Here is a 72,089-nt window from a genome sequence, read left to right on the forward strand (position 1 = left end):
CCGTAATTTGGCTCAAATTAAAAAGAATAATTAGTTATATAGATAGGCCCGTATTTTGACTCAAGTACCGACGATTTTAAAAAAATTATTAATTGGTTATATAGATAGGTCCGTAATTTGGCCCAAATTAAAAAGAATAATTAGTTATATAGATAGGCCCGTATTTTGGCCCAAGTACCGACCGACCAAACTTTTAATGTTTCGGCTTTAATAGTATAGTATAGATGCCGGGCAACAAAGTGATAGTCTGAGTCGTAGTAACCTTTTTTGACCTGGATCAAATCTTGAACTAAAGTGACTCTTAAACTTTGCTTTACACTGCAGTCATTCATTTCTTTATATTTTGTTTGTACTTCCGGTAACTTCTTCAGACTTGCACAAGTAATCAGGCACTGCTGTCCTGTTAAATAGTATATATATTTAAAATTGGGTTGATATATATTTTAATACTTCTTTAAAGCATGCTTTTATAAAAAATTTTAATTTTTTCCTTTTATTAACATTTATGATATATATCCAACATTTATGTTTCTAAACCATATCCAAACTCTAGAGTTATAGTTTAGTCATTTTTATGAATATATTCAACACAATGATTGTTCCAAACCCGATGTTGAACCCCAATTATAATGTGTTGAATGCACGGTTTATTTATGCGTTATTTTTAAAAATTGTAATGTTTTTTCAAGAATTTTCAACAGGGATACTTTCTATAACGAATGATTAACACGACGGGAGAATTAAAAAAAATTCAAAAAAAAAAGTTTGTGAGTTTGTAACATAATTTTTTTTTTATTTGATCATATCTCTATATGTGTGTGTATGTGTGATATTTTGTATCAGATTTTTACCGGGTTTCAGGTTTTGATTGGGTTTAAATCGGGTTTCGGGCCGGGTCTCGGTTTAGAATACTTGAGATCCAGATCCACACTTTTTTGGGTTTAAAAATAAGATCCAGATTCAAAAAATCAGGTTCAGTAGACTTAATCGGGTCGGGTATCCATCGGGTCGGATAAAACTGCCATCCCTGATAAGGCTGCTACTTATTAACAAACTATTCTTTTAATTTCCTTCTTTATTATTTTTCAAATCTTTTAATAATATTTAAATTCTTTTTTAAATAAATTAAATTAATAATACAAAATTAATTTCTTAAACCATGCGAAGCGGGCAAAAAATATTAGTATATATATATATATATATATATATATATATATATATATAAGACGTTGCAATATTTACCAATAAAAAATGATCAAGAATATTATAATTACATATGCACGGAAGAATTTTAATAAATGACATGTACCTTACGCAAGTTATTATGCTAATTTTCTCTAAAAGAGCACTTCAGTCAAATTAGTTCTCCCTCATCTCACATCGATAAATTGAATCACACATAAAATCCATTTGTAGAAGAATTATTTCCTATAGTCTTTTTTGGATTCCAAATTTTAGATGACTTAAAATTATTGTGAGTAATGCTACATATCCAAATTCTGTTTCAATTATTTTTCCAAATAACGTAACAGACAGATGGATAGTTTATGTGCATATAGGAGTGTCTATAATTATTAATGTGAGTGGAACCAATTATACATTACCAATTAAATTCGAGAAAAAAATTTGAGACATTTTTTGAGATTCTAATGTTCTAATTATTTTGGTGTATATTTGATGTATATTTGATGTAAATCGTGACTAGTAGACCAAAATTTGTAATCATCGGGATTAATTTGTGTTAAAAGAATTCATTAATGAGGAAAAAAATCCAATTCATAAGGGAATTCATTATATATAATAATAAAATAAATCTTATAACACATTTTCAGGACGATAGTAATTTATGACAACTAAATTAACTTTAACATGAGGGCTAGATTAGATTAAAACTTTCTATTTTTATTTTATCTATAGTTTAAAAAAAAGATTTAACTAAAATTTTTGTATCATATATCAAGGGTCTCAACAAAATATTTGAAAGAGATCAAAATAAGCCCAGGGCATCCGAGTAGGGCTAGTAATTTTTCAATCGTGTCAGGTTCAGGTAGGATTGAATCATTCGTGGGTCAGTTGTTTTGGATTGAAACATTCGCTGGTTGGTTTTTTTTACTTAACCTGAACTCGGATCGAAATTTTAATAGATCTGAATATTTAACCTAAACCCGACCTATTTTATCCACAAATAACCTATACCCGTCCCAACCTATAATATTTATTAACAAATATATTTCTTAACAAATATATTTCTTAAGTAAAAAAGAAATATCATTTAAATTCAATAAATTAATTTTTTTTAAATTAAACAATATTTATTTAAATAATAGATATTATATATATATATATATATACATACATACATACATACACACACACATATGTGTGTGTGTGTGTAAAGTCTGCAACAAGCTGGGGAGATGCAACACCCAAATAGGAGTCAAGGAGCAAATGGTAAAATATATATTAACTAAGAAAGACAACGAAAATAGTAAAGACAAACAACTTCACATACTTGATACAGATGATTTTTAGCAGTAGCCACAGCCTGTGGAAAAGAGCCAGTCACGGGAGCTTTGGGTGGCTTGGCCACATGAGTACCTTTGGAGCCCGAACTGCTTTTGGATTTTTTACGGTGCGAATGAGAGGGATCATCGCCACCCTTGTGATGACGTTTCCGCTCTTTCTCAGTTGACAAATCCACAACTTCAGTATTAGGAAGATCTGCGGAAGGGTCTGGCTCAACATCCAAAGCCTTCGGAGTCGGGTTGGATGGGCGAGATTTCTCCTCATCTCCCTTTACGCCTGCTGACTCCAGAGCTCGTGCCGCAAGAGATGTTGCTCCTCGTTGAGCCAACAACGCCATATGATGGTGCCGCTAATCATCTTCGGAGATTTCTTGATCAAAGCACGCAAAGGCGCTCCAGCCACTACAAACAACAAAATAAAAGAAGCAGGAATTAGTAATTGAAAGCAAAATGTTAGGTCCTGAATAAGGCGTAAATTAAGCTAGAAGGGGGGGGGGGGGTTGAATAGCTTAATGTCCAATTTAAAAATTATAATTGCCTTTTAAAAATATTTTCCCAGTTTTAAATATTTTTACCGTGTTGTTTAGCAATTATATGTGCGGAAGTAAAGAGCAAATATCACACGGTCGATTTTATCCTGGTTCGCGATGTAGCAACCTCTAATAGATTCTCTCATCCCTAGTCTAGTCCCCGAGCTCCTCTCCGGACTCGAGATTTTTCACTATAAGAAAGATGTACTCCTTATAGCCGGCGGAGAAGCCTTTATAATCTAAACTTACAAATATTTATCTTGGTTCGTAACTACCCGTTATAACCTCACAATAAATGTAAAACCTCTACGTGACTTATCTTAGAACGTAACTCCCCATTACGTCTTCAAAGTCGGTGTAGAGCCTTGGTGTGTAGTCTTTGTATTCCTAAGCTTTTGCGGGTCTTGGATCTTAGGTCTTAGATCTTGGGTCTTTTCTTTTCTTCACGGTGCGAAGACGACTAACTCCCCGTTAGTGCGTCTAGGACTTGGGTCTTAGAATAAGAATCACCTCACTTCACTTCACCTTACTGCAAAAGTTAGAACACAATATCTACGAAACAAACAAGTTATAAAAGATGTGTTTTGAACTAGTATGTTATTATACTAATTCGGAGATGACAATAATATTCAAGTTATAAATATTATAGTCAAGTATAGTATACTTTCTTTGGATCTATAATATAAGATCAAGTATACGTTTAATTACTCCAAGTATAGTTAAGTTGGGAGTAATTAATCAAGCCTTTTTAGTTAAGCAGAATATGCTTAAGGTTACACAAGTATTCTTTTCTTTTGATTCAAAATGTTGATCAAAGAATACTTGGTTTACAAAACTCCATTTTGAGATATAATGAAAGATCTCGGAGATTGTAAAATATCCTTTCTTTAACTTCTTGCACAACTTGATAAAGCCAAGATAATTGATATGTGGGTGGCTAGCCTCTTTGAGTTGTGCTCTTTGAAGTTTAGGATATAGAAAGCTTCCTCGAACAATAGTTCGGAATATTCGATATATTCCCGAGATAATAAAGTTAAGTTAGTGCGGGATCGAATATGCTTTCTTTAGCTTCTCAAAGTTTAGCCAAGATAATAACAACAAATAAGTTGCTAAACTTTGCTTTTAAAGCTATAGTGATTAAAAGCTCTTTTGTCGTAAATCTTTCTTCCACACAACACTAAGGTGATAGATGGAAGGACGACGATGCTTTTATCACAAATATCTTGTAGAGATTAAGTACTCTTGAAACTATGTTCAAATCTTTTGTCTCTTTGAAGAGATTGAGTACTTCCTCGGATGTTCTTTCTTTGTTCTCTTAAAAAGAGATATATATATATATCTTTTATATCTTGAACAAATCCGGATCTTTTGGTCTCTTTAAGAGAACCTTGTTGAAGAACTTGTAAGATGAAGAGAGTTTAAGTACAAATTCCTGAAACAAAATGGTCGGTTAAGACACAAATAAGAAGCTAAGAAATAACCACTTACGGGAGATGACCGAAAAAGTTCGCCGCAAAAATTATCCGGAGGTTCGGCCGGATTTTGAGCACTTGGAAGAATGTGGGCAGCCCTTACGGAGGCTTGGAAGTGGTTGTGGATGAGCTCGGTTAGTGTAAGAAAGCTTGTAGATCAAAACCTTGTATATATGAATATATATTTAAGAAAGAGAAGGTTTTGGAGATGAAGTATTAAAGAGAGAGAGAGTATGAACCTGAAAAACTTGAACACTTCTAAAAATCTCAGCACTTTCTTGGCTCTTAGCTTGGAAGTATTTGGTGTGTGGGAGGTGGGTATTTATAGAGGGAAGTGGGTGGAGTGAATGGTTGAGATTAAAGAAAAATAAAGGGTGGAGATTGAAAAGGTGTGGAATGTGGTTTTGTTGTGTTTGTTGGCCACTTGAACAAGAAGACAAACAAATTTATGGGAGAAATCTCAGCTGAGTTGTGTCACTAAAAGACAAGCACGCTTCCCGAAAATTTGATTAATAACGTAACTTTGTATCGTTATTAAATGCGACGATTTTTCGAAACCTCCAATAAATTACACCAAAAATATGATAAATCATAGAATATTGGAAAATGGTGATCTGGAAATTTTGGTCAATGTTGACTTGGTCAAACGTCCTATCAACGATCCCAGTCAGCCCCTGAAAATAGCGTCCGGGCCAAACTTCTTAGAAAATTACGAAAATTTTATTATGCACCAAAAACATTTTTCAAATGATCCATCTCAATATTCAAGTCATTCTAGCAAGTAGAAGTATTTTATTTGGATTTAAAACAATAAAAACCAGTCTCCGAGTTTGAATAAAATACGATTAGCCTTTTTCAAGTTTGAACAGAACTTTGGCTAATATTTTGACTTGAGTAAACACTTAGAAATATATTTCCTTGAATATAAAATATTTTGAATTTTGAAGGAAATATTTTAAGAGTTTAAAATAATTTATTCCGTAAAATAACAAATTGCATAAGTGGGAATAAATTACTTTAAAAAGTAAGACTTGACTAATAAATTCCTGTCTTTTCAAATAAATGTCAAAAGAGTGTTCCAAAAAATATAATGGATGTATATTCCTTGTTCAAGCTTCTTTTGCATTTTGCTTTCGCAATCGTAAAACAAGAAGATACCATTAATCGTTATTTCTCGTCCGATAAATTGCGGTGTAAAATCTTTGAATACTCCTTAGAAAGATATTGAAAATCTTTTTGTAAAACAAGGAGTATCATTTATATTTATATGATATAAATATAATTTTGGAGAATCTTTTTGAGCTAGTTTGACCATTTGACTTTTGACAGAATCAATTAAATAAAATGTCCTATTGGAGAGGATTCTAAGTGAATTTAAATTTTATGTAAGTTATGCAAATATCAAAATAATCTTTTTATCGAAGATGTCCTTTCACAGAAAGAGGAACAAAGTTCAGGCAAGATAGCTTACAACAACGTTTAACCAAAAAATCATCATTAAGGAAATGTTCAAAGTCATATTTTTCTTTAGTTCCATGAAAGTGTTTCAAATACGCTTCGGGTAACGAGGGTAGGTGGTTCAAGGCATGTAGCCAGACTTTTGAGACATCTCCCCAGGGCTTTATGGAACTCAATTCATGACCAGCACAATACGTCCACTTGACCTGGTAACCAGTATTCGAAGGCCTCACATACACTAAGCGAGTGCGTTTCGGCTTCTTGTCCAGGTACAGTTGTCCCCCAGAAATTTTGAACCAAAAGATAGAGAACAACAAATCAACAGTGGGTATCTCTTTCAACTCATGACTATGAGCAGCGACCCCAGCGATTTGGATGACAGCATTGGGAGACAATTGACCTAGTCCACAACCCAGGATTTCAAGAACAGCGGTAAAAAGGGGATGCATGGGTAATCGCAAACCATATTTAAAAAACAACAGGGGAATGGACTGCCAATCACTGCGAGGCGAGCTCCACATGCGATCTTCGGGACTCGGCAGGTGAAAGGTGTAACCCTTCACCTATAATTCCATAATCTTCAAACCCAGCCAAATTCGAGGATTCAGAGGTAAGAGTGCTACGATAATTGAAAGATGAAGTGGATCCAAAGACCTTGTGTAAATCATTTGGAAGATAGGTGGGAAAAACCAAAGGGCGCCTTTGGAAGCGGGTTGTGCGACTTTCAATTTTGACAGGGATTTCATTCTCGGAAAGATCGAGGGTTCCGGTGAAGGTAGCGAGGCTGTGAGAGGAATAATGGGGAACACGGAAGGATTCCAGAGGGCTCAAATCACTAAATACGTCGACGCCGTCGGCGGCGGAGTCGGTAGCGGTGGCAGAAGAGGATTTCAAAGTCTTTGAAACAGAAGACATGTTTAAAGAAAGAAAAAAAATAAGGAAAAAGAGCAAGAGAATACCTAATTCAAGAAGCTTGAAGGAGGATAACGAGGAGGTTAAAAGACTAATAATGAAAAGGAGAGGAGATTGCGTGGGGATATCAAAAGAAAGAAGGTGGGACTTTAATCAAGGCAAATAGTCAGGTCCCAAGACACGGGTCAAATGAAAGGGCTGGATTACAAAGGTCAAGAAAATTTCTTTTTTACAACAAAAATCCAGAAAACCAAACTAAAGAGGTAAATAAAAGGAAGCAGAGAAACAATATACCTACTTTCAGGCTCATCTAAAGATTAGCCCAATTCAGGGGGGACAAATGTTGGGCCTCAGCCCGTAGAAAGGATAGCCCATTAAGCATAAAGGCCCGGACTAAGAAGACAAGTGAGGAGCACATGCAAGGCACGTGAGGAAGATAGTATATAAGTAGAAGCTGGCAACAGAAGAAGGGGCTGGAAATCTGGAATAGCAATACATACATATATATATCTATACACACACATAGTAGTCCAGTAGTATGTTAGACCAACGTAACATAAAAGCTGCCTAACATGCATGAATAGTCGAAGAAATTTAAATCTATTCCTCACATCCCAAAATTTTCAGACTCCAACCATCTCTTAAGCCATCCTTGCCTCGGGGAGGTTATTGCATGATTTTTCAAGTCATCTATCATCAGTTTGAAGAGCTATATATATCAAAACAATGAACATATCAGATTCTCCAGCCAAGGGATGCAGTTTTTGTAAATCATATTATCCGAAATCTCTTCCAATAATAAGATGGTAAGTAATCTAACCAGATTTCCAATATATATGCATGCAATACCATTGATTGTTAGGGTTTTGGTCCCTGACAACTGATTGTAGGGAGGATTTATCTAACACACAGCTCCATTACTACCAGATCTGTATTTCAAGGGTCTGGATTGAAACTTGTTTTTTGAAGTATCCACTATAATTTTCTGTGGATAGGAACTTTTCCTATCCGCGAATACTTAAAAAACGAAGTTTTAATCTGGACTCTTGAAATATAGATCTGACGCCCCTGGAAGTGTGTGTTAAATAACCTATCCCCGACAACCAGTCGTCAGGGACCAGGACCCTGATTGTTATCATTTGTTCAGCGGAAAATTCCAGAAAATCTCGTAAGGAAATACGGAAAACACCTCAATGTTGGTGTTTATTTGAAAACTCCTGGGCATGCAGTTTGGGGTGTTTATTATTGTGCATATATCGTTGGTTGGAATAAGTGTAGATTTGGTCGAGGTTGGGCACAATTTGTACATGGCAATTCACTTTCTCTAGTGGATATTTATGTCTTAGAGCTAGCTAATCATGCTCAAACAGGGGCGGATCTAGTAAAAGGTATGGGGACACGCAGTGGCGGTGGCACATGAGGACACTTGAGGCACGTGCCCCTGCAATTTTTAAAAAAACAATTATTTTTTGTTGTGGGTCCCACATGTATTATTAACAGGTGCTCCCAGCTGAATTATCTAGATTATTATTTTTATGTGTTGACTTCTCAAATACTCCCATCCCTAAATACTTCTCTCGCCTGGTTCTACCTTCCACGGCTTCACCGTACGATTAGGAATAGGACCACAACTCCATTCAATTCATCTATTTTTCAAGTCTCAAAATCATCATCTTCTCATATTTAGGTAATATTATTATCTCAACTTAAATCAAATTATTATTATTATTTGTACAATTTTTTGTTATAGTTTAGGGTTTTTTATAATTGAAATTGGGATTATGGTCTGGAGATTTTACTTGCCTTATTTTAATGGATTCAGAGATTGTAAATGATTACATATAACTTGCTACTTGATTTTGTTTATCTATAAATGCTTATTCACTCTTTGTTTGATTCTGTCCTAATCAATATTTTTATGAGTAATTCACAGTTTGCATCCCCTAACTTAGGTGGTTTTTGCGATTTTGTAACGTATTTATAATGTTGGCATTATGCCCCCCTCAGCTTATAAAAATTAAACAAAACACAACCCAGCTCGCTATCTCCGTTAAAAGATCACGGTCAACATTATTTTAGTCACATTTTCAATTCCTTATGTTATCTGTGAGTTTTGGACACTCTCATAAGCAGAGTGAGTATCACTCGGTGTACACTATAATCATTGTGTTCCATCGGGATACTTTGATGGCTGAACCAGACGTTATGGAATTTTGAAGTTCCAGGTGTACAACCATGCAACATGAAGGGCTTGTGTGCAGGGCTGTTCCATATCATACGAAGGTCTAGGGGCGAAAATAAAATTTTGGGGCCTCCTAAAAAAAATTCTTATAAAATATTTGTGATAGTGCGAATTCAGATTTAACTAAATATGTTAATACATGAATTATACTAATGAAATCAAGATAAGAAAACTATATAGTAGCCTTTCAATTTTTGAATCTTGAGATGTGGATTATCTGAATATGTCATGGGCCTAATTTTGTGAAATTTGAAAAGCAATATAGTACACAATACCACACGGACTCGTGAGTAGTTGGACAAAACCTATATTGAACCTTAATCGGTCATAACAATAACACACAGACTCGTGAGTAGTTCCGAGTAATCGGATTCAAAACTGTTTATTAAAAAATCGGTCAAAACTCGGTTTAACTCCGAGTACTCGAGGTCAAATCCGAGTTTGACTTATCAATTTTTTATTGTTTTATTTAAAAATTATTTCAAAAGATATTAAACGTAAATATATATATTTTTGGTCTTACTTTACAAAGTATTGACATTAATTAGAAAGTATATGTCATTAAAATATGTGATAACTTCATTTGGAAAGAAAAATAGACGATTCAATTCGAGTTGGTTTGCAGATCATCTAAATTGGTTAGAGTATAGCATTGATAAGGATGCAACCTTTTGTTTATGTTGTTATCTTTTTAAAGAAGTTATTGGAAGGCAAGATTTTTTTACTGTAGATATGCGTTCAACTGTAGAATTTTCTGCACTAAAAGGTATTGACAACTTTCAAGAAAAATGGTTGAAACGGAAGAGACAGGGTATATCCTTTGGTTTATCATTTATTGACATTGTCACTAATATTGCCAGTAGCTACCGCAACCGTTGAAAGAATATTTTCAGGAATGCATTTTGTGAAGACCAAGCTCAGAAATCATATTGGCGATCAATGGTTGAATGATAGTTTAGTCATTTATATTGAAAGGGAGATATTTGAATGTGTTGATAACGAATGTATTATGCAACGTTGAAAAACACATGAAAACTCGTCGTGGAAGTTTGTAATAGTTGTAGAAATTATGTATATTTTCAAGACCTATTTTGTGTTAAAAAAATTATGGTGTCCCTTTATAAATTTGATCCTGGCTCTCTGCCCACGTGTCCCTCTAAAAAAATTTTTGGCGTTTTTTCACCTATCTAAATTTTACAAAATTATAGAAATGCCTCCTAAAAATCTGAAAATATATAGGTGTTTTTTAAAAATCTGGTTGATGCGCCTCTAAGAAAATATTCCTAGATTTGTCCTATGCTCAAATGTTGCTAAATATTCACATATACAGAGCAGCACAATGTTAGAACAGTGGTCACTGGTCACTATATATCTTGAATGTTCTGTATCTTAAAATTGTTCCAGTTAGTAAATTTTTAAAACCATGGTGTCCAAAAGATAGATCCAAGTCGGCCATAAGAAAATCCTCTACGTTTCGACCAAAAATTTAAGATAAATGGCAGTGAGTGAATTCAAAATAATTATTAATTACTCACTAAAAGTGTAGTGAAGAATAAAATCACGAAAATTGTTTTTAATATCAAAAGAGACATGTAAAAGGGAACGAGCTTTGATGCCACAGGCTCACATGTATGATGTATAATTGTGTCGTTCTTGCTCTACTAGTAGTGCTCTATTTTAATAGTATTTGATCTGATGCTTCACTGCATTTCTCCATCTGATCACAAGACTGGCACAAACATCAACTCATATAAACCACTGGGAATTGTTTACACAGCATTGAAAACTGAAAAAGTTAAACTGTAAAGTTTTTGGTAAATGGTGTTAAAAGTATTGAGAAATTTCACACCATGATAGCTGCTTAACATGCATTTCGATGGCATCTTGTGAGGTCATGAAAATACTACAAATGGTACTGCTGTTTCTTTCAACAATCTTTTAATGTACTGAGATAGATTTGTCTTCTGATACAAAAATTTAAAACCAAGAGAGTATTCATCTCCATAGTATTCTGTTGCATGGTCTTAAGGTGAAAAGCTATTAATGGACATATCTGATTCTCAAGCTAAGGGGCGCAGCTTTTATAAAATCTTGCTCTCAGAAATTTCCTTGCATGATAAGCTGGTAAGTGTTTCACAAATTTCTACTCCTATATTAATACTTAACTTGTAATCTACACATTTATGCATGGAACAGGGTTGGATTTAGAAAGAGCCTCGGGGGACACGTGTCCTCACCAAATTTTGTTTTTGCATTTTTTCATCATTCTAAATTTTGCAAGATTATAAAAGTACCCTCACAAAATTTAAAAATATATAGATACTTTCCAAAAATTTGCTTGGTGCCCTAAAATTTGTGTGCTAGATCCGCCCATGGCATGGAACAAACTAGATTGAGTTACTTTTACATCTATTGTTGATTTTACATTTATTCTTATGAGTATCTATTTCTTTTCCCAGATGATTCCTGAAAAATTTGCAAGGAAGTACCGGAAGTACCTTAATGTTCGTGTTTGCTTGAAGGCTTCCAAGGGTGAAATTTGGCCTATTGATTTGGTTGGATATGGTGGTGAGCTTTGGCTACAAAATGGCTGGCCAGAATTCGCAAGCTGCTACTCTCTGCGTTTTGGGCATTTCCTGATTTTTAAATACCAAGGAAATTCCCATTTCGATGTATTTATATATGACAAAAGTGGTATTGAAATAGATTATCCGTTCGTTAGCACTCTCACAGTTAGGGATGAACAAGACAGTTTTAATCAAGCGCGATCGACTCAAGTGGGAAAAAGAACAATGATTGACATCAATGAACTTAAGGCCTGCAAGAAAACAAGAGCAAATTCTGCATGCATAGAACCTTGTCATATTGGTGACTGTTGGATGCGAAAATTGCAGCACCAAAAAATTGAAAAGGTTACATCCGACAAAGATCTCGAGGTGAAATTGGATGATAATGCTCAACCTCTTGGCATGATTGATCAGACAAAACTAGAGCTTAATCTTTATAATCCAATGCACCAAGGTGTTTTGATTCCTCTGCTGTTTATATCTTAAGTATTCCGGTTTCTAATCTAACGAATGAATAATGATAAATGCAGACAGGGTAACTAAGGGGGCCTCAGCTAAGGATGAACAGAATTCTACAGCATTGAGCAAAGTTTCAGAATCTAGCAAACCGTCTTTCGTTCTTACTGTTCCATCAAATCAGGGTGCCTCAGACCGACGAGTGGTATTTAAATTGACCTATATTCATATATAAGTATATAAATTGGCCTATATTCATATGTGTGTTTGTGTTGGCAGGTTATTGATAAGGCTTTTGCTTTGAGGTATATGAGGAGGACACGAAATTTCGAGGTTTCCCTTCAAGTTGAAGAAAGAATTTGGGCTGTTAGGTGTACTGTTTCTGGGAAGAGGCACAGATTTTGTAAAGGCTGGTCGAAATTTGCTCATGAAAATTCACTTTGTGGGGGAGATGTTTGTGTGTTTGAGCTGATTAATGAAGCTCAAATGTTGCTAAAAGTTTGCATACATCGAGCAGCGAAGAGCTAGAATGCTAGATGGTTTTCGTATCTGCTCATATGTTACCAAGACAATGTCATGAATAAATACTATGCAAGGTGTTCAAGTTCTTGAATCTAAGATTTCTAGCACTTGTGGGGAGATGACATTCCAATCGAAACTTAATACATGTAATTTTTGAGAAAGATCGAATGAAATGCAGGATGTGTACCTGTAGTTTCAGTTACAAGCTCATGCATTTTGTGTACATCTGCAAAAGTGTGTACCTCCTTTAGAAACCATGTTAACATGCATGCGTGTTTGATATGCGGAAATGTTATATTCAGAGCATATTTTTAATTTTTAGAATAAACAAAGCATAAAAAGATAAAACTTACCCGTGCATACATCATAATAATAGTAAAAGAAAAAAAATAATATGAGAGGTAATTTCATCTCTTTTCATGCTTTTTCATCTGTGGAAATAAAATATTCACTCTCGAAATAACATTTTCCTAAATCTAGGGGACACAAAAGCATCGCGTGCGGTTTTCACAAAGTTGTAATTTTTGGACTATGAGTTGACAAACATATTCAACGCCATCGGACATTTAAGATAAGATAGTTCTCGTCTTCCATGACTTTTAGTGTCCCAGGGTGACCGATATCTATTTTTATTTTGACTTTTTAGAGATGTTTTTAAATTTTTCGATTGCATAACTAATATTATTGATCATGTTTGAAAGTCAAAAGTTTCGGACAAAATTAGGATTTGAGATGTTTAAGAAGTTTAACCACTAGAATCTGCTAATATTATTTATGTTGTAATCGAAGTTGGAGCCCTAGTTAAACTTAAAAACTGTATAATGCTTATTTATAGATAAAATGTTATTTTTTTTATGTTTTTAATGTTTTTTTGAAAATAACAAATTATCAAAAATAAAATTATTGATATCATATATTATTATAAATTATCTATTAAAATCGTCCTTTATATTTTTTGTAAAATAAGATAGAATTTGTAACTTCTCATATCGTGTCTTATAAATTTGATCTATAAATTGTTTACTATACGAATAAGTGTTTGCGTATCGCCACTTCTGACTACTTTCGATGGCTAATTTCGATAAGAAGTCGGCTTCTACTTTTCTTAACCCGTTGTATAAAAAGTCAGAAATACTTATAAAAAGTTGAGAATGTTATCTTTTATTTCAGAATTTCTACTTATTTCCCAAACAGTTTAATCACTTATAAATTTTAATTTACTTTCGAAGAAAAAAATAAGTTTATCCATACGGCCGCAAGTTACTTCTGCCTTGTAAGATAAGAGTGGGTTTCAAAGGACAGTCAAACCCCGCCTTAAATTTACATAATTTTTATTTATTGTATTAAAGAAATTAAGCACTTTATAGTTCCTCCCAAAAACTCTAACAAATACTTCTGCAAACTTGAAAATAATACTATACCATCTGCATCAATAAAACATCTTGATTCAATTTTCAGTTCTGAAAAACAATTATTTCATATTTTATAGCTTAGCAGAAAAAAAAACAATTAATTTATATATTTTGATGTCAAATGTCAAACACACGACTGAAAAGAAAATTACTGTACAAAATGCGTACATCAAGCATCGATATCTGAGAAAGTTAACCAGGTAAAGTTGTAAGTAACATATGCATATTTCCAATGGCACTGTCCAGATTAAGGACAAAAAAAAAAAAATCTCTCACCTCCTAAAATTTTCAAACTCCAACAATCCAATCTAAGTTTCACTAGCATATTTGTAGTAATACACAATACAAAATTGTCAGAAAGAGTAGTCATCCTCAGAATTTTCTATTTCATGTTCCTAAAGTTATCTACCTGAGGAGCTCAACTAAGTAATGGAGATGTCTGATTCTGCTGGAAAAGGCCGCAGTTTTGGCAAGATTATGTTTTCTGAGATTTGTTTGCATGATAAGATGGTAAGTTTCTACAACAAACTCCACAATATATGCACTCCATACTCTATACATGCATGTTACATTATTCAGTATTGTCATTTTTCTCAGATGATTCCGGAAAAATTTGTAAGGAAATACGGAAAGCAGCTCCATGTTGGCGTTTCCCTGAAGGTTCCAGGGGGTGCATTCTGGCACGTTGATTTAGTTGGAGATGGTGATAAGGTCTGGCTACAAAATGGATGGCCTAAATTCGCAAGATTCTACTCTCTAGCTTTCGGGCATTTCCTGGTTTTCAAGTACCAAGGGAATTCCCAGTTTGATGTTTTCATATATGATCAGAGGGGTGTTGAGGTGGATTATCCAGTGGATAGCTCACTACATATGAATGAACAAAAGAATCTTAATCTGGGGGAATTTAGTCAAGTGAGGAAAAGGGTAGCCATTGACGTCGATGGACTTAAGGCCTGTAAGAAGACGAGAGCAAATTCAGCCTGCGCGGAAGCATGTCATTTTGGTGAGTGTCTAATACGAAAGCTGCAGCACAAGAAAGCTCTTGTGAGCAGATTGGATGGCAATATTCAACCTCCTGAGCAAGGTGAGATTGATATTTATACACAGCAGCAAGGTTTTGACATGCATGAGATGGTTTTAGAAAGCTCTGATGATGAAACGGATTCATCAGGTGAGGACATGGCTACGCAGAATGGAGGCACCTCGGCTACAAGGCGTGGGCTAAGTGGAGGTTTCAGAATGTCTACAAAAAGCAGGTTAACCAAAACAATGGTGATAGGACTTTCAGCTGCTGCTCACGAGGAGAAAGACCGTCACGCTAGCTGCAGTAGAAATGGTTCCGAGGCCGAGGCCAAGGCCAAGGGAAAGAGAGGTTAAACTTAACCATTTTTACTTCAATTTTGTCTATCAACTTGGACTCTATCCCACCTATTTGTGCAATACAGAGAGAGGCGAGGCCTCATTTTTAACATACTACTGACTACACATTGCAGGAGGATTATATTTGGGCTGTTCGACCTATGATAAAGGGAAAGCTAATGCACTTGCCTCGGCAAAAGATTTCAAATCTAAGAACCCCTCCTTCATTCTCACCGTGCGTCCATCATTTATAGATGGAAGAAGCCAAGTGGTACAAAGTCATAGATAATAATACCTTGTCATCTACATGCAGGATCTTAATGTATCTTAAGAAATACTAATGTGCAGAGTGCCACACATTTTGCAGGATATCAAGAGGGCTTTTACACAAAGGTATATGAGGAGCAACCAAAATTTCCAAGTACACCTTCACGCTAATGGAAAAACTTGGCCCATTTGGTGCTACGCTTTTTGCAATCGGTGCAGGTTTGCTCGAGGTTGGTCACAATTTGCTGAAGACAATTCACTATCTGTAGGAGATGTTTGTGTGTTTGAGCTAGTTAATCGCTCGCAAAACTTGCTCCAAGTTTTCATATATAGAGCAACAAAATGCTAGATAATAAATGCCACTTAGAGTTCTCTTCAATTTGTTCTCATAATAACTCTTATGAATCATAGTGCTAGACGGATATTGACGTCCCCGCTAACTATTATAGATGCGTGATTATTCGAACGCCACGCACTAACAAAAACACCCCGTCTTTTTTGGTTGGGTACCATTATAAGGTGAAACTCTGATATAATTTGCACATGGTTCATAAGAAGATTTACTATACTCAAAGATGTTGACCTATTATTACATATACAAAGATTTTATCCGAACTAGAGTTGGACACTTATCTAAGGTTGGCAAAATACTAGGAAAGCATGGCCAAAAGAAACAGAAAGTGCCTAGTTGACACAGTGATGGTTGATTACTTTATTAGTTGACCAAACACGGACCTTAATCTTATGATGGCTGATTACTTTATTAGTTGACCAAACACGGACCTGTCTTTGCAGCACGTGTCCAGTAATATGCCTTTTTTCACCAAAACTTGCTTGCTCGAGTACTTGAAAAGTTGGAATTCTCTGTCAGTAGAAAATTAAGGCTGCTTGCTGGAGTACTTGAAATTCTCTTTGTTGGTACAAAATTAAGGGGATCCTTTTGTTCAAACTCTCAGCATTCATCTCCTCATGCAATAATCCCGACAAGCAGCCACTAGGCCCACTACATTTCCTTGTCATTCTATCCACTCCAAAGCACTCCAGCCTGATTGGTCCCTCTCGCATAATGGAAGCCAAGCCACAACTCACCTTTTTCAACACCTTCCTTTCCATTGGCCCCGTCACAATGCGTGAACAAGCATCCCCCCCCCCCCCCCCCCCCCCCCCCACACACACACACACAAAGGGGAAAGAACCTGTTTTGAAATGCTCTGCAAACCAGAGATCCTTTTCAGCAATTAGCACCCTACATAAAGCACAAAAGAAAAAAAACTGGCATTTATAGTACATGTATCACAAGTAAAAGGGCTACAGAAATTATTAAATTTATGTATCAAATCCCCTGCCTTGTATAATTACTGTGATTATGGATGGACAAAGGTAATAGAAATCAAGCTAGTAGAAAAAAGATTCAACTGAGCCAAGGGTCCAGTCATATGCAAGTATGAGACTAAATAGCAATTTAAGTCCAGAATCAAATATTTGAAAATACCACTAACCAGTATTTTCCAGAGAGGAGACAACTACAGAACTACAAAAGTCTAATAAAAACAGTCCACAGGGTAATCATGGTAAGAGCAGCACAATGAAAAATGAGGTACAGTTTATTAGGAGCCAACAAAAGATTTTACAAATTATCTGTATTGTGGGGTTAGTACGATCTCATAGAATACCTTGAATAAACTATTTACAACAAAACATAATAAGTTTGTTGCTGGAAAATTACAATCATATTCGGATCAAACAAATTACAATAAATATTTTGGCATGATTTTATATCGGTTTGGTTGGATCAATTACCCTAGTGACCAGTTTCAAAGATTGGATCCCATTTTATATTTTGGATTTGAACAAATCAAATGTTTAGATATTCAAAATAATTTATAATTGGGTTTGACCAAATTCCAAGTTATTCAGATTTAAGCGTAAAATTTGAGAACTTGAAATTACTCAATTCATGTCAGCTGATATCCCTCGTTTGAAACTAATTTGATGTTGCCACATACAATCTAATGGAATTCATATTTTTAGGCTAAAATATAGAATTTATATTTTATGTTTCCACACACAGTCTTACATGTTTTCTCGGGGAGAGTTGGGGATTGGATACAAATAAAATTTATGCAGTAGTTGGAAGATAGAGATTTTGTTACTTTTCTTATACATGATTTACTATCAGTCAATATAGTGTTGCCAAACATTGTTTCAACACAAATAATTTAAGGGTTTTATTTTCAACTTTGCCAATAGAGTACGACGTTAAAGATAGAGAAGAAAGATAGTTGACAGCAAACTACAGAAGGGTCAAGATTTTTTACGAGTAATAATTCTTGCAAAGAGTATAAGAGAGTAACGTTTACCTGCAAGGCTTTTATTAGGAAGGGTTAGATTCAAAGCATTGAAGAACATCACATTCCAGGGCTTTGCATGTAATATTAAAAGAATTGAAGAAATTCTCATTCCAGCGCTTCGAACGTGAATATGTCACAGATACTTCCCTTAACAAACAGCCTTCCTGGCTTTTATCCCACTGTACATACAGCATATGTTAAATTTTATTATACACAATAAAAAAGAAAACAAAGAAGGTGCAGAGAATGCCTGGGTACTGATGCTGACCAGTGCCTTCCTTCACAGATTTCATGTCGTCGTTAATCTTGTAAATCATAGCTTCACTTAAGGACAAACATGATTAGAGAATATAAAAACTTAAAGCTAAATCCACAGTATACTTGGACAATTATATAGCTACAAGATATATATGGAATTGCTAGAAATAAATCATTCAGATTAAAGATTAATCATACTTCTCAAAGCTTGCAGAGGGTAGGAGATAGGGATGAATGAAATGCAAATCCTTTCCCAAGCCAAGTATGCTACTGGTACAGGGAGGTTTTACCAACAATCAACTGAACTGAGAACATAGAGGATAGTCATGCGTCTAAGAAAGAATACAACGGAACACACGAACACTGTCACACAGCAACGCAAATACATATAGATTCGGAAAGAAAATTGGGGCCACAACTTTCAAGGTTCCCTCAATACAGCACTTGTGCAACTCCTTTAAACTAAATACTGCCTAATAAACAGAACTTCGTATATAAGTAGTTTATATGATACTACAAAGAATTTAGTAGAAAATTTTCAATTCCAACTTTCGTGAAAAGTATTTTCAAGGTCTAATAATGGGAAAAGTCTGGAAGAAGATTCAAAAGGTGTCATTCTGCTGTAAGATGATTAGTACATAATTAAAGACAAAATGATAACATAGTGTCTAGGCTTTTCAAAATTAAAGTATCTCCTAATTCCTCACCGACCTACTTAAACATATTTTTGCTGAAATAATTTGAGTGACAATTTCCGCCAGTGTGGAGCAGCAAATTCTCTCTTTTAATAAGGTGGTGAATTTGCTCCAAGAAGGAAGAGTAAATATGTAGTGACAAAATTCAAATCAGAAATTTGTTATAACATTGAAGAATATACCAAGTTGTCCTAGCATACAATTATAAATTGTAAAAAAAGGAGGCTGAGTATTAAAATAGGAAACGATAATTAGCATATATAAAGCAATGCAGGAAAAAGAAATATACTCACAGTTTTAGGGTACCTCGGGAGTATATAGGCCTACGAGACATTCAAAATTGTTATGGATGGAATAATTTTGTGTAGCAGATTGCATGGACAGTTAGCACTTGTATCACCATCACTGGGAAGAGATGTTAGCTCATCATCCAGAATCACATAAGCATCTGCAAATGCCTGCAATTTATTCAACATTCAGACTTGATGCTTACCTTGATAATTTGCTTCAAAAATTCGAAGTTTAGTTGCAAAAATTAATACTGACAGGGAAGCTCCTACACATCGTACATAATCACTTATATGTCCATTAAATAGGTAGATTCTGATAAAGCTGAAATGATGAAATCCTAAATGCAAAAAAGAGGGGGGGGGAATAACTCCAGAAAAAGACATAAACTAAGACGAACTCTTGTGCAGATACCAAAGTGCTAGTCTTGCCAGATTTTGATTCCCGGATTTTAGTGCAGAGAAAAGAGTGCTTTTAGCACGGAAAGATGGAAAGAGAGTGATCTAAGCAAATATCCTTTCAATTGGATATAAAAAGACTACCATGATGCTATACCAAGTTCAGGTGAAAATGACTAGAATGTTCAAAATAAAGTCCAGCCAACAATTCTCTTAACCAACTCCAAAAGAATATGTAAACATCAATACCAAGTAAATTACAACAAAAAAAAAATCCCGAAAATGCTATCAGGCTACCAGCTGATGAAAAGATCATTATCGAAGCCCACCAGTTGATGATAACCTTCCAATTCATGAAACTAAACCTGGTCTTTGTCACATTGTAAAATAAGTTACTTTTGTTCTTTTTTGAGGAGGGGAGATGAGTGAGGCAGAAATGCATGATGGAAATGAAAAGCGAAAATGCCAGAATCAAATGCTCAATGAATTTAAGCATCATTGTAATAATCTTCCAGTGTCCCGACATGCAATTTACACAGCCAAAATTGGCGAAACATATACTAATTATAATTTATCATTCCGTCTCCCTTCTGCAGCTACAAACCCCAAAGATAGTGGTTCTTCAGCGATTATATCACCCCTAGCTTTATCCTTTTATTGCTAATATTTTAAAAATCATTCTTTTCGGTTCTTATCCTACATCAAAGAGCTTGTCGAATATAAAAGACTCAGTAAAATGTTCCAAAATAAAGCTGAGAGGATCTGGATCATTAAAATTTGCAGAATCAGGGTTCAGAAGAATGTATATTGTATATTTTTTTCCTTTTAAGAAAATCGAAGTTATAGTCAACTTCAAGGTATCTAGTCCAAGACCACTCTGTTCCACCACACGGCTTGCTTTGACTTTTACACGTATGTGATAAAAATTTCAAATAAAAAACCAAAAATATCTCCAATATTTATGAAGAATACAATGTATATTCACCTCAAAACATGCAAAGAGTCATAGCGATAAATAGTGTAACGGTGAGAATAACAGATAGTCTTAGAGGATCTCCAATAGCCTCTTTATATAAGCTCTTAACTAGAAATTTGAAGAGCAAGTGAAAAAAAGTTGCTCCAAGAGACTCTTAGTGGCTCTTTAAATCATTAAGAGTCTCTTCTCTCTCCTCTCTTATGAAGAGCTCTTAAAGACTCTTAACTAATATTATATGATATATTCTCTTTCTCTCACCACTTTATTCTTGTACTCTTATGATTGCATACTATATTTAATAATAGAAAAATGGATAAGGAGTGAATATGAAGAGCATTGTTGGAGATGAACACACATTAACCTACTAGGAGTCAATATTTTATAATATATTTAAGAGTGAAGTAAGAGTCTACTGGAGATGCTCATAGGAGTCATAATTTAAGTCCCTAGGTAAAAGATATTGGTGTTGGTATGACTTCTTATGGGTCCAATAAAATAGTTGGATTAGAAATAGTTTTACTGAAGTTAACACTTCCACAGCTCTGTTCTACTAAAGTTATAAGCTCTGAAACAAAAGTCCTGCAATAGAAACTCAAACCACACAAATCCTTTAGCATCTTTTTCAGATAAAGAAACACATTGAAATTTTTAGACAGGTCAATAAAAATTCTCAGATAAATCTACCTCGAAAGTAAATGAAACTGCATAGGATAGTGACACTTTAACAAACATATTGCTAACCTTAACACACTGATGTATCCTAAAGCAGTTCCTTCCCACGTTATTTGCAGGGAAAAGAGGATCATCAATATATATTGGATCAATGCTACAAATGCAACCAATAGATCATCAAACTTAGTTCTTTAAGAGATCCAAAACCGTACAACCAAGTTATTTCAGGAACCAAAATTTACCCTCACCTGTATCCTTTCTCCCTATTTATGTAAACCCCACTTCCTCTAACTGAAATCCGCATTTGGCGTGGATCAAAGACATTCCTGCATCAACACAATTTCCTTATCAACTATAAAGGTGGCATGAAATTTGTAAAAATTTATGGAAGACGTCAAATCTGGAGAACTTTCATCTTACCCATAAAAATAGAGAAAATCCATTAAAAGGCCTCCAAAATTCTTCAAAAGAGAAAAAACGTTAGTTGCAAATTAACTTTAAACTCTTCGTTAGAAGAACATATAAACTTTAACATATCTAAATACCTTTTCACATTGTCAATAATATTTTTTATCCAAGCAATCAAGCTAAAAATTACCAGTATACGAGAAACAAACAGTACATCTTCTTTAGTAATTGCATGTGTGAATTGGATATTTAAACCAAAGACTTACTGACTGGATTGGCTAATTCAACAGGTTGCACAGTTGACAGGTGTGATGCTGTTTAAGAAAACTCTTCAAAAGAGTTACCTTACACTAGGTGCTAGCCAACACACAGGTATTTATACTCGTAATTGTGTGTGTAACCTAAAAAACGTAATAACAAAGTTCTAACCGGACTGCCCTGTTTAAACAGTGACAAATTTCATCTAGATTATGGAAATCTCGCTTTTACAAGATTAGTGTTGGTAGCAGATCACTCCTACATTAATATATATAATATAAAATAACTTGATGTGATCCGCAGATACCATCTTACAGTTGATAATTGGAATATTAGTAAATATTAAATTGAGTCTCTAAGCAAGTTGCCATTTCTATCCTTGCCACAATTGGAAAACCCTTGGGGTAGTGGATCATCTGCAATATGCCTTAATCCACCAAGCTCTTTACTTCTATCTGATTATCATTTCTAGTTCAAAAATCCATTGTTCATAACTCTTAACTGCATCAGGGCAGGCTAGAGAAAAGAAGGGAATTTCTAATACAATGGTAATCATTGCAAGTCTCCAGATGTGTGGGCTAACTAATGGGTAATTCATTTATTTCTTTAGGATTATGTAAAAGGTGATGAGCAGTGACCAGCTGTGAGAGTTTTGTCTAATTTGTTATTTGTTAAAGTTTTAGTGAGATTTGCTGGTTTTCCCCTAAAACAAGATCAACAAAAAAGAATAAGATCCAGTCCACGAGATAACACTAGAATATAGTTATAGTATAGAATTAGAACAAATAGTCCAATAGTAATCACTAAGATTGGTAACAAACATAGCCTCAGGGTCTTCTGAAAATAAATTACTATTACAGGGGTTGTGTTGTCCCCATCGGAATGCTATTAACAGATTTTATAAGTGATATATACAGGAAGAATTGACAGATCAGATGCTTCTACAGTAGATGTTTATTGGTTGATACAATTGTTTTCAGTCATTTGGCATACTACGTTGCGTGAAGCTGAAATTAATTATGAAGACGTTGCTGGATTGGACTGTAATGTTGGAAAATGATACGGCACCCAAGCGGAGGACAATATAAATGAAATTTTCGGAGGCATCTGAAGTCCTTGTCTATTCTTAACGTGCTTCGTAGCCTTCTCTTCTATTAAGTGCACAGACTGCCTCTGAAATTTGTTTCCGCTTCTTTAAATTTCTAGGTTCTTTTCAAAGTATTTTAATTTTTAAGTGAGTCGTGTACTACCTTTTTCTAAGATTAATGTATCGACTGTAGAGGCTTAAATCTTTTAAAGATAAACGGCATTCTGTACTTTATAATAGTTTGCATATTACTTAACTAACTCTTCTGGTTATACTGCTTATTCACCTAGAATAAGAAGAATACTAAGAACAGTGATAACAAAAAAACAATAAAATAACACAAAAAGGCAACTGTTGCTTCTCAAACATTATTAGGTGCTTCTAGCCATATAGTATACTGCATTAAATTCATACCAATGACAAGACTAACTTTAATATATCTTATTTAGGACAACACAAATAAATGTGCAAGAAGTACAAGTCTAATTTCACTAAGATGCATCATGTAAATCTTACTTGGTTAATGGATCGCCCGTGGTGATGCTCGTGCTGAAGAAAACGTGTGATCATTAATATCTGTAAATTGAGAAAAATATTCGGCTTAAGAAGGGGATAAAAAAAAATTAAAAAGCATTTTAAACTGAAAGGAGAACATCAAAAACTCAAAAAGTGGTTAGTTGATACGACGAGATTTACACTTGGGGTTGTTTCTATTGACAACCAGGTAAAGTTCAGATGAATTGAACCCCTATAGTTCTTTTTACATATATCCTGTCCCATAGCAAGTTGTTCAACAAACCAACCCTCGAGTTGAAGAAATCGGTTGACAGATGTCTAAATTTAAGACTGCATCCATGTCTCAGTTATATATATTTACTTAAAAAAAATTGACTTTGAACCATAAAATCTCAGTAGATCTTGTGAGAATGATGAATAAAATTACTCGTATTAATTAAGGATTTGGTTAACTTGGACAACGAAATGGGTTCAGTTCATCCAACCTGTAAGACTCATACAATAGGTTTGAGATAAATTCAAGCCTTAGAAGTCTCTTTCTAGTTTAAGAACAAAATGCCACTGTGATGATTTGTCTAAATCATCATTAATATGTGTACATTTATGACACACACACATACTAGACATAGAGTAGACAAATCCAAACTTAACAAGGCAGCTTGATAGAACGTCAAAGGCCATTCTGCAATAGTCTTATAAAGTTCTTATAAGTTGTTGCTGACGCCTTTGTAGAGGTCTTTATTAATAGAATACATGAGTACATAAATGCCTCATATATTAGGTAATGTGAATGCCTACTCAAAGTGCAAGTTTGATCCATCTCTAACCTAGGGAGACCTACTCGAATAACTTTCTCAAAAATCAAACAAATTATGTACTTACAATTGCTTTCGCCTCTCCTATTCGTTTGGGATTGACTTTATTAAATTTTCTGAATTTCGAGTACATAACAACTATATTAGATTTCCATATTTTTGGGGTTATGCCTTTGCTCTCCTTTTTAAGAATTCAGGCATGGGTTTTATTGCTACCAATTTGTTATGTATTTCCAATTCTCATTTGTTATCTATTCTCATTTCTAAATCTAAATGCATTACTGGGCCACTCAAAGGTCTTATTGTTCAAGTGTTATGTGCATTTTTTCTTTCTGAACAAGCTCCTGTTATATCTCTATATAATCAGTCATCAAAGAACTTACCAGACAGTATGAACTAAGGCCACCAGAATAGGATTGATCAAGGCTGCGATCTGACAAGAACTGCTTTAGGACCATCGAAAGTGGCGTGGCGGCAGGAAATTGCTCAGTTAGCTCTTTCACCTGCATAGAAAGTTTGTTAGCATAATTTCTTATTGATTCCAGAAAACTATTAAGATCAAATCTAGAGACTAGAGAGGATAATCTTCTAAAAAATTATGAGCAAAATGATAGAATATATAATAACTAAATAAAAGAGAAAGAGAACACTTGATGAATACCAGTTCTGTAGTTTGGAGTCCTGTATGAGATGATGACTTGAAACTAATATCAAGACGAACTGATTTGGTCTTCCCTTTGGCATTATTCATGTTAGAACGCTCTAGTAGAACAGAGCTTTCTGAAACATCAGTGTCTGTTGAAGAAATCTTGTCATGTTCATTAGAAACTTGAATTGGCTGCTCTTCCTTCGAAATTGGTAGATGGGTCACTACAAGATCACAGGGAACTTCCACCACAACCATGATTATGGGTATCTAGAAAGAAAATATTAGCAAAATGAGATTAATAAACTAAATTACAGGCACAAAAACAAAAGATATAACAAAGAAAGATTCATTACAGCAGTATTTTCCACAATCTTGAGAGAATCACTTTTAACCCACTCCTGATTAGCAAGATACCTAGCTGCATGCTGCAGTGAAACAGAAATGTGTCAATGAAACAAACTACTGAAGAAAACAGAGCAATCAATAAAAATATCATCTGCTAGACATGACACTCTTAGATACTAAAGATGGCATGTGCAAGAAGTATGGGAAGCTTCTAGTAAAGTCAGATGCTACAATACAACTAATGATACATCAAGGCTTAATTAGACAATGTAAACTTCATAGACCAATATGATTGAGGTGGAACCAAGGTTTATGGCTTCACCATTGCTAGGTAAATATGCCTAATTTGTATATAAGCAGGTCTATAAAGACCTAATGGAATCTAGAGAAAATCAAATAGTATGTTTGGTGATAATGAGAAGCATAAGTCAACACTCCAATTAATTGCATTGACCTATTCCTGCAGAATAAAATTTAAATATTTTAACAGGAATTATTATGCTTCGGTATAAGAACCAGACAGAGCCCTTCTTCAGCCTACTGCAGGGTGACCCTCTGGCTTAGGAAAGAAAAAGAGACCCTTCTTCTCAATGTCTCGGCGTTTATTGTATAAATATTTACACCGGACATATATATAGGGGTTAAAATCCATAGCTAAGCTTAGTAATACATTATGTGGCTATCTTCTGAAAAACAAAAATGATAGCAAGACTTGTTGGCATGTGGCACATATTTTGAAACAAGGAAACTACAAAATTTAACAATTAAATACTATTTTGACATTTATTATAAAATAGATATGATATATCCTGTTGATATAAAATAGACATTGAAACTATATAATAATGATAGACAGATATGTAATATTAAGAACTGCAATATTATCCATAATCTCGAAGAAAGAAATGAGAACATATTAAATACTCCCTCCACATTTTAGTAGTCTTGTTTGTAAAAAAAACAAACAAATTCCCTTAATATTTGTCCTCTTCTTCACCCAAAAAAGATTTCATACCAGTGTTACCCGGTTCGCGGTACGGCCTATGGATCCGCAAAACACGGGGAAGTCAACCCGGATCAGCCGGGATCGCGTTCCCGTTCGCCATTTCCGGTTTTATTTTATTTATTTACTTTAATTTTAAAAATTACATTCTACTTTTATTTTACTTAAAAACTTTTAATAATTATTTATTTTATTCAGTTTTATTTAATTAAAAACGTTTTAGTAAATATTTTTTAATATTATTTTATTTTAAATCATATTTATAATTATTTTTTCCATCTTTTATTTTGAAAATTCCATTCTAATTTTGTTTTACTTAAAATATTTTGATATTGATGTTATCTATCCTGCCTTTTAAAATTAAAAATATTTTATGAATTATTTTTTAATTATTTTTTATTCATATTTAATAAAAAATATATCAACTTTTTTTTTATTTTGATCGTTTGTAAATGATCAGTGGGGGCTGTTGTTTTGTTCTGCACTTGCCAAATGATCAGTGGGGCTGTTGTTTTGTTCTGTTTTTAAATTCTGTTTTGCATACTCTGTTTTTCAATTTATCTGCCTGCTGCCCTGCTCTGTTTCCAACCTGATGTTTCTTTCCTATTTGAAATATTGAATGATGTGTTTTTATCTATATTATATAATCTTTACTATATACATATACATATATATATATATATATATATGTATATATTTATGTGTGTATATCACGACTTGTCGACTTATTTCGACTAGTCGGGCGACTTGTCGACTAGTCGATTCCAAGGCATCCGGGCGCTGAGGCTCGACTTGTCGACTTAATAAGCATGTTTGGTACAAAATACTAACACTTCCTAATAACCGAGTCATTCTGGTTTACAAAATACCAATACTTCCTAATAACCGAGTCATTCCGGTTTGATCAAGTTAACAAATGGCCCAAGTAACATTACAACAGAGGTAGGAAACAAATGTGTTCTTGTTGTCACTAGAATGTACATATTTTACTTATAAACTATTATAGACATACTATTTAAACTATCATTTATCAGAATATTGATCACAGCAATATAAAAAACGTAAACTGTAGTTGATCTGTTTCATAAAAGATGATAAAAGGTTTTGAAAAGAAATGAGGCCCAAAGAAGAGAATAAACAATATTATTTGATGTACAATTAGACTCCTATTTATCCCCCCTCCTCCCGCCATTGCCATTGCTATTGATAGGGAACTTGCTCGTCTTTGTGTTTCTTCTTCTATATCACCCTTTTGATTCTATGGTACACCTCTGTCATTTCTACTTGTGTGTGTGTGCATATTTATTTATTCTTACTTTCTTCAACTTTATATTACATGGCTATCCATTTATCTTTAGTTTTACTATTATTACCATTATGTATATGTATTTGATCAACTCTTTCATATCAACAACATTGCTCAAGTGGTCGCACAATAGACACAGAATTCATAAATGATGACAGTGACACACATCAAAACAATTGATACATGAGAAACTATTGATTTTGCATCACTAGAAACCCCTCTGTTTTTTGGGGTCAACCTTAAGGTTCAATCCCTGTCTTTATTTTTTTTTGGACAATACTGGGCTTTTGGAGTTCCAACTCCGAAAGCGGGTTGAAACAAATGTCATGTTGTCCTAAGTTAACAAGTTTTTTTACAACTTGAAGCAAGTTGCATAGAATAGGTCCAAAGGGTAGTGATCCCATGTTAAGGGCAGCCTTTAAAATTTAAAATTTGATGTCTTTTGTTTGACCGATAGTGAATGTTGTATTTTTACTGTAATTATAGTTCATCAATCACGGATAATTATAAATCATGCACATATTTCTCAACAAATTGTCTACTTTGTGATCCTCTCTTCTGCTTCAGTACTTTATTATTAATAGGTTACAATGTCAAACAGCATTATATGTTGATTATGTGCAGCAAAAGAATTAAAATTTCCTCCGAAAATGGATTTTTCAGGTCAACTATCAAGTTACCGGATCTCCAATCTTGTAGTATTAAGAGAAGGGATCAAAATATGTGTTATTATGCTTATTAATATACCATTAACTTGAAAAACCCATTTATAGTTCAACTTTAGTGTCAAGTTTACTTACATAATAAAAATTTTGGGTTCCCAGAATTTGAACTTGTGACCATTAGATTAGAAAGTTTTTAAATTTTTAAGTTTCTAAGAGCATCTTCAATGGTGCACTTAAATCACTCAATAAAATATAATATAATACATGGCTCCTAACAAGTTAATACACTGAATATCGTGACAACTCCAACCCTAACTCTTTATACTTGCTCTCTATTCATATTTTATTATTATTTGAGAGAAAAGTGAATAGAATTGGAACGAAGTGAATATTATTTTAAATGATAACAAGTTAAGAGCACCTAGATGCTCTTTGAGAAAGAGGAGGCTCTTAAATTTTTAAAGAGCCGGAAGCACTAATTTTTCACATCTTATTTAAATTTAGAGTTAAGAGCTTGTTAAGAGCCCATTGGAGATGCTCTAACTCCCCAAAACTTAAAAGGTGTTTTATAATTGTATTAGGTCGAAAGAGCAGCAATCCCATATTAAGTTGCAGACTCTCTCAAAACTTCTAAATGTAGGAGAAAAGCTTAAAAATCATATGTTTTAGATTTCTATCTCAGGTATCTTGATGAAAGATTGTCCTTTTAGTTGTTTCTTTGATCTCTCAATGCGATATTGATTAGCATGAGATTTTTTCAAGAGTTTAAATTTTGAATTACCATTTTTCATGGCTAATGTGTGCAAACAACGAAATGTGGTTCTGAATATGAACCCTAAAAACTTATTTTGTGTTGTGGGGAAAGATTCTATGTGTCAGAATAATGAAGGGAATGCAATGCCGCATACAAGCACATAAAACCCCTAGGCAACCCTTAAGAATAAACATAAAGTGACTAACATCACGAACAATCATCTCCAAGCTATCTTCTAACTGTGATGAATTACAAATCCCCAATGGAGCTCTTATGCATGTGGGTTATATACTTATCTTTCACAACTCCAGCCGTAAATTGAAAAACATCCTTAACCAGTCCAAAGAACCTTGGAATAACAGGGAGGTTCTTTCTTGCCAATTAACAATGAGGACTACTATGAGGGATATAGGATAAGCAACATTAAGCTGATGTTTCATTCTCCACTTCTTAGCTGCCCATAGACTGCTTGTTCCATATCAAATGGTCATGTAAATCTAACCTCATTGTGCAAGGTATAGATATTTTTACCAATTAAAGTAATAAATTTAAGTGATTATGTGACCCTTCCTACACCACATTAGAGCTAACTTTAATCACAGAGGTTTTTATGGAATCTGGTAAACTGAATTTCATGCAGCCATACATTATACCTAGTAACTTCCTGGCTAAGTTCGCTGCTAAGATATTGAATAGTATACCATTTTCAATTCATTTTATGTTGTTTTTTGCATTTATACGGAGTTGTAGAAATCTGCCTCTAGACAACAAAGGCAGGCGCTTAAAGTAGAGCTTGACACCATTCCAGGGAATTCCAAAAAAAAATAGACATAGTTATTTTTCTTTTTCAATAGGAAGCTTCATCCCCGTGTATAGTGGACTCGGTTTACGTGGCCCAAAACGGAAAGAAGCAGTTTTAAATTAGTTATATTCTAAATTAGTTAGGTTAGATAAATCTTTTTTCTAAATAGGGACGAGGGCATTGAGACCTCCACCATCAATCTTTAGCCGCACATAACGTCATAACCAGATTCACGATTCTTCTTACCGACCTCATATCAGTTCTTTACCATAACTCCACAGTGATCCAAGCTCATCACAAATTCCAGACATTGCAGTTACTACACTTGTCTTCTTTTATATGCTTTTATCATATAGAAAATTCGGTTATTTAATTTTTATGTCCAATTTAAACAAATTAGGATCATTGATCTTTTACCGACTCATACATTCATGGACGACAATCTAACATGTATTAATTCATTATTTTCGTTTTAAATGTCAAGTTTATCTTTATTTATTCCAATCTCTTCAAGCTCTTGATAAATCCTATGCGTGTATTTTTACTTGTGATTGATTATGTATGTTTATCGTTTAATTGCATGGAAACTATACTTGCAATTATGGAATTAAACAATAAACATACATAATCAATCTCACAAGTAAAAACACACACCCAGGATTTATCAAGAGCATGAAGAGATTGCAATGAATAAAGATAAACTTGACATGTGAAACGAAAGTAATGAATAAACACATGTTAGATAATCGTACATTAATGTAAGAGTTGGTAAAAATCAACGATCCTATTGGGCACAAAAATTAATTAACCAAATTTACTATATGATAAAAGAAGACAAGTGTAGTCATTGCAATGTCTAGAATATGTGATGAGTTTGGATCACTGTAAAATTGTGGTAAAGAACTGATATGTGGTCAGTAGGAAAAATCGTGAATCTGGTTGTTTGCGACTAAAGATTAATGGTGGATGTCTCAAAACCCTAGCCCTATAAAGAAAAAAGATTTATTTAAGCTAACTAATCTAGAATATAGCTAATTTAAAACCGCTTCCTTCCAGTCTGGGCCACATAAACCGAGTCCACTATACACGGCTTGAAGCTTCCTATTGAAAATGCAAAAACAACATAAAATGAATGTGAAAATGGATTACTATTCAATATCTTAGCAGAAAACTTAGCTATGGCTGCATGAAATTCAGTTTACCAGATTCCATAAAAACCTTTGTGATTAAAGTTAGCTCTAAATCTGGTGTTATGTGGTGCAGGAAGGGTCACATAATCACTTAATTTTCATTGATTTAATTTCCAAAAGTATCTATAGTTTGCACAGTGAGGTTAGATTTACATGACCATTTGATATAAAACAGGGGCATGGCATTCTATGGGCAGCTAATGTTGTTTATCCTATATCCCTTATGGAAGTTCTCAATGTTAATTGGCAAGAAAGAAACTCCTTCCTTGTTTCAAGGTTCTGGACTGGCTAAGGATGTTTTTCAATTAGCAGCCGAAGTCATGAAAGATAAGTATATAACCCGCAGGAATAGGAGCTCCATTAGGGATTTGTAATTCTTCGCATTTAGAAGATCGCTTGGAGATGATTGTTCGCGATTTTAGTCACTATACGTTATATTCATAAGGGCTGCCTATGGGTTTTATGTGCTAGAAAGCAACATTCTCTTCATTATTCTCACACATACAATCTTTCTCCACAACACAAAATAAGTTTTTAGGATTCAGATCCAGAATCACATTTCGTTATTTGCACACATCATCCATGAAAAAATGGTAATTCACAATTTAAACTCTTGAGAAAATCGCAAACTAATCAATATCGCATTGGGAGATTAAAGTAACAACTAAAAAGACAATCTTTGATCAATATACCTAAGAATTGAGATTGATATCTAAAACATATGATTGTTAAGCTTTTCCAACTTAATATGGGATTGCTGCTCTTTCGACCTAATACAATTCCAAAACACCTTTAAGTTTTGGATAATAGGCTCTTTTAACAAGCTCTTAACTCTAAATTTAAGGATGATGGGAAAAATTAGTGCTCCAATAGGCTCCCATGGATATTTAAGTGCCTCCTCTCTCTCCTCTTTTTAATATAACATCTAGGTGCTCTTAACTTATTATCAACTATTTCACTTTCTTCCAGTTCCATTCACCTCTCTTTCATTTTCTCTCCAACTTTTCTCTCAAATAATAATAAATTATAAATAGAGAGCAAGTATAAAAAGGTAGGGTTAGAATTGTCACGATATTCAATATATTAACTTGTTAGGAGCCATATAATATATTATTATCTAAAGAGTGATTTTAGAGCACCATTGAAGATGCTCTTAGTAACTTCAAAACTCTATAATTTGATGGCCACAGGTACGAATTCCGGGAACCCAAAAATCTTATTATATAAATAAACAACTTAACACTAAGGTTAAACTATAAATGGGTTTTCAAGTTAATGGTATATTAATAAATCTAATAATAGACATATTTTAATCCCTTCTCTTAAGAGTACAAGAATTTAGGAGATAGTTGACATGAAAAACCCCATTTTGGAGGAAAGTTTAATTCTTTTGTTGCACATATGCACATAATCAAAATATAAGAAATATAAAGCTGAAGAAAGTAAGAAATAATAAATATATATATACACACACAAGTAAAAATGAAAGAGAAGATGTACCATGGAATCAAAAGGGTGATATAAAAGAAGAAACACAAAGACAAGCGAGTTCCGATTAATGGCAATGGCGGGAGGAAAGGGGATAAATGGAAGCCCAATTCACAATTTGTACATCAAATATTCTATTATTTATTGTCTTCTTTGGGCCTCCTTTTTTTTATAAACCTTTTATCATCTTTTAATATGGAACATATCAACTACAGTTTACCTTTGTTATATTTTTTATATCGTTGTGATTAATGATCTAAGAAATGATAGTTTAAATAGTATGTCTATAATAGTTTATAATTTAAGATATTAAAATATGTACATGAGTCAGTGACAAGAAAACATTTGTTTCCTATCTTTAATGTAATGTTATTTGGGCGACTTGTTAACTTAATTTGTTATTGTTGTGATTAATATTCTAACAAATGATAGTTTAAATAGTATGTCTATAATAGTTTATAATAAAAATATGTATACAGGTCAGTGACAAGAACACATTTGTTTCCTACCTTTGCTGTAATGTTATTTGACCATTTTTTAGCTTGATCAAACCCGAAATAACCAATTACTTGTAGTCTATATCTTCCATTAACATGTACAACTAAAACTTCAGAGACTCCTGGAATAATTTTGATTTTCATTGACTGTTACTAAAAATAATGTTAATTTTGTTTGGAAGCCATTAAATATAACATTAATCACAGTATGATTACATATAAAAGTTGATGAAAAGTTGGTTGTATTCTTGTGTAGTTTTTTTCTTGTTAGTTGTATGCTTGTGTTGTTAATGCAATTATAGTGAATTAAAATGAAGAAGAGACATTACACTTAGTATATCTTAATATATGTGAAATTTGCAAACAAGACTATTAAAATGGGATGGAGGGAGCATTAATTATAATTTATCACTGACATCTGACACTGGCATACCTGGAGACAAGTTTCTTTGATTCCATTGCGTCCCTCTAAGATTCCAGCTTCTTTTATGGGTTCCTGCAAACATTGTACGTCAGGATCACCTTCATTTTACTTTTTCCAGGTCTCTACTTAATTTAGCAAGCAACATTAGCTGGTTCAATGATAGTGATGTTCTTACCAAGTTTCTAACTGGAGGGAGACAAACTACAAGGTCAACATCACTTGTTGGAAGAGCCAAGCCAGTTGCATTTGAGCCAAAGATATTAGTCCTGGACCGGGGCCATAAGACTTGGAGAGATCGTGTAACACGCTTGACAGCCCAATTGATGTAAGGCTTATTAACCAAATTCTCTGCAATAACCTTAAATGTCCCAACATGCTATAAATTATCAAATCTTTTGCAACATCAATATGTTCATATATTAACATTTTCAAGTTTAATATTCGTAAAAAAATTATTTATATCGACTTCAGATCTTAAAAGAATCATTCGGTCAAGCTCTATACCTGCTTGTGGAAGGAATCAATTTCATCATGAAGGAGATTGTGCATCAAAGAAAGAGAAGATTTCCTTGAAGAAGAATTCAATGATTCAGGGGGTTGCAAGGGAATCGCAACATCTGGCTGTTCATTCATAAATTTAAGTTATAACAGATGATAAGCAACTAGCTTATAATTTATTTTTTTATAACAGAATTTAATAACTAAAAGAAAAGATTTCTTGAAGACATTTGTCTAGTATGCAAACCATATAACTCAAGAGAAAAAAGAGAAAACAGCAACAGAATCTTATGTAAAACTTTTATAAGGCATGTATCACTTTGCAACAAGATAACTATAAACAATAAAGTTGCAGCAGAAAGCGTAATAATAGGAATCTGTTAAGTAAGCAAACCTTAATATGATCGGAATTCAAAGAAATGAAATGCTTACATGTTCCTGATCCCGAGCTAACTGGGAGATTGCAATCAGGCGGTCCTGCAACAAGGTCCCTGCTAGAGGTTGGTTCAACTGACGCGAAGAGAGACTATTACTTCTCCAAGAAGGCCAGACCACTTCACTTCCATCCATGCGCATACAAGACTCCTCAAAACTGATTCCATCATTGAACCAGCCTCGCACTCCCCAGTTCCTTGGGCTAGAGCTACCAGATCGCACAGTAGGGAAACCCCTGTGTTTTCTAGACTCACTAACAGGAGAAGGTGGAGGTAGATGAGGAGCATGTGAAACACAAAGTACCACAGGTGAAGGCGGCCGTTTGATTCGAGGTTGATCCCTTCTGTTTGGAACACACGAGCTTTTATGATCTTGGCTGCGTTTAAACTCTGATCTTGATCTTTCTCGTGAGATACTTGGAATGATAATTGGTCGAAGAATTGGGTAAGGAAGAGACTCATTTGTCATTGCTTCAGTGTCGCTAGGTAAACTGGACAAAGAGGCAGAGGCAATCTCCTCTGCTGCTACATCTGACATTGTTGATGAGGAGTGAAGCACTTTTCCTGCTACATCACCTCCCGGTATCACATAACCAAGAGCCTGGTGTGCTGGCCCCATAGGATCGAAAGGTGAGCAAAAGGAAGCAGTAGATGGAGACGCCAAACCATTAGTACTAAAGGATGAAGAGAAGGCAACCATATCATCAACAGTGGTGTTCATATCTGCTTCCCTCCAAGCCCATGAGCTATCATCAGAACTAAGAGAAGGAGGGCGAGAGAAACTGGTACCTGTACGATCAGAAGGATTCCAGTACATCACACCTCCACCAAAGTACTGACTGTAATCCATCCCAGTAACTGCGTGTACCTCAATATCTTCTTCAGATATCCAATGATTTTCATTCTCATCTGCTGGTTCTTGTGAATTTGTTTTATCGGAAATATCCATGGAATCTCCAGAGTACAGCCTCTCATCATCAAAATTACTTGCACTATGCTGCAAGCTTTGTGCAGTAAAGCTCTGCTGAAAAGATGGTTGCCGCATTGGTATAAACCCAGTATCATAACTATACGTCATTGACGGAATTAATCCACTAAAATTTCGTACCATAGGAGGCCAATCTAAGCTCATTGACATAGGGCGAGAGAGGATGCCATTGCACCCATTTTCAATTGGTGATTTCCTCACCTGATGCACTGTTTGCACTAACGGTTGGTGGAAGTGGTTTTTCCAGTTGTGACCAACATCCAGATGCAATCTATCTGTTGTAGCTGGAAGATGTGTATTAACAGATGGAAAGTGAAAAGGAGCTACACTGGGCCACTCGTATGGAGGGAAACCAGCAGAAACCGTGTTTCCATGACTACAAATGCTAGACTCATCTTGCTCCTGAGTCCTGGTGATCTCTACTGGATCAGCAACTCCTAACCCTTCTTTAGGAAAAGCTGATATTGTGACTGCTTCAGTTTTATGTCCAAAATTTCTAGCATTAACATCTTCACTTCTAGGAATGGTACAACACTCAGATGTTGGGATCACAGGAGAAAAAATGGAATCAGAAGAATTAATACTTTCTAATCTTGGAAAGAGAACTTCATTCATGGTTACTGAAGGTTGATGGTCTTCTGTACTACTTTGACAGCTAGCAGCACTAGGAACACAATCATTCTCAATTTGAATGCCTTGCACTGCATCGACCTCTTCACTAAGATCCCTTTTACCGGTGCTTGGATTTGGTACTGTGCTCTTCTCCTTAACTGAAGCATCACCAGGAATGTCTTCTAAAATAACACAATCAGCTGAAACTTTCTTTGATTTTCTTCGAGAATTTTCAACTTTAGCATCACTACTTAACCAAGAGTTTTTATGTTTGTTGCTCCTTTTCTTATTCTTCAGGCCAGAGTTCTGGGCATTTCCACTAAGAGATTTCTGAGTGTGTTCCTGATCAAAGTCAATCCGTTAGAAACCATTGACAACACAACAAATACGAGAATGATAATATAAAAAACACAACCATGTCAACTGCTGACAAAGAAGTCTCCCTATTTGGATCCTTTTCTTGAATCACACTAGCCAAAGCATTGATCTGACACATGTCTATGTTCTCACTATAGGTCAATTCACATCCCTCAACCTGGAATATTCTTTAAGCAATTAGAACTAAATGTTTATCCATGCGGAGAGCTTCTACAAAGAGTCTGTGAGGACAAATTTATACCTTGGAAGAATTATCCAGTTTAGGATCATCAATGGAAGATCTGACAGAAGAGACCTTTTTCGTATTTCGGCTTTTTCCTTTCTTCCTACGACTAGTAGCACTAGATTTTTCAGTGCATTTCTTAGTAGAACACTTCCCATTTACCTCTTCAAATAATTCTAGTTTTGTACAATCTAGTGAAACAACCATGAGCAACCCTCTCAGTTTCCTAAATACAAAATTAGAGGTAGAATTAACAGAACCTAATGAGCTAAAGAATAATTCCTCATTAGCATGTTCACTACTAAGATTGCACGATAATAACAGGGCAGAGATATCTTGAAGTATAGACAAACATCTGCATATATATTCTACAGAAGAAGAGGCTGTTCCAGAAACAAATCCAGAAGTCAGAGTTGAGTTGAAATCTGCAACTGATCCTTGAGGCACGTAACTTGACTTTTGACGTAATACTGCTTTGTCATAACTTGAAGGAAGTTTAGCCTTTGTCATAGATGGCCGCATGCCACCCTCCATGTGAATTTTGGTAGTCTTCAAAATTTCAAGAGTCTGAAATTCATTGTGATCAAAGGTCAGAGAATCAGACCATCCATATAGTTTCCACAATAAAAGGAGAACAACTATATATCATCATTAGTATTAAACGTAATTTAATGGAAAAACAAGAATGACAACCATGCCAAAAGTAGCATGTCATTTAAATTAAAAATATTCATTGGAACAAGATATAGACAGCCAAGATAACTTTTTACTGTTAAAGGACATGTATGACTAAGCTGTATCAAAATTTGTTTCACTTATGAAGAGTCATGAACATAAAAGTAGCTAACAACTAACTGATTTACATGACACTTATTTAGAAAATCACGCCAAGCAAGAAACGGGATTATATCCTGAATTTCTCCTTTTTCAGATCTTAGTAAGAAATGGGATAGGTTTCTCAAGGGAAGTTGAACGCTAATAGAAATAGCTTAAAGGGGCTATTTAAAATCTCACAGACTCTAATAAAATATAGAATGTTGTTCAATTAACGAATGACCCGAGTACAAAAACTCTAGCCATGCCCGAAGAAGCAAGGAGGGGATCCATGCATATAGAATTTTATAAGCTTCATTACACAGAGCACATGGAAACATCAATTACTAAAAGTTTTGAACCATTTTTTTAACAACTTACAAATGACAATTAAATTAGTGTTTATCTGTCAATAACGATATGGGCTATCATAATGTAGGCATGAAACTTAAATATAATCTATAATTATTAAATTGGGAAACAAACTAATTACAATATTTCTGAAAATATAGCTACTTCAGTCTGGACATTTAGTTTAAATTACATTAATATCATCAAATCGTACTTATAAGCATTATCTTTATGCTACAGAGTTTAAAAGGGTAGCCAAGCTAGACCACCTCATCAGCAAACTCCCCACTCAGCACTAATTCATGTACAGACCAGAATAAGGACCATCTCTCTGAAGTTCACAAGTAACTCATAAATAAACTTTTTTGGTGTTCTGACACACTTTATGCAAAAAACATTCCAAAATTAAAAATGAAACAGCACCAAGCAACTTACTTTTTTTGCTAATTGAAGGTACTTCAAATTTATTTAGTCAAAGATTTAGATTTTGTCAGTTTACGAACAATTATTTCCAGAACATATTTGATAGAACATTTTATTATATTAGTTTTTAGGTTTTCTGTTATGCTTTATGATGTAAATACCAACCTTCACATAATAATTTCTGATCGATGAAAATTAAATAGCCATCACTAATAACCATATTTTCACTTCTGAGGTGGCGAGAAGAGAATACTATTACACATATGAGAATAAATGTTTCTAAAGTAATTTTGTAGTTATAGTCAGGTTTAGTAGAAATTTAAGAGTGTTATACGAAAGTATTTATAGTAGTCACAGGAGAGCAACTGCAAGTGGCTATAAAGCGCAAAGACAAACCACAAAATCTTCATGTTCTCAAACCCTATTTCAGGTGTACAACTTTTTGATATCCATTTCTTTGTGTCACTAGGGAAAAATTAAATTATTTAGAACATTGTGCACCAAAGTTTCAAATTGAATTTCAATAAGGATCATGCTAGTATAAATTCTTTACACACCAGCCACTAATTCATAATACACACAAGAATAAAAGCCCAAGAGCCTCCTTCATGAAAACAGAATGTGCAATTAATTAGATCTACAGTTGTCTAACTTAATCACTTTCCACATTTAAGTTCGCGAAACAGAATTTAATATTGTATTTTAGCATAATAAACTTTTTTCTACACATTTACTGTTTCAATAACACTCTAAGCATTCACGTCATTAAATAAAACAATTCCACCAAGTAAATCTTCCATTTATAAACAATATATTTATATACAAACCAATACATTCCATAACCAACATAAATGTAAGTACCATCAATTTCGCAGCTTTTCCAACAAATGTTCGAAAAATCTTCTCCTTCGTCGCAAAATCCAACTTCCCCCACCAATCCAAACACCCCTTTTTCCTCCAAAACACATTCGCCGCCACACCCGACAAACTCACCTTCTCCTTCAATTTCACCCCTCTCTTCTTCCCACTACTACAATTCATCCATGAAAGCCTCAACGCCACCTCTAACCTATTAACCACATACGCCTCAATCCCGTAATACCCCTTCCCCTTCAACCACTCAAATTCCACCCATTCCTCCCCTAACTTACTCTCCTCCCCCCTCAAAAACGCCCCGCCAGAAACCTCATCCATCACTTCAACAAACTTCTCCACATCCTCAACTAACTTCTCACTCACCGTAACCGAATCCAACAACCTCTCACTCCCTCCAACAAACTCCGAGAATTTCTCAACAACCTCCCCATCTCTGGAATCAAACACTCTAACCGCCTCATAAATCAACTTCCCCACCTCACATTCTCCATAAACTCTTTCCAAAAGGCCCCGAGACTTCCGAAAACAAACGCTCGGAATCTCGGGCCGCTCATCCGACATCATATCACTCAAAACAATAAACAAACCACGACCATGGACGCGTAATTTCGCGTCCATCTCCAACAACACCTGAACAAACTTGAAATCAACGATCGTGAGACACGATCGACGTTGATGAACACTGAGAGATTTGAACCATTTCAAAATCGAAGCTCTAGGGTTAGGGTTTGTGTGAATTGGGGGAGCTGATCGAGAGTGGTACAATGATATGTGTGATGTGAGTGTGTCCATTAGTTGTTGCTTTGAATTCATGTTTTGAGGTTAGTTTTGATGAAATTTTAAGGAATTGTGTTTGAAATTTGAGGATGTTCGGAGATGTCAAGAGAGACAATGGGAGAGAGAAAATGGAATGATGTAATAACATGAATGTGTGTTTCATGCTACCAAGTTTTCTTGGCTGTTCTTCGTGATTATTCATTTTTTTATTAGAATTTGGAATTTATCGTATTTGACTATTCAAATCTCTCCTCTTCTCTTTAATCCGGTGTCTTTAATACAACCGGCTGAAAAACGCAAATCGGTTCTAAGCGGTGGAAAGACATTCTAACTCTTAAGTGGTAAAGTGGACGCTTAAGCGGAATTTTAAGCGAGTCAACAAACGGATTTATTATATATAATTATATATTTATGTATAATATAAATATATTTAAAAATAATATTATGTTGTGGCAAGAATTTAAATTGTTATTATTTGTAATAAAATATCTCTTTTTAATATTTTAATATAATCATAGTTATAATAAAAAAAAAATTTAAAATTAAAAAGAAATAGCAAGTCAACATCATTTTGACCGCTTAATCTGCTTAATAGTCCGCTTAATTTTCAAAAACGCTTAATCACCCACTTAGTACAAAATCGAAGTGTTTTAAGACTGATGCCGATTAGACGGCCGCTTAAGCGCCCGCTTAATGCGCTTTTTATAACACTGCTTTAATATATACTTCCGTCCCATTTCATGTGATCCTTATTTCTTTTTCGGACGTCCCGGAAAAAATAACTTATATATTTAATATTCTTTACACACTTTCACTATAATACTCTATTTAATTCTCTATTTAATGTTCTCTTTTTATTAAATAAACACTATTACACACACTACTTTCCTCCAATATATCAAATCTATTATTAAATTTTGATAGATCCCACAACTTTACCCACTTTTCAACTAAATTTACTCTTTTCTACTAACTTTTTTTTAATCTTCGTGAAAGTCAAACAAACTCACATAAAATGGAACGGAGGGAATATTGTTTATTATACAGCATTATACCATTCAGTCCTTGAGCATTACTCTGTATTTACGAGTACTTCCACTCACTGATACGTTTTTTGTATTCTGTATTGTGTGGCACGTGCTTTATAGTGTAAATACATTTGAACAACTCAAATATTATAGACTAGTATTTTTGCCCATGTTGTGGGTTGTAACTTGTAAAATTAGACTTAAATGCACTTTGTGTACTCAAAGTATGGCCTTTGTGCATTTTGTGTACTTAACCTTTCAATTAAACATTTTGTGTACCTGACACGTTTGCATCTGTTACCATTTGGCAGTTTCTGTTAGTAATTACTGATAAAGAGTGGGGGCTTTCTTGTCTTTTACTCTAGCCTTTAGAACAGCACATTAAAACACACGGACACACACAGGACCGCCATAAATTTGATTCTATGTCACTCTTCCTCTCTGTGTGTTTAATTTTTCGAAGCTTAGAGAATCAGTAGGTAAGCAAGGATCGTGATGACATGGTTGATAAGGGACATCGATGACGGTGGTGGAAGTGCTGTTGGTGTTGGTCGCGAGACTCCGGATTATGGAGGTGAGTGTTGGCTTCTTACTCATGCAACTTTGTAGCTAAGATAATGTCTGAAATAACACGTGTTTTTTAGCTCTTTAGGGTTTGATGATGTCCGATTTGATTTAGTTGTGTTTGTTTTTTTGTTCTTGCCATTTATATGACTTGTCAATAGTACCCGATTGAAATTGGTTTATAAGAATGTTTGAAAATGACAGTTGACTTATATCTACGTGTGTTTGTTGTTGTGCATGATTTGTATGGAATAACGATCTATTTAAAGTAAAATTGCATTTTGGAGGTCATTTTGCATCTAACCCTAAGAGGTATGTTGGGGAAGTATCAAGTATGTAGATAAATGTGATGGGGATGAAATGAGCTTGCTAGAATTATATAGCATGCTAACTAATTGTGGCGTGGATGCTGGTTTTGCTGACCTGTTTTACAAACTGCCGAAGGATGCCATGGAATCTGGTTTATTCCCTATAATTAGTGACAGTCAAGTGCTTGAAATGTGCTGCTATTTAGATACCTCTAGGATGTTGAATCTTTATTGTGAAACAAGTGAAGAACAAACACAATATCCTAGTACACAAACCCATACTTTGTTGATGATCCAAAGAGTAGGGAATCTGAAAGACAACATTTTGAAGCCTTGTTTGAACTTGAGGAGATTAACAGAGACATCATTGACATTGATGATCTGGTTGATTGTCTTTGTGGTAAAGAGAATCCAAGAGAAGAGAATCCGGTTATGGATAATGTAGTTGAAGATCATCCAGTTGAAGAGAATGCAGTTGAAATTAGTGATCATGAGAATGCAAGCTTTCATGAGGACCACTCCAACATAGATAGTACTAATGATGATGTAAGGATTCATAAGAAAAAGAAGCTGTGACTGTAGATGTCCCAGTGAACACTGAAAAATTGGATACCAGAGAATGTAGAGTCATACTTGAGTGATTGTGTAATGAGTGATGAAGAGAGAATTAATGGTAGCCAATAGCACAGATGATGAAGATGGTGATCAGAGGTATCCTGCTTTTCATGAGGACAATGATTAGAGCAGCTTTGAAATTGGTATGACATTTACTAGTGCAGACAGTTTAGGAAAGTAGTGAAGAACCAAGCAATTAAGGATAGGAGAGCCATCAAACAACTCAGGAACTATGGTAAAAGAGTAAAAAAAATTTATGAAGCTCTTGGTTGTAGATGGAAGATATATGCATCGTCAATGCAAAAATCATCCATATTTCTGATTAAAGCCATCAATTCTAGACATACCTGTCCACAAACCTTTGAGCAGAAGCACATGACTTCAAGGTGGATTAATTGCACAATATTATGAAAACGATGTAAGAATGATTCCTACATGGCCAATACCTGTGTTTCAAGAAAACATGGTGAATGATTGGAAATGTGATGTTAGTAGGCATGCAATAGGAAGGGCTAGAAGACTGGCATTGAAGAATATTAAAGGTGAACATGTGGAACAATATTCACTTCTATGGGATTACATGAATGTTGTTAAGAAGAGTATGCCCGATAGCACAGTTCATATGGAACTTGAAGATGTAGAAGCTTGTCAGGAGATAAGAAGGTTCAAGAGAATCTACATTTGTCTTGGGCTTGTCAAAAAAGGATTCATGGCTGGTTGTAGGCCTATGATTGGCCTTGATAGTTGTCACCTGAAGGGGCAATATGGAGGCCAACTTTTATCTGCTGTTGCTGTACTCAAATGATGGCATGTATCCCCTTGCATGGGTAGTGGTTGAGGAAGAGAACACAGCCTCTTGGAATTGGTTTTTGCAGTTGGTATTAGATGATGTGGGGATTGTCAACAATGGTGCATGGACCTTCATTTCAAATAGGTAGAAGGTATGTACATTATTGTCATTCGTTTTAATTTTGTGAATCTGTGTTAACAATATGTTTTAAATATTGTATGGGTTAATTAATGCTCTAGAAAATGTGGTTCCAAATGCTGGACACAGGTTCTGTGTAATGCATCTTATAACAATATGAGTAAAGAACATAAAGGTAGGGGCCTAAGAGTTCTGTTGTGGAAAGCAGCAAGAGCTACCAATGATTACATGTTTGACAAACATATTCTTGAATTGAAAAAATTATCAAAGAAATGTTATGATTGGCTAATAGAAAAACCTAGATCATAGTGGTCCAGGTCTGGTTTTAGGACTACATGTCAGTCAGAGTGTCAGACATGTCTGTGAACAATCATTGTGAAGTACTCAACAATAGCATAGGAGAATATATGGACCTTCTTATCATTGGTTTACAACAGGGGATACACAAAGCTGTCATGAGAAGGATATAAAGTAGGAGGGACAAAATGATTTCAAGTTATCAACTAAATCCAATTTGTCCAAATGCAATGAGAAAAGTGAACGAGTATACTAGAATGTTAATAGTATTCATTAATATTTACTCCAATGTCTTAACTTTTATACATTTATGACAAAGATTTGGGATTTAGTGGTGGCTGTATTGTGCAATGGAGTGGTAACACAAAATATTTGGTGACTGTATGTGATGGGGGCATGAAATTGTTGTGGATTTGGAGGCTAGAACCTGTGCTTGTAGAAAGTATGATCTAACTGGTCTACCATGCTATCATTCATGTGCATGTATTATGTGGAAGAATCTGAACATTTCTAGATTTATTCATAAAACCTATCACAGGGACATGTTTTTGAAAACATATGAGCACATAGTTGAGCCTATAAACAGTCAGCGGTATTGGGAGAAGACACCATTTCCACCATTGATGAAGGTGCAACCAGGCAGAACAAAGAAAAAAAGAAATAAAAGGAATGACATTCCTCCTGAGCTGCCTAATGATTCTCAGAAACTCAGAAAGGTTGGTGGCAAGTTGCATTGTAATTACTGTCAACTAGAAGGCCACAATGCAAGGACATGTGCTGCAAAGATATGATTCTCAAATATTTTGTGTGCAATTTCACTCTTTATTATTATTTCTTCTTATCTGTTTTGATATTGAAATCACAGAATTATGATAAAAAAATATAAGAAAAAAGAAGCAGAATCAGGGGGTGATCAAAGTGTCAAAGGACCACCAACAACTCAAGGTAGTACCACTCACTTTGTCCATGAAGGTCCACTACCCAGTGAAGAAAGCCATGCAGATAGACCTAGGAAGAAAAACATAAAAAAGGGTCCAATTCCTAGTGCAACATAGGGTTGTATTTTTTAGGCTTTTACACAAACTAGTAGGGTCACTAAAACACCACCTGGGATACAACCTCAAACAACAACTAAGGATGGGAAATATGTTACAAGCTTGAAGAACTTGGAGGATGCAAGGAGTGAAAAAATGGCAACACTTAAACAACCTGCTTGGAAGATATGCAGCAGTATATTGAAGCTAGTCTCACCTTTTGATTATTATGTAATGTCCATTATTATGGAAACATACAAATACTGTAATCAAGCTATGATCCTAGCTATCTTTTGTAAAAATTACAGTTAAATTTTTGCAATTTATGGTCCTCTTAATTGTAACATACAATTAATTTTTATGTTACAGGCCTAGTATAGGTCCTTTTTGCTATTATACTTTAATTTCTAGGCTTTTAAGTCAGTGGAGTTATTAGCATTTGCACCCATCTTTTCAATGAATTGGTCATGTCCTCCTATCAATGCCTTCAACTACATGCATTGGCCGGCTTAATTTCCTAGGTCAACTAGTCACGAATCAAATCTTATGATATGGGTCTGAAATTGGCCCTAAAAATTATTGGGTTATTTTGAGCCCGAGTCTAATTAAAGGTCTGAGTATGAGGCCCGGATTCTGGGTTTAACACCCAAAATTCGTAACTAGCAGGTTGAGGTTATAAAAAGCCCGTTGGGCATCCACGTTTGGGAAATGTGGGCTGCCCAATCTCAAGGCTCGAGCCCCCAGCCCGGCCAGGGCCCAGAACTCGAATCTTAGTCCTACTAGGAGTCTGACTGATGAGTCCAGGACTCCGAGAGTCCTACAAGAACTCTGAATTTTGTGGATAACTATCTAGAGTCCTTGATAACCTCCAGCAGCTCAAGATAACGATCAGGGATCAGTCCTATCCTATCTCTGACTCAAATACCTATTTCTACTAGGACTCTAACACCAGGGATCCTACTTCTAATCAGTCTCTAACCCTGAGACATATATATAAAGGGCTCTACCCCTCCAAAATAGAACTACGTTTTTTGACTTGATTATTCACCCCGCTGAAGATACGTAGGCACCTCGTGAGGACCCGTCTGAGTTCCAACTCGGGAGATCAGTCAAAAAGCACGAAGCTCACCCCTCGATTTTGATCCATAACATTTGGCGCCGTCTGTGGGAAGAAGATAACAACCATGGTGTCCACCAGATTACGCTCAGAAATTCATGCTCCTTCAAACGGAGACAACACTGCAACCCAGGATCCACCCTCTTCTCAGGTCACCGCTGGAACCTCGAATCTCGTCATCACCACACCACCAGTCACGTTGACCCTTGCTAGCAGTGGCACAACCACCGCTGCTCAAGCCTCGATTCCTATGATTTTTGGCACGCTGCCCCCTATGACTAATGTTGTGGCCACAACCACTAATTTTGGGACTCATTACTCAACCGTTGTGACGACCACAAGAGGACCAACAGATGAGTATGTTGTTTATACGGACGACTCCTCTGAAGATTTAGAGAGGGACTATGATATTCCCCCACGAAGAAGGAGAGATGAAAATCAGAGCCGAGGCTCCTAGCACAACACTAGGCAGAACAACCCCGAGTCCCGTCGACCCACGGACCAGGAGTACGAAGCCAAGATTCGAGCTTATGAACAGGAGATAGCTCAGTTGAAAAGAGACAGGGCGGCACACCAGGCCAGGCAGCCACCGCCCGAACCTCAGCAACAGACGGAAAACCCTCAGAACGCAGGTATGAATAAAATTCACTTGTTGGCTGCAGGTGATCCAGATAACCCGATCCCCCCATCACCGAGGAGATCATGGCAGCAAGGATTTCTCGGAAGTTCAAGTTGCCCACAATTAAGGCGTATGATGGAACGGGTGACCCCGCGAATCATGTATGAACCTTCAGAAATGCATTGCTGTTGCAACCAGTCACGGAGGCCATTAAGTGTCGAGCCTTTCCCCAAACCTTGAGTGGGATGGCACAACACTGGTATAGTCGACTACCCCCTAACTCTATATCCTCGTTTGGAGATTTGAGCCGAGCTTTCATAGGTCAGTTTATTGGGAGTAAGACCCACGCTAAGAGTTCAGCCTCGTTGATGAACCTTCACCAAGGCAGGAATGAATCCCTCAGAGACTATATGAATAGGTTCACTAAGGAGGCGCTCAAGGTCCCGGATTTAGACCAGAAAGTAGCAATGATTACCCTACAGCAAGGAACCACGGATGATAATTTCCGCTGATCACTAGCCAAGAGGGCCCCTGAAAACATGAATGAGCTCCAGGAGAGGGCCGAGAAGTATATCAAGGCTGAGGAAAGCCTGAAGAAATCCCAGAATAACCAGGGACCGACCCTGAACCCAAGGAAACGTGGAAACGACACCGAGTACAACGCGGATAGTAAGTATTCGAAGACAGGGGATAGTGATAAGTCCCCGACCAAAAAGAGAGCACGACCGAGGTTCACTGAGTATGCAAGGCTGAATGCCCTTAGGGGTCAGATCCTGATGGAAATTAAGAAAGACGGAAGTATTCGATGGCCGAAGCCTATTAGGACTGACCCCAAAAAGAGAAACAAGGACTTGTACTGCAGGTTTCATAAGGATACAGGACATAAGACCGATGATTGTCGGCAGTTGAAGGATGAGATTGAGTTTTTGATCCGGAAAGGCAAGTTGTCCAGGTATACTATGGATACAAATAGGAATCCCCGTGACAATGATAATCGTGGAAAAGACAACGATAATAGGGATAAGAGAAACCAGCCTAGAGGGCCTGTGATCAATGTAATCTCTAAAGGACCGACCGCAGCAGGCCTATCTAGTAACTCACGAAAAGCTTATGCTCGTGAAGTGATGTGCATTGTTGGAGAGCCCCTGAAGAGGGCAAAAATTGAGTTTGCTCTAGCATTCGACAATTTAGATCTTGACAAAGTTAAATTTTCCCATGATGATCCTTTGGTAATCACCCCGTTGATTGGAAACTCTTCTGTAAAAAGGGTACTCGTTGACAGTGGAGCCTCAGTAGATATCTTATTTCATGATGCATATGAGAAGATGGGATATTCTGATTCGCAATTGACACCTTCAGATATGCCTATATACGGCTTTAATAATGTGGAGACAAAGATTGAAGGTATCATATAACTACCCGTGACAAAGGGCACCGAGCCTAGACAGGCCACATGTATGTTGAATTTCTTGGTCGTCAAGGCTTCATCAACCTACAATGCTATCCTTGGGAGGATAGAGATACATGCGTTTAAAGCAATCCCATCCACCTACCACTTGAAGATCAAATTCCCTACCAAGAACGGAGTGGGAGAAGAAATAGGAGATCAAAAAATGGCTAGAAGTTGTTATGTGGGGGCTCTGAAATCTAGTAGGACCGGGGGGCAGGTTCTCCCAATTGAGGACTTGGATGTCCGAGAAGAAGAGGAAAGGAGAGGGAAACCTGCTGAGGACTTGGTTCCCATCTCCCTATATCCGGATGAGCCCGAGAAGGTGACCTATGTAGGGGCGTCGCTCCCCGAGGATATGAAATCCGAATTTGTGAAGTTCTTGAGGAACAACCGGGATGTGTTTGCTTGGACCGCTGCTGATATGCCAGGGATTGATCCCCTCTTTATGACACACACGCTTAATGTGAACCCAGATAGAAAACCCGTGAAATAAAAGAAGAGAAGTTTTGCCCCTGGGAGGCAAGAAGCCATAAAACAGGAGGTCGATAAGCTTTTGGAAGCAGGTTTTATAGAGGAAATCCAATTCCCACAATGGCTAGCCAACCCATTCATGGTCAAGAAAGCTAATGGAAAGTGGAGGATGTGTGTAGACTTCACAGATTTGAATGACGCTTGTCCTAAGGACTGTTTTCCTCTCCCAAGAATAGATACTCTGATCGATGCTACAGCTGGGCACGAGATGTTGAGCTTTATGGATGGCTTTAGTGGATACAACCAGATCCGAATGAATAAGCACGACATTCCTAAGGTATCATTCATCACTGATTTTGGTATCAACCAGATCCGAATGAATAACCATGAGTGGCAATCAAGCCTCAAGCTCTAGCTGACTTCCTCGTTGAATGCACCATTGACAACAAGGAAGTCGGGGGGCAGGAGAGTAAGGTAGAGGAACCCAAAGAAGAGGAGAAACCTAAAGAGTATTGGTTACTATTTTTTGACGGAGCTTTAAAAACAAAAAATAGTGGGGCAGGGCTGGTGCTCCGAAGCCCGGATGGGTTCACGGTCGAGTACGCGATCAAGTTAGACTTTCCAACTACCAACAACGAAGCTAAATATGAGGCCCTTATAGTTGGATTAGGATTGGCGAGAACCCTGAGGGTTAAAAACCTGAAAGTCTGTGGGGACTCAAGACTTGTGGTGTCACAGGTTAATGGAGAATTTGAGGCACGAGAAGAAACAATGCTGAAATACTTGAAAATTGTTAAAGCTCAGATGACACAATTTGAAGAATGTTTGGTAGAATATATACCCAATGAAGAGAATGCAAAGGCTGATGCCTTATCTCAGTTTGCATCCTCGGAGAATGAGGTGTGCTCGGGAAGTGTTTACTATCAGGTTTTGAAAACCCCAAGTATCAATGCCAAGCTGGTAGCCCCAATTGACACGGGGGCCACTTGGATCGATGAAATCAAATCGTATTTCGAAACTGGACACCTACCACTTGATGCTGGGGAAGCACGAAAACTACAGGTAAGAGCTTTAAAGTATGCACTGATTGATGGGATTCTCTATAAGAAGTCTTTTGTTATACCATATTTGAAGTGTTTAAGGCCAGATGAGGCTCGGGAAGCCCTGAAAGAGGTCCATGAAGGAATTTGTGGCCAGCACCTAGGTGGGAGAGCCCTGGCTCACAAAGTTACTCGCCTTGGGTTCTTTTGGCCAAATATGCTGAAGGAGGCGAAGGATTATGTTAAGAGATGCGATCGATGTCAGAGGTTTGCGCCTATTGTGCGCCAGCCCCCAGAGATGCTGACATCCATTAACTCCCCGATTCCCTTTGCTATGTGGGGGATGAATATCCTAGGGCCGTTTCCACTCACCAGTGCTTTAAGGAAGTTTTTGATAGTGGCTATTGACTACTTTACCAAGTGGATTGAGGCCAAACCCCTGGCCAAGATAACCACCAAGCAAGTTGCTCAGTTCTTCTGGGAAAACATCATATACAGGTATGGCATACCCCGAGTCTTGGTTACTGACAATGGAGCCCAGTTCAACAATCCAGAGTTTGTAGGATACTATAACGACTATAGCATTGAGCTACGATTCACTTCGGTTGCCCATCCTCAAGCCAATGGGCAAGCTGAAGTAGCCAACAGGATAATCCTTGATGGACTAAAGAAAAGAGTCGAGAAAGCGCATGGGTCTTGGGCTGAAGTGATTCTCCCTATACTATGGGCATATCGAACAACCTGCAAGGTCTCCACCGGAGCAACCCCGTTCCAGTTAGCTTACAGAGCTGAAGCCGTGGTGCCACTTGAGATAACTCATACCTCCCCCAGGGTCCAGCAGTATGAGCTCGAAGCCAATGAGGAAGGAATGAGACTCGCACTCGACATGATCGATGAGGTCCGAGATGAGGCTAACGCCAGGATCGTTGAGAGCCAAAAACGAGCTTCCTATTACTATAATCTCCGAGTCAAGGAGCGATTCTTCAGAAAAAGGGATTTAGTCCTAAGGAAAGCTGAGTCCTCAGGAGTTGGTCCCAAGGGAAAGATGGCCCCAAACTGGGAAGGTCTGTATCAGGTGAAGGATGTTATTGGTCGCGGCTCGTACAAGCTTCAGACCTTGGATGGAGTTGAGTTTCCAAGGAGTTGTCATGCCACCGACTTGAAGATTTATTATATTTGATTATCTTAGTAAGTAGATGACCATCGAATAAGGTCTGATAGACCACTGCCAGTTAGTTTATAACTTAGTTGATTTTAGTTGTTTATCTCTTCTACTATAGCTTCAATAAAATTTCTTATGGATTGCTCCATATCTCATGTTTTTAATGTTTTCCTTGAGTTTTGTTTGCCTACCGTGAACGGATCAACCCGGAACATGAATTCAACCACAAATAAGTTACGATTAACATTGATTGAGTTAAAATTACAAGCTAAGGCTTGATAAGTCCGATACTACGAGTTAAGGCTAAATAAGTCCAATACTACAAGTAAAGGCTAGATAAGTCTAAATAAGTAGACCACGCAGGGTCCTTAATAAATCCTACTCATCGGACTCAAAATCAGCCTCCGAGCTATCTATAGAGTCGGACTCCCCAACCGGATGCTTTTCAATAACATCCAAAGGTTCGACTTCCTCTTCAACAGGACTAGTCAAGAACAATCCTCATGGGACAGATATACTCCCATCTAGGGTCGAACATGTCCGAATGATCCTCATGAATGCTCTTAACAGCATCGTTCCACCCGATACTGTAATCCTCTGGAAAGGTGATCTCATTGTGCTTCTCCATCAACTTCTTGAACTCATCAGAGTCCATATAGTCGTCAATGATAGCATCCTTTCCCTTTCGAGCCTCGACTAGCTCGCTTCGAGCTTCCACCAGCTCCGATTGACTCACGATCTCGTCCTTTTCCATATCCTTGATTCGAAGGGCCTCCATGCCTTCTTCCAAGGATTCCTTAGCCTTCTTGTGGCTCACAGCTTGTTTTTTCCAAGCTTTAGCCTGATGAAGGGAAGCTTGGAATTGGGCATTGGCCTGAGACAAGTAAACAAACGGGTTAAGGAAGACTCGAAAAACCTAAACAATAAGTGTGTAAAGATACTCACACTAGCAAGGGCTTGAGAGCCAAGGCCATCAATCCCCTCGATCTCCGACTGTAGCACCACATCATGGTAGTCGGCAGGGGTAATAGAGTGAAGGGACCAATCAGAGGCATGAACAGTCGATCCCAGCACTGAATCAGTCTTTCAAAAACCCCAAGCCGGTTTAAAGGCTTGAGACTTGGAAGCCCGAGGCTGACTAGATGATCCGCCCTCCGTCGAATGAGGTTGAAGGAAGGCGGGCAATTCCCGAGGGACCCGAGGGTCCTTAGCCAACCTATGCCGCTTCATCTGCCCCGTCTCCTCTTGGAGGGGCGCATTTGGCTCATTGATTTGTGTGGAAGCTGCAAAAGGGAAACAATAAATAAGTTAAGTCGTGAATAATGGGGTAGACCCGAGAAAAGTCCTAGGTGTAAAAAAAGGTTTATACCTTCATCACTGACCCTTGAAAGACCAAGCTTTCTAAGATTGAACTCAACAAGGAGATCCCAGCATTTGGATGACACTCCCATCAACGACCTTACAAAACTTGGATCTGAATAGAGTTCCCCAATCTCCCCTTCCCAGTGTAGCTTGAAGAACTCTTTCTTCAAACGAGGGTTGTTATCCGGAATGGAAGAATTGTTGAAAATATGAGGCTGGTCAGGCCGATGACTAATAAGAACCCAACCCGTAGAACCCGTCGGGTAGTTCTTGAATTGGAAAATCTTACGAAACAATGGGACAGACATGGAAAGGCCTTTAGATAGGCACTGAACCATGAAACAATGGATCATACGCCAAGCATTGGGCGTCAATTGGCAAAGATTGAGTCCCACATCAGCTAAGAGCTTAGGGATGAAGGGATGCAGGGGAAACCTAAGTCTGGCTAGTAGAGCATGCTTGTATATAAACAAGTGCTGAGGATCCTAATGATAGGTCCTATCCCCGGGTTCGGCACAGACCAGGGAATAAGCCTTGGGAAAGTTAAGCAATCTATGATAGACCTTAGCTAACGAAGGCGAACAATCGGCAGCATAGCCATAAGAACCTAGCTCGGCTAGGGAGGGGTATTCATCCCGCATAATATTGATCAAATCAAGTAAAGATGAACAAGAAAAGTTTATAATTATAGGAGTACCTCTCTTTTCTTGGAGGAGGTGCCCTTGGCCTTGGAAATCTTGGCCAAGCGTGATGCTTCCCGATCAGCCATTTGAGCTGGAAAGAACCTTGGTGGTGAAAGCTTGAGGCTCAAGAGAATTCTAGAGAGATGTTGTAAACTTGTAGAGTGAGAAGTGAGAAGTGAGAAATGAGGATGCTCACTTATTTATAGGATGGCCAACATGTCATCTAACATGTCAACAGGCCAACTGACCTGCTATTACAGGTCAACTAGCCCAAGCCCAAGAAAAAGCCCATAATCTAGAAGGTTTTGGAAGGATCTAGATTTTCAAAGAGCCTAAAAATAAATGAAAATACAATATTTATACATGTTTACATGTATAAAGTATGTATAAAACTCAATAAAACCCTAATCAAGGGATTAGCCTAGAAAAGGCCCCTAAAACCTTGATTAAGGCCTAATCTTATCTCATACCATTAACAAGTCATAATCAAGCATGATTACACTTAATGGTTGCATAATCCATGTTTAAACGATGTATATTCCCAAAACGCTCGAGAGCGCCCTATGAGCGCCTTGGGAACGCCCTATGAGCGCCTGAGGACCTCACCATGGTCGACCTGGGCACCCAAAACGCCCTAAATCGACCTGGGTGAGGTCGACAATCAACATGGGTGTTAAAAACACCCAACGCTCGAGAGCGCCCTATGAGCGCCCCATAAGCGCCAAAAGCGCCCGAGGAGCGCCTGAGGACCTCACCATAGTCGACCTGGGCACCCAAAATGCCCTAAATCGACCTGGGTGAGGTCGACAATCAACATGGGTGTTAAAAACACCCAACTCTCGAGAGCGCCCTAGAAACGCCCAGGAGCGCCCTATGAGCGCCCCAGGAGCGCCAAGAGCGCCCGAGGTGCACCTGAGGACCACACCAGCGTCGACCTGGGCACCCAAAACGCCCTAAATCGACCTGGGTGAGGTCGACAATTAAATTGGGTGTTAAAAAACACCCAACGCTCGAGACCGCCCGAGAAGCGCCCTGGGAGCGCCCTATGAGCGCCCTTGGAGCGCCAAGAGCGCCCGAGGTGCGCCAGAGGACCTCACCAGCGTCGATGTGGGCACCCAAACCGCCTTAAATCGACCTGGGTGAGGTCGACAATTAACTTGGGTGTTAAAAAACACCCAACGCTCGAGAGCGCCCGAGAAGCACCCTGGGAGTGCCCTATGAGCACCCTAGGAGCACCCTATGAGCACCCCAGGAGCCCAAAGATCGCCCAAGGAGCACTTGAGGGTCTCACCATGGTCGACCTGGGCACCCAAAACGCTCTAAATCGACCTGGGTGAGGCCGACAATCAACTTGGGTGTCAAAAAAACCCAACGCCCGTGAGCGCCCACGAGCGCCCGAGGTACGCCCTAGAGTCGACCTGGACGCCCTGAGCGCTCTAAATCGACCTGGGCGAGGTCGAGCGCCCATGAGCGCCCAAGGTGCGCCCACGGTGCGCGCGAGCGTCGACCTTCGACCTGGGCGAGGTCGAGCGCCCGAGGTGCGCCCAGGGTGCGCTCGAGCGTCGACCTGCGCGCCCATTGCGCCCTGAATCGACCTGGGCGAGGTCGAGCGCCCGAGGTGCGCGCTAGCATCGACGTGGGCGCCCAATGCGCCCTAAATCGACCTGGGCGAGGTCGAGCGCCCAAGAAGAGCTCGGAAAATGCTCAAAAAGCGCCCCAGAACACTTGATGTACCCCAAAATGCCTTTTTGCTATTATACTTTAATTTCTAGGCTTTTAAGCTAGTGGAGTTATTAGCATTTGCACCCATCTTTTCAATGAATTGGTCATGTCCTCCTATCAATGCCTTCAACTACATGCATTGGCCGACTTAATTTCCTAGGTCAACTAGTCACGAATAAAATCTTATGATATGGGTCTGAAATTGGCCCTAAAAATTATTGGGTTATTTTGAGCCCGAGTCTGATTAAAGGTCTGAGTATGAGGTCCGGATTCTGGGTTTAACACCCAAAATTCGTAACTAGCAGGTTGAGGTTATAAAAAGCCCGTTGGGCATCCACGTTTCGGAAACGTGGGCTGCCCAATCTCAAGGCTCGAGCCCCCAGCCCGTCCAGGGCCCAGAACTCGAATCCTAGTCCTACTAGGAGTCTGACTGATGAGTCCAGGACTCCGAGAGTCCTACAAGAACTCTGAATTTCGTGGATAACTATCTAGAGTCTTAGATAACCTCCAGCAGCTCAAGATAACGATCAGGGATCAGTCCTATCCTATCTCTGACTCAAATACCTATTTCTACTAGGACTCTAACACCAGGGATCCTACTTCTAATCAGTCTCTAACCCTGAGACATCTATATAAAGGGCTCTACCCCTCCAAAATAGAACTACGTTTTTTGACTTGATTCTTCACCCCGCTGAAGATACGTAGGCACCTCGTGAGGACCCGTCTGAGTTCCGACTCGCGAGATCAGTCAAAAAGCACGAAGCTCACCCCTTGATTTTGATCCATAGCATCTTATAACTCCCATCTCTACAACAAGAACATTGACTACACACATCTAACTAACCCACTACTCACTGCTATATAAACACCATTTGTGGTTTGGTTAAAGACCATAGAAACATGGCTTACAGATTGTGTGTTAAGGGTGTGTTTAGCAGGAACCAAATGAGTGCAAGTGTGGGGGAATCTTCAAGAAGGATGGTCACTGGGTTCGTGGGGTTGGAGGCAATATTGGCCTGGTGGTCCCTGAAACTGCAGAACTTTAGGCGATCTACTATGGGTTGAAGGCTTGTTAGTTGAAGCCAAAGTAGTGTTCTACCCTCATCTAGTTACTCCTGTGCTTGTAGAAGCCATGGCGGTTAAAGAAGCTCTTAGCTGGAGCGATCAGTTTCAAGGGGAACGTATCACAGTAGAATCTGACTGCTTGGTTGTGGTTCAAGCAATCAAAAGCTCAAGCCCAATGCGGTCTCACCTTGGTGTAATCGTTGAGGATTGTCGCGGGCTCGCTAGTTTCGTTAAGTTTAATATATGCTAAAGTAATAATCTGTGAATGTATTGTGGGATGCAATTAGAATGGGAAATAAATAAAATAGAGGGGCATAGTGGTACTTGAAAGAAGAGAGAAAGAGGGTAAAAAGGATGAAATTGGCGTTTTTTCTTCCACAAGTAAATTATTGTGAGAGTGAAAAATGGGTAGACTCAGGATTTCACATATAAAGCGAAGGGCAAGAGGGGTCAACCCCTCTTGAATTTTGTTCCTACTTTTTATATACTCATATGATGCATATATTTAAACTGATCTCCTTAAAATTTTATTTTTACAATAATAAATTCTTTACTAGGGGCAAAAATATACTAGTCACAAAAATAACTACTGTTGCACTAGTTTTTCAAGTGAAAGAATAGTATATTGAGGAGTTCATATTTTTGCATATTTTAATTACCTTTTTATTGTTTGTTTTCATATTTATATTAGTTATTTGTTTTATTTCAGGAAATCGTAGATAAATAAAGAAATAAGAGAAAAGAAGTGGAAAATGGACAAAAAAGGGAAGAAAGAAAGAATAGAAGAGAAGTGTATGGAAAGGAAATATTCCAAGAATATTCCACCCCAAGATCATAGATTTTAGCTATAAATATCCCTTTTAATTCTCATGTAAACCAATCTTTTCACCTAGTCATTTCCTAGTTGGTAGTATAGTGTTAGATTTTATTTTGTTAGTCCCACCTTCATACCCACATTTGTAAACACTCTTTGATTTTAATATAAATTTCCTTTTAGCTTGCTCTTGCCTTGTTTCTTGTCTTGATTTTCTCTTTGAGGCCATGATTCTTTTAATGTACCATACGCTTAAGTGTTTGGGGGAAATGAAGGAGCCCATACTATAGGTTAAGTTTCATTTAGCACCTTAATTACTTTCGACTAAATTCTGGCACAAAATAAATTTGTGTAGGGATTTAGTTTCTTAACTTCTACTTTACAATTTATTAATGTTACTTATGCGATTTTTGGTTAAGTAAGTCTTTAAATCACAGAATTCCATAACCCCTGCTTTTGTTTTACTTAAAACCATTCACCACTGTTCATTTTGTTTTGTGTGATTTCTACATTTTAATTGACTTTGTTTCGTTTTGCTTAAGCCTTAAGTCACACAGTGAGTTCGCACCAAATTGGAGTTTGATTTACCCGAGTTCGTGAGTTTCTCACGAATTCTGTTTTCCCGAGCCACTGCTTTGTTTTATTACTTAAACTGCAAAACCCCTTCCCTAACTTTTGTTTTACAAACCCACCTCCCCTATTTCGTTCAAAACATTGGCAATTTTCAATTACTATTGATTGTGAAGTGATACGATTTATAAAACTAAGTCTAGGTTTGATTTATAACTGAGTCGCTGGGGCTTTGTCTGTTGTCCGAGTCGAGGTTGGGTGTTTGAAAAATTGAGTCAGTCACAGAGTCACGGCGAGTTAAGCTGCGTTTTGTTATTTTGCTAGCTGAGTTTCCTGAGTCGCCTCTTGTCATTTCGTTTGTTTTTTCAGTTGCAGTTTCGTGTTTGTAGTCGCCACTGATTTCAATAGCTTAGTTTTTTTCCGAGTTGCAGCTTAGTTCGAGTAGTTGGTTTTGTATGGTTTTGTTTTGTTCCTATGCTGTGCGTTTTCCTTGTGTTTTGTAAATCGATAAGTAAGTCGAGTTGGGTACAGAGTCTGCTGCATTTTTCTGAGTTGCATCACTGTTTGCTTATCTGGATTTCTTTTAGGTGTTGCAGCTGATATTCGTTGTTCTTTGGTGTAGATAGAATTTGAGTAGATTGTTTGGTTTAGTTAGTAACTGTGAGTTGTTTCTCAGAGTCGAATTTTACTTGACTGAGTTATGGCGCATGTTTTGTTTTCAATAATGTGTTGAGCTGGGTTCTTTTTCATTGAGTGGTGGATTGCTGTGTTCATTTATTATGTTGGGTGGAGTTAGTTTTCTTGTTTATTTATGTTATCAATGAAAATTAGAATTTTGTTGGTTTAAAAGTTGGTTATTTAGTTAAAAATCTCACACAAAATTTCTCAATTTTAGACTTACCTTTAAATAAAAATCTTTTCAAAATTAAAAATTTCTAATTCGTCTAGATTAAAAATAAAAGGTTTGTGAAAATTAATTCATATTCTCTGTGGAACGAATCTAAAATACTAAAACGAGATCGTGCACTTGCGATATTTAAAATCATATTTTTTGCACATCATATATGATAATGTTATGAGCCATAGCGAAGGATCTAGTCACAGGCCTGGATACAAGAGAATTTTTCTGTGTATTAGCTATATTGAAAGGTTCTCAGCAAGACTCGTCCTAAACATCCCTAGAAAACTTCGTAACGCCTTGGTTAATTGAGGTGTTGGCCAATCTGTGATGGCCTTGAATTTGGTGGTATCAACTTCCACTCCCTCTCCATGAATGACATGTCCAAGATAATTCACATGTGACTCACCAAAGGAACACTTCGACCTCTTCAAAAACAAAACATTAGAGCGCAAGGGTTCGAAAACTATTTTCACATGTTGTATATGTTGAACCCGAGTTTTGTTATAAATTAATATGTCATCGAAGAAAACCAAGACAAACTTACATAAATGAGGCCGAAAAACTTCATTCATTAAACTATGAAAAGTTGAAGGACTGTTAGTAACACAAAATGGCATTACTAGGAATTCGGAGTGCCCATGGTGGGTTCTAAAAGCTGTCTTCTCCGTATCTGATGGTGCCATCCTAATTTGGTGAAATCCTGCTCTCAAATCCAACTTTGTAAAATATTGCGCTCCATGAAGTTCGTCAAACAACTCATCAACTGCTGGTATTGGAAATTCATCCTTAATGGTGTTGGCATTAGCTCTCGATAGTCCACACAGAAAACACCACGAGCCATCCTGTTTCTTGATTGAAGTACTAGGGAAGAGATGGGGATTTATCTGGATTGATAATTCCTTGTTGCAGCATCTGTTCACACTGTCTCTCAATTGCATCTTTTTAAAAAATGAGGATATCGATAAGGTCGCACAACAATAGGTCCTTTCTCAGGTAAAAGATGTATGTGATTTACTCTCTCAGCTTGGAGGTAAACTTGATGGCTCCAGGAATAGGTCTACATATTCCACCAATAAATTATCCAAGATTATCATATTTGAATTCCGTGTGCCCATCAAACTCAGTCGTGCCTCTGCTAAAGGGGGTTGTCCTTTCCATAAGACTTTCTTTCCGTTAAGAAAAAATTTCATTGTCAAAGAACAAATATCCCAAAAAACTGGTCCAAGCGTGCATAACCATTTCACTCCCAGCACCACATCAAATCCTTCCAAAGGAATGGTATAAAAGTCAGCCTGAGAGATGTCATTCAAACTTGGAGAGTTACACACTTGCAAATTCCCATGCTCGGTACGCATTCACCATTTGCCACCCATACCTGTAATCCCGGTCTTTTCTAGACTTCTAGACCCAAACTTGGAAGCAAGCCCTCACGTAGAAAGTTGTGTGTATTGCCTGAATCTACCAACACTGAAACCGTAAAACCACGTACTTCTGCCAATAGTTGCATAGTGGGCGAATTTCATGTTGTGCTGATGGTGTTCAAAGAGATCTCAAGGTCACCAGCCTTGTCTTCTTCTGATTCACTATCATCATCTGGTACCTCTATCCAAAACAACCTTTTGCATCTGTGCCCTTGATTATAAGAGTCATCACATTTGTACCAAAGTCCTTTAGCCCTTCTTTCCGCCATATCTACTCTTGTAAGTCTCTTGACAAAAGGTGTAGTATTGTTCGTCCGATATTCGTCCGATAGTTACTACTACTTGGCTTCCCGAACTGTGCCCCACTTTTGGAAGGGACATTCTTGTTAGATGAGAGAATAGCTTCGTTATTGTTGGATTTGGGAATAGACCAATTTCCATTAACATGCAAGGTTAGTGTTCCGTGTGACACTATTTGCTTCCTTTATAATGCCCGAGCCATATTCATGGCAATTCCAAGATTCCCTGGTTGTAACTCAATATCAATCCTCAACTCTTCTTTTAAATCAGCCGTAAAGAGACTTACTTGTTGGCGAGGTGTAAGATCTGAAGTTCTAGCCAGCAGCGACTAGAATTGACGTTGATAATCTTCAACATATCCACTTTGTTTGAAATTAGCCTACTCACCAAAAGGGTTACTACTCATAGGAGGCCCAAATCGCACGTGACAACATTCCTTAAATCGCTCCCAACTCAATTCTACCTCCTCCTATTCTATTTGATCAAACCAAAGTTGTGCCTCTCCTGGAAAGTGAAAATAAAGTAGCCCCACCTTATCGCCTTCAGCAATCTTTTGGTTGATGAAGAATTTCTCACATCGTTTTAGCCATACCCAAGGGTCTTTTGTGCCATCATGAGTAGGTTATTCCATCTTAGAGTACCGAGGTACCATATAACCTCCTGGTTGTGACTCACTCGTGTTTCTACTTCCAGAACTTCCCATGCGGCCATGAATTCTGTTGTGCTCTTCTCCGTTGTTTCTATCAGCCCTTTTTCCTTTTCTTTTAACGGACATGGACAATTCTGCCATCTGCTCTTCGAGTGCACGTCGTCGTGTAGCCATTTGTTCCATGAACGCATCCAGTTTGCTCGATAAACTCTCTGCATCACCCATGACGGCTGGCTCTGATACCAAGTTGTTATGAGCCTTAGCGAAGGATCTAGTCACAGGTCTAGATAGAAGAGAATTTTTCTGTGTATTAGTTATATTGAAAGGTTCTCAACCACACTCGTCCTAGACAGAGCCTCGTTAGACTTATTTTCAGATATAAAAATTGTATGCATTCATTCTCCTTCAAGGCCTTTATATAGGCTACATATAAACTGAATACACCAAAAGACAAGATCCTACATTATAGGCATATTATTGGAAAATAGAATAAAACAAACAATCTAATGTTAATTTCTTGCTAGTACAATTGTCTTGTATTTCTTGCATTCATTAGAAAGATTTCCTACCCAATACTATGTTGACTTCTCCGTCCTTTTAAAATACTTTCTGGTAAATGCATCCATATCAGATAACTAGTCTTGTAATAGTTTTTAGAGTAAAGTGGAGTACTAGATTTGAGGAAAAACATAACATTACTAGTATTGTAGATAATATTGTGAAATAGTAAAAGAAATGGTGTGAAACGGTAAAGAATTACATAGTCTGAATATTAAATTTTTGTTTTCTGTATTATCATTTTGGTATTGAACATTCTAATCAAGGTGGATATGACTTGTTTATTAGTAGAGCTGTAATTTGAGTCAGGCTGCTCGCGAGCTCGCCCGGCTCGAACTTGTCGAACAGGGCTCGGCTCGACTCGACTCGACTCGTTAAACGAGCCAAATTCAGGCAAAGGTTCTGGCTCGTTTAATTAAGCGAGCCGACTCGACTCGACTTGTGAAAATAAACGAGCCAAATTTGGGTAGAGGTTTAGGCTCGATTAAGTGTAAAATTATATGAGCTGACCCGCTCGACTCGTTAAAACCGGCTCGTTTAGCTAAACCAGCCGGCTCGACTCGACTCGTGAAATTAAACGAGTCGAGTTCGGGCAGAGATTTAGGCTCGATTAGCTAAACGAGCCGGCTCCGCTCAACTCGATTAAACTTGGTTCGAATTAGACTCGGCTCGAAACTCGGCCGGCTCGGCTCGAATTACAGCCTTATTTATTAATGAAGTATTTAGATATTCAAAAAAGATAAATTGGACATAACATTTAATTGAATCGCATACAAAAAAATTGAATAAATGATGATCGAATTTTGAAAAATATACTAATTTAAGTGAAATAAATTGAAAAAAATTAATATATAAAAACAATTGTAGAATTAATTTTAACATAACTAATACGATGAGTTAACGTAAACCAATTGATCACTGTTACAAAATATTGTGTACGACAACCCTTACTTTCGGAGCTCGATCCGCCACTAGCCCTTCTTCCTGGACATGATACTGTTGTTTTGAGGCCAAAAGGGAGGTAGAGAGTGTGAGAGGGAGAGAGAAAGAGAAAAGGGTTTTCTGAACTTCATAGCTAAGGGCTTAAAATGAGCGTCAAAGAAACGTTAGGATGAAGCTAGCTAGGAAGTTCTGATACTCCTACCTAGCTATGACCAATGAGCGTGTGAATCTGCATCCAGTCATCCTCAAGGTTTTTGTTATAATAAACTACACAATTGACACCCCACCCTTTTTTTGCTTCAATTATTTGCTGCTCCTAAGTTGAGAGGTTTTGGCTTCCAAACCTCGTTCGCAAACAGTGTTACTCCAGGAGCAGTAAAATCGCTCCCAAAAACCGTTGGGTTGGTGCTTTTCCTCCCATGAGTGATGCTCTAACCGCTTATTATCGGGAGGTTCGCACCAGCTTTTTCAAGAGGTTTTTATCTTGTTCTTCTCAGCTTTAGGGGGGCTGATTTTACTATGGATCTGCCTGAGTCTCTGTATGATAAGTTTGTTGATTTTTCTTCTCCTGACACTTAGGAGATGGTGGATCGTGTACACTCCAACGATTTCAATGTCAGATTCCAGTTTCTCATGGCGTGTCATGCTCGGGTGACGTCGTACGGAAGCGTAGGAAAAACAAACGTTAATCCTAAAGAATAAGATCGAATCCGCAAGCATGAATTCAATTGATAATTCTGAAATCCACCAGAAAGATGTGAAAACTCTCAAGGATTTTTGATAATCAATAATAATTAATCATAAAATTCATCATAATATTCTTTATATAGGATATGAAAACCCTACAAGGAAATAAAGACAATTCCTAATGAAAATAAAGTAGTAATAAAGACAATTCCTAATTAAAATCAAATATTAATAAAGTAGGCATGTTCATGTTAAGCCTTTAGCATGATCACGCCGTCCGTAGATGCTCTTCTTTCTATCCATTACGGCTTCTATACGTGCAGCTAATAGTCTTACTTCAGTCTCCCCCATCTCTGATGAACTCGACCTCGAGCTCTCATCTGGATATAGAGCAGAATCAGCGTGATACTAAAAAATATCAGCCACATTAAATGTATTGGACATGTTCATGGAATCAGAAAGAGCCACAACATAAGCATTATCGTTGATCTTCCTCGACACCTTAAACGAACCATATTTCTGTGGTTGTAACTTACCACATGTACCAACCGGAAACCTAAGATTTATTTCGGACCATTATCACATTCAATGTAGGATCATAAGATGGGTGTAACTATTACTTTAAAATATATATTAATTAATAAATTTTTAGTGTTAATAATGTATTTATAATCATGCATATTAGGAAATATTAGTGTATTTGAAGATTAATGATTGAATACTAATACATTTAAATTTTTTAAAAATTCGGTTTCGAGTTTGGATTTTGAATTTCAACTATATCCATATTCAATATACAAAAAATTCGAATTTCAAGTATACTCTAATTCGATTTAAAATCCGTCGGATCGGAATCGGGCCCGATTAGAAAATGAATAAAAAAATTAAGTTTAAATTTGAATTGTATCATATCCAATCCGACCCCAATTCATTGCCATTCCCAGCTAAAAGATGATTTTTATCAAAAAGAAGTATACTACTTCTAGAACCTGGAGGGCCAAACACCCCACAGTCACGATTTTGTTTTATAATAAAAAAGTTACCACATACACTCGCAACTAGGGATGACAATTGGGTCGGATGAGGTATGGAAAAATCCATATCCAAACCCAAAATTTTTATTCATACCCGTACCCGAAAATACCCAAAAATGAATACCCGAACCTGATCCACTGAATTAATGATTATATATAATAATATTTTCTTATATGTATGTTGCATTTGTTATTTTTAGATCGATTTTTTAGTTAGGATTCTGAAAAAGATAATGTGTTTTAGTTAAAAAGGGTAGTTGTGATGTTGTCCAATGTTATTTTAAGAAAATTGAGTTTTTTTAATTAGAAAATATAAAAAAAATAAAATAATTTTGGTTAAAAAGGATAATTGATTATATGAATTGGCCCATAATTAGGCCCAAGTCACTTCTATGTATAGATTTTATAATCAACCAATTAACAATATTTATCACTAGAAAATGTTTTGTTCACCATATCATCTTTGAATTATAATATAATTTATCTTATTTGAATTTAATTATTAGTCAATTTTTAGCTGATAAATGTATGTTCTAAAAATCATGCTATAATATGTATATTGTATAATGTCTAATATATAAAATAATGTATATGTATATTATATATAATTTAATATAATGTGTAATATAAAAGTATATATAAAATTATAAAATTATATATATATATATATAATTATATACATATATAATATTATATATTTAGGATTTTTCAGGTTTCAGGTTTCGGGTTTGGATTGGGTTTCAAGTTTCAGTTCAGATCGGGTTTTGGATCGGTACACCTATCTCAAATCCAAAAAATTTCTAGTTTAAAAACTAAATCTATATCCAAATCCAAATCTAAAAAATCATGTTTGATAAATCTAAAATTTCTAGTTGTGAACTGGGATCCGTCAGATTATTTTGCAATCTCTGCTCGCAACATGGTTTCAACGTGCAATATGTGTTGTATAAGATGACTTTATACATCACTTGCATCTAGGGCTAAGCTAAAAACCGATTTGAAACCGAAATCAGGAAATACCGGAGAAAATCGATCCAAATATAACTGATCTGAAACCAAAAAATTAAAAATCGGCCCGATTTAAATAATTTGGTTCCGGATATACTTTCAACTGAACTGATAAAAACCGAACCGAACTGATTATTAAAATAATAATAAATAATTAATATATGTAATATAGAATCTATAACATGTTTAAAAATGAATAAATCTATTCTACAATATTTAAAGGAAACACAAGTCTGTTAATTTTTCTTGCGCAGTGAATATTAATTTAAGTTCACTGCCGGTCGGCCGCTCCAATTCTATATCTTCTATATTCTGTCTGGTAGGTGGTACCTCATTTTATCAGTTGTGTATCTCGTATGCTTAGCGGATATTTTCTGTATGAGAATTCTAGTTAAGAGTCAGTTTTATATTATTGGCCGGAGTGTCTTGTTCATGTATTATTTTTCATTCTTATATTTCTCGGTTTTATAACCGAAATCGAACCGATTACATCCGAATCGGGAGTTTTAAACCGGAACCGAACCTGAACCGACGGTTGTGGTTTTCAATTTTTAAAAACCGAAGATATATGATTGCGATTCCGATTTTATCCCGAAACCGAGCCGAACCGGCCATGCTCTCCCCTACTTGCACCTATACTCGCATGCAATTGGATAGATTACCACACTTCTTGGCTCTCGCCCCATCTAGGCATCTACCACTTTCACGAACTAACATAGCTAGTCAAGTTGTTAGTAGCAACTTGCTGAAATTATATGTACGTGGTAAAAAAAATATTCCTTGGGCTTATAACAAGATAAAGGTACGTTCGATTTTTGATTTTTACTGTGATACATTAATACATTGATCCATTTTTGATTTTTACTGTGATACATCAATACAGTGATACTGTGATAGTCATTTATATACAAAGAAGTAATAAATTAAGAATTTTATGTCTATATCTTCGACTAAACGGACTAAATTTTGTCAAAAGAACATTCGGCAACTTTTCTCAAAAGGTTTCATAAAAATTACAGTATAAATAGGCATTTGATGCACTGTGGGCAACTTAAAATGGAAGACAAGAAACAAAAAGGAGAAAGCTTGTTCTAAAACAATACGTACAAACAAAGCCTAGGGGGTTTTTGGTAAACAATGAATATGAATTGAATCACTTACATTTTCAATGCATGAACCGGATATTTTGGTCATGCCAAATTAAACCAACAATATTCACTCATCAAAACAGGGGATTTTCCACCGTCTCTCTCAACTATAGTAAATGGAAAACGTTTTAAAACAAAATCAAAAACTATCTGGAAATATTTATGTATATAAAGTCACCAAAAGATTGAGCATTTAATTTTGCCTGGAGATATCAGAACAAATGACTTACTAAATTTTTAGATAATCAAATTTCTGTGTTGGATTAATACTTTTTTGTTATCTGGTGTTCCAGACTCGGACCACCTTTCATATATCTCAACTAATTCGGATGACTAATCCCAAAAACTGCTAGCACACTCGTATTTACCTCTGCATGACAGTTCATTTACTTCTCTCTTTGCATTGAAATCAAACCTACGATCTTAGAATGGTAAGTTTTATGCATTATTATTATTATCAAACACTTATACATTTGATAATAATAAAAACACGAATACTTTTACCAACTTTAACATCTTGTTACCGAATAATATTAGTATAGTATGTACATACTCCTAGTACAAAACTAGTAATTAATATCAAAATAATTCCTTTTACTATTTCCAGAAAAAGAAAAGCGAATTGATTCTCTACTTTCTTTTTCTTGTTTGTGCTACAGATATGCAATCTGATTTTAGCAGAAAGCAGAAGATAAGAAAAGAATTAGTTCAACCTCCAACTATACATTTTGGACAGAAATGACGTGGCATTTACCATTTACCAATATTTATTGTACCCCGAAATCTTCAAGATATTATATATTAAAAAATATATATATTTCCTATAAACTGAAAAAAAAAACAGTTGAACAAAGAAAATATCAACTTCGGAGCCATTGACCATTACACCCTCGATGCTATATCCATAAGGAGAAAACAAACATAGCAACAAAATTATAAGCGAATATAAGATGAAATTGTTCTGTTTTCTCTCTAAGAAATGATACCAATTTGTCTCAATTTCCAAAAAAGTGAAATGAAGCGAAATAGAAAAAAACCGTTGATCCATAATGCCATATAGATATTAAGGAAAAATAAAATAAAAAAACCCCCAAAATTTCACCTTTCTAACTCAACTTGATGGATGAACAAACTCAGCATCAGAAACTGCAGAAACCTCAACCTGGCTGCTAAACTCATCTTCGCAAACCGGAGCAGGAAGATTTAAATCAATTTTGGTCTCACCACCATATTTCGAAAATTCCTTAACCGGACCCTGCTCTAGCGAGATATACTGAGTTCGATTTTTAGCGGTTGCGGCCACAATTCCATTCGATAAACCAATGCCATGTGACCTTTTATGTCCACCAAGTGCCTGTCCGGATGCAAAAACTCTAAAACAAACAGGGCATTCATGAATTTTCACCTCGGCACCATTTGCATTACTGTTATATCGATTATCTTTCTCATTTTCTTCGAAATTCGTCGCTTTGATCTTCTTGTGACTCGCCCTGTGACCACCTAAAGCTTGGTACGATTTAAAAACTTTGTTACATGTCTCACATCTATACTTCCCTTTACCCTTGTTACCCGATTTGTTAATTTTCACAACTTCCTCCTCGTCCTCATCCTCGTCCTCCTCATCCTCGTCGTCATTGTAGGCATCAAAATAATCCATAGACACATATTTATTGATCCGTTTTGGTGATCTCCATTTGTCCCTCGACAGCATTATCAAACAATACGCAATATCTTCCTCCTCTGTCGTCTCAGAACCTGAAGAATTCGTCTCGTTACTCAACTTAGACTTTTTCGATTCACAACCTAGATTTTCATGATCAAAACTCTGGATCCTTTTAGACCTCCGAACACGATCAAGATCATCATTCTTGAACGACTCTGACTCGCTCTCTCTATCTTGAACCACCACAGAAAATTCAGGATCCACAACACGAAAACTCTTCCTGGGATTCTCTCTAAGCTCATAATTCAACACCCCTTTATCCTCTTCCTCTTCTTCATCAGAATAAGACCGAATCGACTCGTAATCATCATGCTGGCCTGGAACATAAAGATTCAACATATGAGATCTCATGTGGCCACCCAAAGCTCTCCCATTATCAAAACTCCTGCAACACAGCTTACATTTGTGCGTCTCCATGGCTCTCAACAAAAGTAACTTTTTTTTCTTTGTAAAACTCAGCTTTTTTTGTGTTTCTTGCGGAAGTGAAGTAGGTAACAAGCATTCATCTAGCCCATAGAGAGAAAGAGAGAGATTATATACACAAACAACTAGTATACACTTTTGTTTAGTAGTATTTAGATGCAAGGAAATCAGATATTGTGGATTTTATTTTTTAATAACTTTCATTTAAAACGCCAATCTACATTTATTTGTAGACTAAATTAAGTTCGCTAGTAGGGTGGAAAGAGAGACATGTAACATGCGACCTTTGCCCGTTTCTTTAGTTATTCCTAGTAATAATCACATCTCTATTTTTTCCTTTTATACCCTCAGTAAAAAAAAAAAACTATTCTCGAAGAGATGATATCGAAAAATAAAATCTTATCCCAATTCGAGATATCGTATGAGATATCTTATTTTATTAATTCCTGTTTATTTTATAGAAATAGAAAAAAGTATTATTTCTGGTTTTGTGGGATATTATCAGCAAAATCTTGGACTTTTTTTGTTTATTTATTTATTAAATTAAGAAGGGTATTTTTGGGAATTACACATGGAGCTTAAAAAGCCTGTGGATTGCATGTACAAGTCAAGAAACTGCTGTGGTTTGTTATGAGTCTTTAACTTGAACATAAGTCACACTTGGCTAACCTCACAAGGTTGTCACTCAACGCAAAAATAACAACCATCAGAACTATGCCACAACTGTACACGTGTCATGACTAGAGCATTGTTACACAAAATGCTCGCCAGTCAACCAAGCATAACTCTGAGTATAATTCGTAATGAAGAAAATTAATTACTAAATTAAATGAGGAGCCGGGAGAGAAATATTTGGATTAAAGAAGGTGTATTAATGCCATTGATTTTGGATCAGAAAGTTGAAATGTCCGAAGGAGAAAAAAAAGGGGAAAAGGTGTGTGAAAAAGGGAGTAAGAAAGAACTAAGCAATTGGCACAGAGAATGGAGTTTTGTGGAGGCAAGTGCATGCCGTTTAGTTTGGGGCAATACAAGACCTTGTCAATGCTACACTTGGGCTCTATCTAACACTTGTACTACATACTAAAATACGCATGCTTGAAAATTTTGAAATAAAATTTATTCTCAAAGTAATTTTCTTGATTTACTCTTTGAATTCTCTACTCTTAATAACAAAAAATTGAGAAAGTCTTGTACCTAAAACAAATGTGTAAATCAGATTTTATATATAATACACTGAACTAGGAAATTTTACCAGCAATTTGTATGTTATAATATTTTTGATATTTTCTATTTTTATTTTCTTGTATATATTTGAAAAATACTTAAAGCAATAATAGATAAATGATTTCCTTATTTTTGACCATTGAAGTTAGGTTACTATTTAAGCACCTTTGTATTCAATTCATTTTGAGTGATAAAATTGTCAATATTTCATATATCATGTTTCTCTCTATGTTAATATGGAGATTGTTCTGTCCAAATATCAATATTATTGTGGAGATATGACATTTATAGTTAGGATGTTGGCATCAAACTATTATTTCATAATCGTAGATATATGAAAGCAATTGCATTTAATCTTTTGAGGAAAAAAGAATCAGTTGTGATTGCATAAATGATTTTCATAAAAAAAAATGACAATCACAACCGATGAAAGAATCAAAGTTTACCATTAAAAACTAGTTTGAGTACGAGAGTCTGAATCTATGCATAAAAGGTTTAAATGAACTTGTTTTTGAAAAAGACACAGACTCCTGTTTCTCACTACAATTTAAAAAGGAAACAAGAAAATTTACGCGCTACAGTGTATAAATCACTCGTCAAACTAATTAGTGAAAAGGCCTCATACTAGCACATTGTCAAAATAGACACTGCAAGTGACAAAGATCACCAAGTACACAAATACAAGATAATCAATGTCTCGTCCTATGACGCTACAAGTATAGATGCAAAATATTCCAAGAAATATTTATGAAATAGAGTAGTGGATACCAATTGTTGAAATCAATTGATAAGAAAATTTCTTTGAAGAAACTCACAACTCCAGAACATAAATATGAGACAGAATAAAGATTATGTTGTCTCCCTTGTACTCAAATATTAAACACCTAAAATATATTAGCACTAGTGGTTTTAAGAAATATGCAACAATATTTCACCAGTGCCAATACGTCACAATCAAGTCATCACAAATAAAACATCAACAAAGCATAAAAAATAGATACCAATTAAATATTTCAAAAATGAATTAATAATGCTTCTATTATTCTATCAAAGTTAATCATGAAACAAATAAGCATATAATTGTGGATCACAATTTAACTAAGATAAAATAATAATTACCTACGCAATATCATATAATTATCAGATCAGCATATAACAATTAAAATGATGACAATCATACAAAGATATTCGCAAGCGCGCCCGAGGGAAAGTTGAAGAAAAGTTCACAAGTCCTATACATGTAAGTATTGAGTACAAGTAAACTCACACAACTCCTCGCAGAAAATATTAAAAATTAATATTAGTGATATATATATAAGCATGTAAAATATCACCAACACTAAAAGTATAACAACTATATGCAGTTAAAAATGAAATAAAATATCAATTAATAAATCATCAAATATCCAACACAAAAAGTTATGCTTCAAATATATACACTAATATAAATGGATTCAGCCTAGAGAGAATCTAAGTAACTCCAAAAATACTAGTATATCATGACTAAATTCTAACTAGATTCTAACCACATACTGTTAGGCCGAATAAACTCACTATATTATTATATATAGTGAACACAATCAAAACAAAACACACGAATAAGAGAATAAATTAACTAAACTATTATTCACACAAAACACAGTAGCTTAAAAATACTCTCTTAGTGATTTATAAGTTATCACTAAGAGCTGTTGGGTTACAAGAATTATATGCTCGATATTCAACACGTCTAGAGTAAACCCTAAGCTGTGTTTTTATACACAGTTACATGATATCTACTGATTGATATATAATTATCTGCTTCCTAAAATAATCTAATCAGTAGCTATCCTTCTGCTGTCCTGATCTGCACAATCTTCCTAGATCTTTATCTTCCTTGTTTATCCAGATCTTCTCCTAGAAATCAGCCGCCTGCAAACTCTGATCATAGCTAAACTCTGATCCAGCTGGCAGTCGTCAAACTCTGACTCTTGGTTAAACTCTGATCTTCCGTTCTGCACACTAAACAAGTTAGATACCTGTGACATCATTAAATATGTAACAATCTCTCCCAACTTGTACATTATACAAAATGAACAAGTTAATATATATACTGATGATGTCAAAAATGACTAAGGACAAATGCATGAATGATTAATTTATAGAACTAATTACAACTTACAGAACCAGCAGTTAATATTTATCTGATCAGCCTATATCCAAAGCTTTCCTTGACAAACTGATTAATCAGATCTTCTTCAATCTGCTTCAGAGCTTGTATCATCTGGCCTTTAACAGTACTGAGCTCTTCAGTGTCTTCCCCAGTCTGGTATATAGCTGATCTCAAGGCATTTGCCTTGCTTCTTCTCATTGCCTCCCCCAGTTGAATCACTCTTGGTCTATCTGCATCATTATTGTACCCCAAGATTCAGGTATTAGCTATAGTTTCCATAACAGAGCTATTTTTCTGCATTTCAATCTCAGAGCCATCATCTTGAGATATCTTGGGAATGTATTCTTCATCAAGACTCATCCCATAAAATCTTCTCTTTTCTACAATAGTCCTTTTCATCAGATCAGACCATCTCTGGGTTTGCTTCATTCTTTATCTCAAGCATATAGTGAATATGCTCAAGTTCCCTTAGAGATTTCAACAATAAATCAGCTTCTGAAATTCTGTATACTCTGCCAGTGTTGAGAAAGATTGCTATCTTTTCTTTGTCACCTGTACCATCATGAGTATCCATCAGAATTTGTACTGATTCTATCTTATCAAGGTCCTTCTGGGTAACAGCTTCACCAACTTTGTCAGTCAGAGGATATGGATCTCTGAAGTTGGCAGCTGAGCTGGTTTCCAGCTTTTCTTTCCAATGACCCAATCCAGTTGTGTCATATGCTTCTTTTCCTCTGGTTCCATGAAGTCTGATTCTGGTCAGCATTGAACATTCCTTGTACAGACTGGTTCCAAGGCTTCCAAAGTGGCTTTTCTTCTTGTTCTGATCTTGAGATTTATCAGAAATTGTCTTCAGCCATGAAGCTTTAGTCTCTACAGGCTCTGACTTATCAGATTTTTCTTTTACTTCTTGAACCTTAACTTGAGCAATGTCAGAGGTTAAGTTTAGGTCAGAGGCTGATTTGACCACTGTTTCTGAAATCTTCCTTTTCCTGGTCAGTCCAACTTCTTCTTCCTCTTCTTCAACTATACCAGACACATCAGAGATTATATTTGTAGCTTTGCTTAGCTGTACCAGTCTTTGAGAAGGAGCTTCTGATGCAATCTTGACAATTGACTTCATCTTTGAT

At 36.4% G+C, this 72,089-nt stretch overlaps 5 protein-coding genes across 23 annotated transcripts; 3 read left to right on the forward strand and 2 right to left on the reverse strand.

The window, feature by feature from the left end:
• Positions 1–10,980: 10,980 nt before the first annotated feature.
• LOC108218149 (B3 domain-containing transcription factor VRN1) lies at positions 10,981–12,927 on the forward strand. The gene is made up of 4 exons (XM_064092514.1): positions 10,981–11,263; positions 11,599–12,160; positions 12,237–12,367; positions 12,442–12,927. Exons 1-4 carry the CDS (start codon positions 11,183–11,185, stop codon positions 12,688–12,690), a joined length of 1,023 nt encoding a protein of 340 aa, XP_063948584.1. The 5' UTR covers positions 10,981–11,182; the 3' UTR covers positions 12,691–12,927.
• A 1,446-nt stretch (positions 12,928–14,373) lies between these two features.
• On the forward strand, positions 14,374–16,072 carry LOC108216839 (B3 domain-containing transcription factor VRN1). 2 transcript variants are annotated; one of them, XM_064091838.1, is made up of 5 exons: positions 14,374–14,606; positions 14,694–15,180; positions 15,268–15,468; positions 15,590–15,726; positions 15,823–16,072. In XM_064091838.1, the coding sequence occupies exons 1-5, from the start codon at positions 14,526–14,528 to the stop codon at positions 16,069–16,071; spliced, it is 1,155 nt and encodes a 384-aa protein (XP_063947908.1). In that variant the 5' UTR covers positions 14,374–14,525; the 3' UTR covers position 16,072. The 2 variants fall into 2 exon arrangements, with proteins under 2 accessions (XP_063947908.1, XP_063947907.1); XM_064091837.1 differs by having other exon boundaries at positions 14,694–15,468.
• Positions 16,073–16,198: 126 nt separating this feature from the next.
• LOC108218607 (uncharacterized) lies at positions 16,199–40,131 on the reverse strand. 18 transcript variants are annotated; one of them, XM_064091824.1, is made up of 19 exons: positions 39,149–40,130; positions 36,719–37,267; positions 36,515–36,634; positions 34,498–36,441; positions 34,072–34,188; positions 33,743–33,925; positions 33,577–33,639; positions 25,447–25,518; positions 25,106–25,360; positions 24,828–24,947; positions 23,630–23,689; positions 21,781–21,821; positions 21,609–21,686; positions 21,430–21,514; positions 19,333–19,484; positions 18,530–18,631; positions 18,324–18,392; positions 18,083–18,252; positions 16,199–16,968 (listed from the first exon to the last, which is right to left on the reverse strand). In XM_064091824.1, the coding sequence occupies exons 1-15, from the start codon at positions 39,974–39,976 to the stop codon at positions 19,350–19,352; spliced, it is 4,650 nt and encodes a 1,549-aa protein (XP_063947894.1). In that variant the 5' UTR covers positions 39,977–40,130; the 3' UTR covers positions 16,199–16,968; positions 18,083–18,252; positions 18,324–18,392; positions 18,530–18,631; positions 19,333–19,349. The 18 variants fall into 18 exon arrangements, with proteins under 18 accessions (XP_063947894.1, XP_063947897.1, XP_063947891.1 ...); XM_064091827.1 differs by having other exon boundaries at positions 18,324–18,397; XM_064091821.1 differs by having other exon boundaries at positions 18,530–18,636.
• A 6,858-nt stretch (positions 40,132–46,989) lies between these two features.
• Positions 46,990–47,865, forward strand: LOC108217013 (uncharacterized). Its single transcript, XM_064092105.1, has one exon. It carries the CDS (start codon positions 46,990–46,992, stop codon positions 47,863–47,865), a length of 876 nt encoding a protein of 291 aa, XP_063948175.1.
• Positions 47,866–66,281: 18,416 nt separating this feature from the next.
• On the reverse strand, positions 66,282–67,793 carry LOC108217996 (zinc finger protein ZAT9). Its single transcript, XM_017390916.2, has one exon. The coding sequence runs from the start codon at positions 67,575–67,577 to the stop codon at positions 66,549–66,551; it is 1,029 nt and encodes a 342-aa protein (XP_017246405.1). The 5' UTR covers positions 67,578–67,793; the 3' UTR covers positions 66,282–66,548.
• Between the last annotated feature and the right edge of the window lie 4,296 nt (positions 67,794–72,089).

This window comes from Daucus carota, chromosome 4 (assembly GCF_001625215.2).
Source record: "Daucus carota subsp. sativus chromosome 4, DH1 v3.0, whole genome shotgun sequence".
Classification (NCBI taxonomy): Eukaryota; Viridiplantae; Streptophyta; class Magnoliopsida; order Apiales; family Apiaceae; genus Daucus; species Daucus carota.

Bases quoted from the DNA above. Each gene is read 5' to 3' on its own strand.
- LOC108216839 (XM_064091837.1), top strand. From the start codon at position 14,526: ATGGAGATGTCTGATTCTGCTGGAAAAGGCCGCAGTTTTGGCAAGATT. The intron at 14,607-14,693 runs GTAAGTTTCTAC...CATTTTTCTCAG, and splicing joins TTTGTTTGCATGATAAGATG to ATGATTCCGGAAAAATTTGT. The intron at 15,727-15,822 runs GTACAAAGTCAT...CACATTTTGCAG, and splicing joins TAGATGGAAGAAGCCAAGTG to GATATCAAGAGGGCTTTTAC.
- LOC108218149 (XM_064092514.1), top strand. From the start codon at position 11,183: ATGGACATATCTGATTCTCAAGCTAAGGGGCGCAGCTTTTATAAAATC. The intron at 11,264-11,598 runs GTAAGTGTTTCA...TTCTTTTCCCAG, and splicing joins TTTCCTTGCATGATAAGCTG to ATGATTCCTGAAAAATTTGC. The intron at 12,161-12,236 runs GTGTTTTGATTC...TGATAAATGCAG, and splicing joins TTATAATCCAATGCACCAAG to ACAGGGTAACTAAGGGGGCC.
- LOC108217013 (XM_064092105.1), top strand. From the start codon at position 46,990: ATGAATGAGCTCCAGGAGAGGGCCGAGAAGTATATCAAGGCTGAGGAA.
- LOC108217996 (XM_017390916.2), bottom strand. From the start codon at position 67,577: ATGGAGACGCACAAATGTAAGCTGTGTTGCAGGAGTTTTGATAATGGG.
- LOC108218607 (XM_064091832.1), bottom strand. From the start codon at position 39,976: ATGAATTCAAAGCAACAACTAATGGACACACTCACATCACACATATCA. The intron at 33,926-34,071 runs GTATAGAGCTTG...GGGACATTTAAG, and splicing joins TTGATTCCTTCCACAAGCAG to GTTATTGCAGAGAATTTGGT. The intron at 25,361-25,446 runs GTAATGAATCTT...TTTTCTTTCTAG, and splicing joins AGATTGTGGAAAATACTGCT to ATACCCATAATCATGGTTGT.